This window comes from Mercurialis annua, linkage group LG3 (genome assembly GCF_937616625.2).
Source record: "Mercurialis annua linkage group LG3, ddMerAnnu1.2, whole genome shotgun sequence".
Lineage (NCBI taxonomy): Eukaryota > Viridiplantae > Streptophyta > Magnoliopsida > Malpighiales > Euphorbiaceae > Mercurialis > Mercurialis annua.
Genome location: NC_065572.1, coordinates 35,334,099 through 35,406,187, shown reverse-complemented (window position 1 = coordinate 35,406,187; position 72,089 = coordinate 35,334,099). Strand labels below are relative to the sequence as shown.

At 35.0% G+C, this 72,089-nt stretch overlaps 4 protein-coding genes across 4 annotated transcripts in view; 2 read left to right on the top strand and 2 right to left on the bottom strand.

The window, feature by feature from the left end:
* The window catches only part of LOC126672515 (uncharacterized), a 6,512-nt gene extending 5,969 nt beyond the window's left edge, over nt 1-543 (bottom strand). The window contains exon 1 of the mRNA XM_050366467.1: nt 1-543. This exon is cut by the window's left edge and continues 604 nt beyond it. Coding sequence (XP_050222424.1) covers nt 1-336 — 336 coding nt within the window. The 5' untranslated portion in view covers nt 337-543.
* Nucleotides 544-25,271: 24,728 nt separating this feature from the next.
* Nucleotides 25,272-27,650, top strand: LOC126672514 (uncharacterized). Its single transcript, XM_050366466.1, has 3 exons — nt 25,272-26,131; nt 26,212-26,815; nt 26,928-27,650. The coding sequence occupies exons 1-3, from the start codon at nt 25,272-25,274 to the stop codon at nt 27,648-27,650; spliced, it is 2,187 nt and encodes a 728-aa protein (XP_050222423.1).
* Nucleotides 27,651-33,437: 5,787 nt separating this feature from the next.
* On the top strand, nt 33,438-38,161 carry LOC126672513 (uncharacterized). The gene is made up of 10 exons (XM_050366465.1): nt 33,438-33,564; nt 33,622-33,720; nt 33,787-34,758; nt 34,848-35,527; nt 35,636-35,687; nt 35,832-36,022; nt 36,113-36,271; nt 36,386-36,971; nt 37,080-37,655; nt 37,764-38,161. Exons 1-10 carry the CDS (start codon nt 33,438-33,440, stop codon nt 38,159-38,161), a joined length of 3,840 nt encoding a protein of 1,279 aa, XP_050222422.1.
* Nucleotides 38,162-47,282: 9,121 nt separating this feature from the next.
* On the bottom strand, nt 47,283-50,109 carry LOC126672512 (uncharacterized). Its single transcript, XM_050366464.1, has 5 exons — nt 49,706-50,109; nt 48,820-49,594; nt 48,284-48,705; nt 47,879-48,196; nt 47,283-47,805 (listed from the first exon to the last, which is right to left on the bottom strand). The coding sequence occupies exons 1-5, from the start codon at nt 50,107-50,109 to the stop codon at nt 47,283-47,285; spliced, it is 2,442 nt and encodes an 813-aa protein (XP_050222421.1).
* Nucleotides 50,110-72,089: the final 21,980 nt, after the last annotated feature.

Below are 72,089 nucleotides of genomic sequence, written 5' to 3'. Positions count from 1 at the left end.
ACCCCCAGCTGTAAAAGCTGGACTCGTGGAGCTGGTCGGCGAAGGCGAAGAGCTGCCGACTGCTGGCAGCGTGGTGGCCGGCGGTTCCTCCTTCTCAACTTCAAGATTTGACATATTTTGGGGTCTATCAAATTTTGGATTAGGAGAAGAATTGGGTTTAATTTTTGAATTAGAGTTTTGTTTTAAACTTTTTGGAGAAGATGAATTTGAAATTTTTTGATCTTCTAAAACCTTTTCACACACTTTTGAAACATTTGAGACCATGTTTTCTAGATAATTTTCACCTTTCCATAAATTTTTATCAATTTCAGAAAATAAAACCTTAGGCCTAACCATTGTGAAAGCTAAAATTTTAAATTTTGGTTAAAAGAAATACATATAAATGGCTTTATTTCTAAAAAGCCAATTATATAGGGGGCATTGTTTGCACCAAAATTAAAAATATGGCTTAAAGGCCATAAAGCCCCTATTCTTTTCAAAAGATAAAAGAGGTATTATTAATGATTGGCTTAAATTAATTTCTAGAGGTTGACTAATGTTGACTTCAGAGGGTGATTTCTAAAAGTTGACTGTTTGACTAAAGAATTAATTTCTAGAGGTTGACTAATGTTGGTTTCAGAAGTTGATTTCTAAAGGTTGGTTTCTAAGGTTGATACAGAAGTTGATTTCTAAAGGTTGGTTTCTAAAGGTTGATTTCTAGAGGTTGACTAATGTTGACAGAAGTTGATTTCTAAAGGTTGGTTTCTAAGGGTTGATTTCTAGAGGTTGACTACTTCAGAAGCTAATTCAAAAAGTCCAAGCCCAGTTGCAGAAGATTAAGCCCAAATTTGAGATGGCCATTAAATATTAATTTAAATGGCCCATAAGCCCAAGAAGTCCATTCCAGAAGAAAAGAAGTTAAAAAGCACGTGCAGCAGAAACAAAACACGATTGACAGTTTTTGAAAGTGGGGAAGAACGTGTGCAGTTGAAACATGAAGCAGTAGTTTTCAAAGGAAAAAGCTATAAATAAGAGAAGAGCAGCCAATTTGCAGCCCCCGATCAAATCCAACAAAAACCAGCCCAAAGGCAAAAACACTCAACACTTAGCATTCTCAATTTTCTTCAATCAGTAAAGAACTTTACGATTGAACTTCTGCAATTTCTACTCAAACACTTGTATTTTCATTTCATTCAATTAGTAAACACATTTACAGTTGAATTCTTTGTTTTAGCATTACTTGATTGGAGTACTTGTTATAAGGTTAACCAAACCCCAATCGCTCGTTTAAGAAGTTAAGTTACATTTTGGAATCCGCTTCCTGGCACGCCCGCATTTCACACGCTTGTTGTTACAAACGCAAAACGCCAGTAACAGACTTAAATTGCTAAAAAGGTGAAACGCTTGGATTTATTTTGTAATGCTTGTAAACATTTGGCTTTGTCTCGTAACGTTTGTAAAACATTTGGTTTAAATCTTATAAATGTGAAATGTTTGGATTTGTTTCATAACGTTATAAACGTTTCGTTTTGTTCCGTAACGCTTGTAAAAGTTTGTCTTAAATTGCTAAAAATATGAAACGTTGTGATTTGTTTTATAACGTTTATAAAAGATTGGCTTAAATTGCTAAAAAGGTGAAACGTTTGATTTTTTTTCAAACGTTTGTAAACGTTTGGCTTGAATTGCTAAAAAGGTGAAACATTTGGATTTTTTTCGTGATGTTTGTAAATGTTTGGCTTAAATTGCTAAAAAGGTGAAATGTTTTGATTTGTTTCGTAACGTTTATAAACGTTTGGCCTAAATTGCTAAAAAGGGAAAACGTTTGGATTTTTTCGTAGCGTTTGTAAACGTTTGGCTTCAATCGCTGAAAAGGTGAAACGTTTGGATTTGTTTCATAACGTTTGTAAACGTTTGGCTTAAATCACTAAAAAGGTGAAACGCTTGGATTTGTTTCGTAACATTTGTAAATGTTTGGCTTAAATCTCTTAAAATGTGAAACGTTTGAATTTGCCTCGTAATGTTTGTAAATGTTTGGCCTAAATCACTAAAAAGGTGAAACATTTTTATTTATTTCGAAAAGTTTGTAAACGTTCGGCTTAAATTGCTAAAATGGTGAAACGCTTGGATTTATTTCGTAACGTTTGTAAACGTTTGGCTTAAGTCGCAAAAATGGGGAAACATTTTTAAACGTTACGAAAAAAATCCAAACGTTTTACCTTTTTAGAAATTTAAGCCAAATGTTTACAAAGGTTATGAAACAAAATCAAACGTTTCCCCATTTTAGCGATTTAACCCGAACGTTTACAAATGTTACGAAACAAAGCCAAACGTTTACAAAAATCCAAACGTTTCTCCTTTTTTTCGATTTAAGCCAAATGTTTACAAACGTTACGGAACTAAACCAAATGTTTAACATTTTTAGTTACTTAAGTCAAACGTTTTACAAACTTTACGAAACAAATCCAAATGTTTCACATTTTTAGCGATTTAAGCCAAACGTTACGAAACAAATCCAGTCCAAACCTTTCCCCATTTTAGCGATTTAAGCCAAACGTTTTGTTTCATAACCTTTGTAAACGTTTGCTTTAAATCGCGAAAAAGGTGAAACTTTTGGATTTGTTTCGTAACGTTTGTAAACGTTTGGTTTAAACACCTACAAACGTTTGGATTTGCTTCGTAACGTTTTAAACGTTTGGCTTAAATTGCTAAAATGGGGAAACGCTTGGATTTGTTTTGTAACGTTTGTAAACGTTTGGTTTAAATCGCTAAAAATGTGAAACGTTTGGATTTATTTCGTAACGTTTGTAAACGTTTGGCATAAATCGCTTAAAAGGTGAAACGCTTGGATTTGTTTCGTAACGTTTGTAAACGTTTTGCTTATATCGCTATAAAGGTGAACCGTTTCGTTTTGTTTTGTAGCGTTTGTAAATGTTTGGCTTATATCACTAAAAATGTGAAACGTTTGGATTTGTTTCGTAACATTTGTAAAAGTTTGGCTTAAATCGCTAAAATGGGGAAATGTTTGCATTTGTTTCGTAACGTTTGTACCCGTTTTGATTAAGTTGCAAAAAATGTGAAACTTTTGGATTCGTTTTGTAACGTTTGTAAACGTTTGGCTTAAATCGCTAAAGAGGTAAAACGTTTGGATTTGTTTCGTAACGTTTGTAAACGTTTGGCTTAAATCGCTAAAGAGGTGAAACGTTTGGATTTTTTCGTAACATTTTAAACGTTTGGCGTAAATCGCTAAAATTGGGAAACGTTTGGATTTAATTCGTAACGTTTGTAAACGTTTTGCTTCAATCGCTAAAAAGGGGAAACGTTAGGTTTTGTTTTGTAACGTTTGTAAACGTTTGGCTTAAATTACTAGAAAGGTAAAACGCTTGGATTTGTTTCAAAACGGTTTTAAATGTTTAGCTTATATTGCTAAAAAGGTGAATCGCTTGGATTTGTTTCATAACGTTTGTAAAAGTTTGGCTTAAATCGCTAAAAATGTGAAACGTTTCGATTTGTTTCATAACGTTTGTAAACGTTTGGCTTAAATTGCTAAAATGGTTAAACGATTGGATTTGTTTCGTAATGTTTGTAAACGTTTGGCTTAAATTGCTAAAAAGGTGAAACGCTTGGATTTGTTTCCTAACGTTTGTAAACGTTTCGCTTAAATTGCTAAAAAGGTGAAACATGTGGATTTGTTTCTTAACCTTTGTAAATGTTTGACTTAAATCGCTAAAAAAGTGAAACGTTTGGATTTGTTTCGTAACGTTTGTAAACGTTTTTCTTAAATGAGTAAAAAGGTGAAACTTTTGGATTTGTTTCGTAACGTTTGTAAACGTTTGGTTTAAATTGCTAAAAAGGTGAAACGCATGAATTTGTTTCATATCATTTGTAAACGTTTGTCTTAAATTTCTAAAAAGGTGAAACGTTTGTATTTTTTTCCTAATGTTTGTAAACGTTTGGCTTAAATTGCTAAAAAGGTGAAACGTTTGGATTTGTTTCATAACATTTGTAAACGTTTGGTTTAAATTGCTAAAAAGGTAAAATGTTTGGATTTGTTTCGTAGCGTTTGCAAACGTTTGGCTTAAATTGCTAAAAAGGTGAAACGTTTGGATTTCTTTGGTAATGTTTATAAACGTTTGGCTTAAATTGCTAAAAACAGGAAACGTTTGGATTTGTTTCGTAACATTTGTAAATGTTTGGCTTAGATCACTAAAAAGGTTAAACGTTTGGATTTGTCTCTTAACGTTTGTAAAGGTTTGACTTAAATCAGTAAAAAGGCGAAACGTTTTGATTCATGCCGTAACGTTTGTTAACGTTTGGCTTAAATTTCCAAAAGGATGAAATGCATGGATTTATTTTGTAACGTTTGTAACAGTTTGGCTTCAATCGCTAAAATGGGAAAACGTTTTGATTTGTTTCGTAAAGTTTGTAAACGTTTGGTTTAGATTGCTAAAAATGTGAAAAATTTGGATTTGTTTTGTAACGTTTATAAACGTTTGGCTTGAATCGCTAAAAAGGATAAAAGTTTGGTTTTCTTTCGTAACGTTTGTAAATGTTTGGCTTAAATCGCTAAAAAGGTGAACGTTTGGATTTGTTTCGTAACATTTGTAAACGTTTGGCTTAAATCGTTAAAAAGGTGAAACATTTGGATTTGTTTTGTAACGTTTGTAAACGTTTGGCTTAAATCACTAAAAAGGTGAAACGTTTAGATTTGTTTTATAACATTTATAAACAATTGACTTTAATTGCTAAAAAGGTGAAACGCTTGGATTTGTTTTGTAACGCTTGTAAACGTTTGGCTTTGTCTCGTAACGTAAGTAAAACGTTTGGTTTAAATCGCTAAAAATGTGAAATGTTTGGATTTGTTTCGTAACGTTATAAACATTTGGTTTTGTTCCGTAACATTTGTAAAAGTTTGGCTTAAATTGCTAAAAATGTGAAACGTTTGGATTTGTTTGTAACGTTTACAAACATTTGTCTTGAATTGCCAAAAAAAGTGAAACGTTTGATTTTGTTTTGTAATGTTTGTAAAAGTTTGGCTTAAATTGCTAAAAAGGTGAAACATTTGGAATTCTTTCGTGATGTTTGTAAACGTTTGGCTTAAATTTCTAAAAAGGTGAAATGTTTTGATTTTTTTCGTAACGTTTATAAACGTTTGACCTAAATTGATTAAAAGAGGAAACGTTTGGATTTGTTCGTAGTGTTTGTAAACGTTTGTCTTCAATGGCTAAAATGGTGAAATGTTTGGATTTGTTTCATAACGTTTGTAAACGTTTGGCTTAAACCGCTAAAAAGTTGAAATGCTTGGATTTGTTTCGTAACGTTTGTAAATGTTTGGCTTAAATCTCTAAAAAGGTGAAACGTTTGAATTTGTCTCGTAACGTTTGTAAATGTTTGGCTTAAATCGCTAAAAAGGTGAAACATTTTTATTTATTTCGTAACGTTTTGTAAACGTTTGGCTTAAATTGCAAAACTGGTGAAACGCTTAGATTTGTTTCGTAACGTTTTTAAACATTTGGCTTAAGTCGCTAAAATGGGGAAACGTTTACAAACGTTACGAAACAAATCCAAACGTTTTATCTTTTTAGAAATTTAAGCCAAATGTTTACAAAGGTTATGAAACAAAACCAAAGTTTGCCCATTTTAGCTATTTAAGCCAAAAGTTTACAAACGTTACGAAATAAAGCCAAACGTTTACAAAAATACAAACGTTTCACCTTTTTTGTGATTTAAGTCAAACGTTTACAAACGTTACGAAACAAATAAAAAGGTTTCGCCTTTTTAGCAATTTAAGACAAACATTTACAAACGTTACGGAACAAAACCAAACCTTTAACATTTTTGAGTGATTTAAGTCAAACGTTTTACAAACTTTACGAAACAAATCCAAATGTTTAACATTTTTAGCGATTTAAGCCAAACGTTTACAAACGTTACGAAACAAATCCAATCAAAACCTTTCCCCATTTTAGCGATTTAAGCCAAACGTTTTGTTTCATAACCTTTGTAAACGTTTGGCTTAAATCGCTAATAAGGTGAAACATTTGAATTTGTTTCTTAACGTTTGGCTTAAACCGCTCGAAACGTTTGGATTTGCTTCGTAACGTTTTAAATGTTTGGCTTAAATCGCTAAAATTGGGAGACGTTTGGATTTGTTTTGTAACGTTTGTAAACGTTTGGCTTAAATCGCTAAAAATGTGAAATGTTTGGATTTGTTTCGTAACGTTTGTAAATATTTGGCTTAAATCGCTAAAAAGGTGAAACGCTTGGATTTGTTTCGTAACGTTTGTAAACGTTTGGCGTAAATCGCTAAAAAGGGGAAACGTTTGGTTTTTTTTGTAATGTTTGTAAATGTTTGGCTTAAATCACAAAAAATGTGAAACGTTTGGATTTGTTTCGTAACATTTGAAAAGTTTGGCTTAAATTACTAAATTGGGGAAATGTTTGCATTTGTTCAGAACGCTTGTACCCGTTTGGCTTAAATTGCTAAAAATGTGAAACTTTTGGATATGTTTCGTAACGTTTGTAAACATTTGGCTTAAATATCTAAAAAGGTGAAACGCTTGGATTTGTTTCGTAACCTTTGTAATTGTTTGGCGTAAATCGCAAAAGAGGTAAAACATTTGTTTTTATTTTGTAACGTTTGTAAACGTTTGTCTTAAATTGCTCAAAAAGTGAAACGCTTGGATTTGTTTCATTACTTTTTTTAAAATGTTTGGCTTAAATCGCTAAAAATGTGAAATGTTTGGTTTTGTTTTGTAACGTTTGTAAACATTTAGCTTAAATTGCTAAAAAGGTTAAACGCTTGGATTTGTTTCGTAACGTTTGTAAACGTTTGGCTTAAATCGCTTAATAGGTGACACGTTTGGATTTGTTACGTAACGTTTGTAAACGTTTGGCTTAAATCGCTAAAAAGGTGAAACATTTTGATTTTTTTCGTAACATTTTAAATGTTTGGCTTAATCGCTAAAAATGTAAAACGTTTGGTTTTGTTTCGTAACTTTTTAAACGTTTGGTTTTGTTTCATAACGTTTGTAAACGTTTGGCTTCAATCTCTAAAAAGGTGAAACGTTTGGATTTGTTTTGTAACGTTTGTAAACGTTCGACTTAAATCGCTAAAATGGGGAAACGTTTGGATTTATTTCGTAACGTAATTGTAATTTAGCCCAAAACGACATGCCAAATTGAAATTCAAATTCAAGTATAATTACCCGAGTAATTAATAAGCTTATGTTATAGATTATATCGTTTTCAAATTATAGTTATCAAATAACTTAATAAATGTGATTAGCTAGAGTTTAACATTAGTAATCAAATGATTTAAAACAAGATAACCTAAGGACTATTCATGTGTTTTCACCATCTCCTACATTCAATTGGAAACATAAGCAAATCCCGCCAACAATTTCTTTTAAAAATTCAATCACAATAACCCAATATTAAGAACAATCACCAATCTCTCATATGGCCAACTTCCAAAAGAAATTATCAAGGGTTAAAAAAACTATCAATAATCATAGAAATCAAGAGTTGAAGCAAGACCAATAATGGCAGCCGAACAAAGAATAACAGAGATACGAAATTTCAACGAACGTTTAAAACAACTATAACCTAAACGATTCTGACTACCAACAATAAACATGTGGAATCTGACCCTTGATCATGAAATAGATAACACAATTTTAATATACATATCGGCAGCAACAAACCACCTAACAAAAGCGTAGGAAATCCCAAAGGATTCACGTACCGTAATGAACGATGATGAACGCCCTATCGGTTGAGAGGGAACAGATCAATGTCACGACAAACACGATCTCACGACGATGCTATAATGATAATAATCGTATAATTATGAACGGACAAGCGATGTCGAGAGGTAATGAACGAAAGGAATTGATAGAGATCAAAGAAAATTGCCGACGATTCGAAAGCAAACTGAAGAGATTAGAAGATGGGTTATTCTCTGAGTGAATGTTAGGGTTTAGGTCGGCTAGGGTTAGAAAGTAACGAAATAGGGTTTTAAACAAATGAACGAAAGAAAAGAAAGGAAACGCGTAACACATATATTTATAGGAACAGTACGTGAGTCACGCAGAGCCAAGTGTGCGTTCGTACACTAAGTGTGTGCGTTCGCACACTGCATGATTTCAAGGGTGTGCGTTCGCACACTAGTTGTTCGTTTGCACACTCGAAGACTACTCCAATGCGTCTTAAATTTTGATCCAACAGTCAACTGTTTGTTGCGCATAACATATCCAAAGATGAGCTCAATCCAAGGGTGAAATTGGGAGATATGGATGTTTTATCAAAACATGTCAGATTTAGAAGGCATACGAACACAACATCGATTATAATCCGGATACAAATCAAATCTGCATCGAAAACTCAGACGACACATGCGACACCTAAAAGGTACAACTCCAACCCCAATTAAAGTTTCACACTTACTAAGTCCACCATTAATAATCCGAAATTAAGTCGGAAACACAACGAAACTATGACGGAAAAATACGGGATATTACAATCTCCCCAACTTATATAAAATTCGTCCTCGAATTTAAAACAAAACCAACGACGTACCACATAACTTAAAGTTACACGTCCAGCTGAACAAAATTTTCAAAGCCGATAAGAAAACGCATTTACAAGGTACCCAACGTAAACCAGGACAACAAAAAAAACGAAACTGCAAACGACCTCTGTCATTAAAGAACAGTTCTCAACCAAGAAACTTACCCAACTGTAGTCAATGGTATTACATGCTCAACGACATACGCACGCGCGTAAGAAAAACTCTACAGGTTGTCCCTCAAACAACTCAATTCTTCCAGTTGCAAAAAGAAAAACGAACATACTCCAGGTCACCAAAGTACCCACACAACTTCCACTAGGCATAAACGATAACACAACTCTAGGTGAGATCAACTAAGATAAAACAAACTGTATTACACAACACTCGGCTGATATACTTAAGATAATAAAGAACGAATCTCAAATCTCAAAACTGACACTGCTTCGTAATATAAGCGATCACAACACACATATGTACCAAATTCTGTTTTTAGCAATTAGATGCTCCAACTAATAATAACACAATTATTCAACCGAGAGTCACAATTACTCTATACCGGAGTGGCTTCCAAAACCATCTCAAAACTCATCTATTATAAAATCCCCGATATCAAATACAAGATTAAGCACTAAGCTCGACTATAGTTCTTACAATTCCAAACTCTTTTGTCTCAAACAAAAACAAGGATACTGCAAACATAGCTGATAAAATCTATCGTTCTAAAACAATTTCTTACTTCCACTTATAACATCTAGACATTAAAATAATCGATAACAAAACCCAATAAACTTCATATAATAGTTGGGTACCAGAACATTGCTATAATAATCATTAAATCTTGATGATTAATACCAACTCGATAATAACATTAACTTGTGAATCATAAAACACAAGACGCATTACCGTTTTTTTCCCCAAGAAAACGTGAAATTAACTTATAATAATAGAATCTCAAGATTAGCAATAAACAATCTCAATTACAATGATTCCTCCAATCATTTAGAAACATAACACCCCAACTAAGTTGAACATTGACTGCATCTGACAACTTCAAAATTTTGTCTCTCACAACAAGGGTTCAACCATGATCAAACGATATATAAACATTACAACAATATCATCAATTAACAAAATCTATCAACCAATCATGGTTGTCGAAACCTATTAACCGCGATTCCCAATTCTCAAATCAACTATCTCATATAACCAAATCGAACTCAAATTCTCAAAATTAATCATTCAATTGACTATTGCCTCGTATACAACGAGTGATAACTACGATCAAATCACAACGACCGGATTGTTAGTTATGCCCAAAACCAACCCCTGGGGTATAAAATCTTTTAATACAAAATATTTTATATACAAAATTCTCCACCCTATTAAAAAAAAACCCTACGTTTTATACCTCCTTTTGCATTCAAAATTGAAATACCTTTACCGTTGAAAAACCATCGGTTTGTAAACCCTTGAAAATTTTCAAAATATTCACATTTTGAATCCGAAATTTCCTCTTACTTTCCAACACATTAGCAAATCTATGAAACAGTTCAACTGACAAAATTTATGTTCTCTCTAAATCAAACTTGCTAAAACACTTGTTAAATAGTTTATACTTTTCTTGTAAAAGTCAAACTGTAGCAAAATCCTCCGTATTCAAAATACACATCAAGGTAAGCCAACCTTGACCAGATGAAATAAATCATCCCACGTGCTACTTCGTACGAAGAGACGAAACAAAACAATTAACGTATTTCAACAGGTAAGAAAATTATACCACGCAATTTAAAATCAAAATATTATGATTTCTACGAATCATAAACCACGTACGTGTTTCCATTGAACACAATTAACTCAAACATACTTAAAAGACAAATCGGGACATGTCACAACATTTTTTTGAAATCTCCTTACAAAATCACCATGTAAATATATCATTATTTAATAGTACGCTTCAAAATTCGTTTTGAAATTTAAAGTCAAATATGAAAACTTCCAAATTTCGTTGAGCCCCTTTGTTAAAATAAAATCAGAATCTGGAAAAAATATTCCTATAAAACCATTGCTTAAAAGAATTCCCAATTATCTCAATTCATGAAACCATCGAGTTAGCCGAGTCATTACAACTACCAAGCTTAACTCCTAAATTTGGGCGACCCAAGTCGAACCCAAAACAATCGTTTATAAAACGTATTCAAAATATTTGTAAGTCCGGAAAAATATTTTAACAAAATTTCCATCCTTTCAAATTTGGGTGCTCAACTTAAACCAACCGCTAAAACGGTAATTTAAAACTCAAGTGAGAAATCTTTGATTTCAAACATCTATTCCGTAAATCTCAAAAAATTAAAATGCTGACATATTACAACATGATAAAATAACTTCAACGTTAAATTCATAAAACAATGGCTCATCTCATAAAATATCATTTTGAAATCATCGCTTGTTAACACAAGACCAAACATAATATTTCAAAATACAAGAATTTCTTTTTACTGGTGACTTAACCAAAATAAACCTTTTAATAATTTAAAACCAAACTTCCTTTATGATTCTGTGTCAAAATACAATTCGAATAAAAATTAATTTTCTCAATGAAGATCCTTAAAGCAGCATGTGGTCAAACCATATATGACCACAAGACACGTTTAAAAGTTTAACCCAAAAATACTTTAATAGAAAACAAGGTTCATGCCTAAATGTATCCTCATAGGTGCTAGGGTATATAGCACCTAACAATTTCGGCCAAAGCCAAAATGTACTACCATATAATCTATCGTTATTAAATCATTAGTGGCATAAGGCCAATGTTTTTCAAACAGCATCATACCCAAGTATGAATTTTAGAAAACATTTACCAACCTAAGATTTCCCGAGAAATCGAAAGCAATAGTAATCACCCAAGTGTAATAACCTCAACTTGATATAACACAACAATTAACACCCAAGTGAAATAAATTGCCAATCATAGCATCAACACCAAATAAAAACTGACAGACATCACCAATAGGATGTAGGCTGAAAGTTTGAAAAGAAAACGATGACGTTTTAAAAGACAAGACATGAATCCTAATTCCGCAGTAGTTCCTATGACACGACACCAATTTATCATGCCAAAATAATAAACACATAACATGAATAAGGCCTTGGTTTGAAACTAAAGCTCTGATACCAACTTTGTCACGACCCATTTTCATGAATCGCGACTGGCGCTAGGGTATGGGTATGGTTGTACCAAAAACCGGTAGCTAGCCTTGCGGATAACCAACAAATACATAAGCTTGCAAGAAAACCAATGCTCGGGGGCAACCGAGACTTCAGCCTAGTTCTAGCAGTTCATAATATACAACATTTATTATAAAGTGCTCAGCCAACTCCGAGTCTTAAACATGGCAGAAGTATATATTAACCCAAGTTAATAAAAGAAAGCCAAAATAGCAATAATTCATTGAATAAATTTATAACAAGTATTCGACATAAGACTTATATTTACTACTGCGGTCTAAGAATAAAATTAGTTTAATAAACTTTATAAAATAAAGTAAAACCTCCGAGGAAATAAAGAATCGGAGAGCAACTGACTCGCTAATATCATAACCCTGGAAAAATTGGGAAAACAACAGGGTCAGATATACTCAGATGAGTTCATACCACTATTTACATTTATCAAGTGGAAAACCTTTAAAAACATTTAATACATATAATAACAACATTACGTTTAATAGTTGGAACCCTAATCCACAATACTAAATATAACCATAATCCAATAGGTCTGGTCCCGAGAGCTGAGCTACACCGAGTTACCACCGACCACTCTTAATTCATAACCAGAGTCCCGAGAGCTGAGCTACACCGAGTTACTCTACTGGTCCCGAGAGCTATGCTCACACCGAATTACCACCGTATATCACATACCTTATCTAGATCAATACCGGTGATACTTGAATTTGAATTTCAATTTGGCATGTCGTTTTGGGCTACATTACAATTTAGCCCTTAAATGTTTTTTAAACTTAATTTAGTTAAGTTTTTGGTTTGTAACTTGGGTTACTTGAACTTTAAGCTATTGAGTTCCGTTTTGATTTTTTTACTATTATTTTATCAAGGTTATTCTATAATTATAAACTATGGTTTATAATTGGCTTTTAATATAATTACTTATCAAGTTGTTTTCTACAATTATAAACTATGGTTTATAATTCAATATAATTATATTTATTTTATCAAAGTTATTTTTGGGAATTATAAATTCTGGTTTATATTTTTGATAATATATTTTTGGTCGAGCTAGACTTGGGTCGCCCGACATGTGAGGTTAGCTTGATAGTTATCGGTAACTCGGCTAACCCATTATTTTGGAAATCAGATTATTTTATTAATTAATTTTATTTACATAATATTTGCGGAACGAATTTTAAAACGAGAACTCAATAGGCTTGGTTTGTTATGACTTTATTGCGATTCGAGTATTGTGTTTACTCTGACTTGGTTTTACCTTGACTTGTTATTTGTGCTAGTCCTATGTGGTGTCTAGTACTCTCTAGATTTAGGGTATGTTTTTAATAACGGTTTATAATTGTTTAGACTCGTCGATCGTTCGTGCTTTTGAGGCAAACCGAGTCTAGGTTGCTTGCCAGGAGTTTTCACGTGGATTAGCAAGCTGTGAGTTTGTACTTACTATTTACTTCTTAATTAAGTAAATTGTTGTTTTAATATATAAATATATATTGTACGTATATTTCAAACTGTTTTATCATTATGGCTTCCAGTTGGAACATGCTACCTAATGGGCATCATTAGGACTGCGTGCGCACCGGTATTGATCTAGATAAGGTATGTGATATATGGTGGTAACTCGGTGTGAGCATAGCTCTCGGGACCAGTAGAGTAACTCGGTGTAGCTCAGCTCTCGGGACTCTGGTTATGAATTAAGAGTGGTCAGTGGTAACTCGGTGTAGTTCAGCTCTCGGGACCAGACCTATTGGATTATGGTTATATTTAGTATTGTGGATTAGGGTTCCAACTATTAAACGTAATGTTGTTATTAAATGTTTTAAATGGTTTTAAAGGTTTTCCACTTGATAAATGTAAATAGTGGTATGAACTCATCTCAGTATATCTGACCCCGTTGTTTTCCCAATTTTTCCAAGGTTATGATATGAGCGAGTCAGCTGCTCTCCGATTCTTTATTTCCTCGGAGGTTTTGCTTTATTTTATAAAGTTTATTAAACTAATTTTATTCTTAGACCGCAGTAGTCAATAGAAGTCTTATGTCGAATACTTGTTATAAATTTATTCAATGAATTATTGCTATTTTGGCATTCTTTTATTAACCTGCGTTAATATATACTTCTGCCATGTTTAAGACTCAGAGTTGGTTGAACACTTTATAATAAATGTTGTATATTATGAACTGCTAGAACTAGGCTGAAGTCTCGGTTGCCCCCGAGCATTGGTTTTCTTGCAAGCTTATGTATTTGTTGGTTATCCGCAAGGCTAGCTACGGGTTTTGGTACAACCATACCCATACCCTAGCGCCAGTCGCGATTCATGAAAATGGGTCGTGACAGTTTTAAACGTTTTCTTTTGTTTCGTAATGTCTAAAACGTGTGGCTTAAATCGTTAAAAATGGGAAACGTTTTGTTTTGTTTCGTAACGTTTGTAAACGGTTCCCCAATTTGTTTCACCTTTTCACATTTGGATTTGTTTTGTAATGTTATAAACGTTTGGATTTGAATTTGTTTCGTAACGTTTTAACTAATTGGTTTTGTTTCATAACGTTTAAAACGTTTGGCTTAAATCGCAAAAAATGGAAAACGTTTGGTTTTGTTTCGTAACGTTTGTAAATGTTTCCCCAAATCTTTTCACCTTTTCACGTTTGGATTTTTTTCGTAACGTTTTAAACGTTTGGATTTGTATTTGTTTTGTAACGTTTTAAACGTTTGGATTTGTTTCGTAACATTTTAAATGTTTAGCTTAAATCGCTAAAAAGGTGACGCGTTTGGATTTTTTTCGTAACGTTTGTAAACGTTTGACTTAAATTGCTAAAAAGGTGAAACGCTTGGATTTATTTCGTAGCGTTTGTAAACGCTTGATTTTGTTCCGTAACATTTGTAAATGTTTGGCTTAAATTGTTAAAAAGGAGAATTCTTGGATTTATTTCGTAACGTTTTAAATGTTTGGTGAAACGTTTGCATTTGTTTATAAATGTTTGGTTTTGTTTCGTAACGTTTGTAAACGATTGCCTTAAATTGCTAAAATGGTGAAACGTTTGGTTTTGTTCTGTAACGTTTGTAAATGTTTGGCTTCAATCGCTAAAAAGGTGAAACATTTGGATTTGTTTCATTACGTTTGTAAACTTTTGGCTTAAATCGCTAAAATGGAGAAACGTTTGGATTTGTTTCGTAACATTTATAAACGTTTGGCTTGAATTGCTAAAAAGGTGAAACATTTGGATTTCTTTCGTGACGTTTGTAAACATTTGGCTTAAATTGCTAAAAAGGTGAAATGTTTGGATTTGTTTCGTAACGTTTATAAATGTTTGGCCAAAATTGCTAAAAAGGGGAAACATTTGGATTTTTTCGTAGCGTTTGTAAACGTTTGGCTTCAACCGCTGAAAAGATGAAACGTTTGGATTTGTTTTGTACCGTTTGTAAACGTTTGGCTTAAATCACTAAAAAGGTGAAACGCTTGGATTTCTTTCGTAACGTTTGTAAATGTTTGGCTTAAATCTCTTATAAGGTGAAACGTTTGAATTTTTCTCGTAATGTTTGTAAATGTTTGTCTTAAATCACTAAAAATGTGAAACATTTTGATTTATTTCGTAAAGTTTGTAAACGTTTGGCTTAAATTGCTAAAATTGGGAAACGCTTGGAATTTCGTAACGTTTGTAAACGTTTGGTTTAAGTCGCTAAAATGGGGAAAAAAAATTAAACGTTACGAAACAAATCCAAACGTTTTACCTTTTTAGAAATTTAAGCCAAATGTTTACAAAGGTTATGAAACAAAACCAAACGTTTCCCCATTTTAGCGATTTAAGCCGAACATTTACAAATGTTACGAAACAAAGCCAAACGTTAACAAAAATCCAAACGTTTCTCCTTTTTTTCAATTTAAGCCAAATGTTTACAAACGTTACGGAACTAAACCAAATGTTTAACATTTTTAGTTATTTAAGTCAAGCGTTTTACAAACTTTACGAAACAAATCCAAATGTTTCACATTTTTAGCGATTTAAGCCAAACGTTACGAAACAAATCCAGTCCAAACCTTTCCCCATTTTAGAGATTTAAGCCAAACGTTTTGTTTCATAACCTTTGTAAACGTTTGGCTTAAATCGCTAAAAAGGTGAAACTTTTGGATTTGTTTCGTAATGTTTCTAAACGTTTGGTTTAAACCCCTACAAACGTTTGGATTTGCTTAGTAACGTTTTAAACGTTTGGCTTAAATTGCTAAAATGGGGAAACGCTTGGATTTGTTTTGTAACGTTTGTAAACGTTTGGTTTAAATCGCTAAAAATGTGAAACATTTGGATTTATTTCGTAACGTTTGTAAACGTTTGGCTTAATTCGCTAAAAAGGTGAAACGCTTGGATTTGTTTCGTAAAGTTTGTAAACGTTTGGCTTATATCGCTATAAAGGGGAAACGTTTGGATTTGTTTCGTTAAGTTTGTAAACATTTGGCTTATATCACTAAAAAGGTGAAACGTTTCGTTTTGTTTCGTAGCATTTGGAAACGTTTGGCTTAAATTGCTAAAATGGGGAAATGTTTGCATTTGTTTCATAACGTTTGTACTCGTTTGGCTTAAGTTGCAAAAAATGTGAAACTTTTGGATTTGTTTCGTAACGTTTGTAAACGTTTGGCTTAAATCGCTAAAGAGGTAAAACGTTTGGATTTGTTTCGTAACGTTTGTAAACGTTTGGCTTAAATCTCTAAAGAGGCGAAACGTTTGGATTTTTTTCGTAACATTTTAAACGTTTGGCGTAAATCGCTAAAATTGGGAAACGTTTGGATTTGCTTCGTAACGTTTAAAATGTTTGGGAGACGTTTGGATTTGTTTTGTAACGTTTGTAAACGTTTGGCTTAAATCGCTAAAAATGTGAAACGTTTGGATTTGTTTCGTAACATTTGTAAACATTTGGCTTAAATCGCTAAAAAGGTGAAACGCTTGGATTTGTTTCGTAACGTTTCTAAAGGTTTGGCTTAAATCGCTAAAAAGGGGAAACGTTTGGTTTTGTTTTGTAATGTTTGGAAATGTTTGGCTTAAATCACTTAAATTGTGAAACGTTTGGATTTGTTTCGTAACATTTGTAAAAGTTTGGCTTAAATTACTTAATTGGGGAAATGTTTTCATTTGTTCGTAACGCTTGTACCCGTTTGGCTTAAATTGCTAAAAATGTGAAACTTTTGGATATGTTTCGTAACGTTTGTAAACATTTGGCTTAAATTGCTAAAAAGGTGAAACGCTTGGATTTGTTTCGTAACGTTTGTAAATGTTTGGCGTAAATCGCAAAAGAGGTAAAACATTTGGTTTTGTTTTGTAACGTTTGTAAACGTTTGGCTTAAATTGCTCAAAAAGTGAAACGCTTGGATTTGTTTCGTTACTTTTTTTAAAATGTTTGGCTTAAATCGCTAAAAATGTGAAATGTTTGGTTTTGTTTTGTAACATTTGTAAACATTTGGCTTAAATTGCTAAAAAAATTAAACGCTTGGATTTGTTTCGTAACGTTTGTAAACGTTTGGCTTAAATCACTTAATAGGGGAAACGTTTGGATTAGTTACGTTACGTTTGTAAACGTTTGGCTTAAATCGCTAAAAAGGTGAAACGTTTTGATTTGTTTCGTAACGTTTTAAATGTTTGGCTTAAATCGCTAAAAATGTAAAACGTTTGGTTTTGTTTCGTAACGTTTTAAACGTTTGGTTTTGTTTCATAACGTTTGTAAACGATTGACTTCTATCGCTAAAAAGGAGAAACGTTTGGATTTGTTTTGTAACGTTTGTTAACGTTCGGCTTAAATCGCTAAAATGGGGAAATGTTTGAATTTATTTCGTAACGTTTTAAACGTTTGCTTTTTTCGTAATGTCTAAAACATGTGGCCTAAATCGTTAAAAATGGGAAACGTTTTGTTTTGTTTCGTAACGTTTGTAAACGGTTCCCAATTTGTTTCACCTTTTCACATTTGGATTTGTTTTGTAATGTTATAAACGTTTGGATTTGGATTTGTTTCGTAATGTTTTAACTGTTTGGTTTTGTTTCATAACGTTTAAAATGTTTGGCTTAAATCGCAAAAAATGGAAAACGTTTGGTTTTGTTTCGTAACGTTTGTAAATGTTTCCCCAAATCGTTTCACCTTTTCACGTTTGGATTTTTTTCGTAAAGTTTTAAACGTTTGGATTTGTATTTGTTTCGTAACATTTTAAACGTTTGGATTTGTTTCGTAACATTTAAAACGTTTAGCTTAAATCGCTAAAAAGGTGACACGTTTGGATTTTTTTCGTAACGTTTGTAAACGTTTGACTTAAATTGCTAAAAAGGTGAAACGCTTGGATTTATTTCGTAGCGTTTGTAAACGCTTGGTTTTGTTCCGTAACGTTTGTAAATGTTTGGCTTAAATTGTTAAAAAGGAGAATTCTTGGATTTATTTCGTAACGTTTTATATGTTTGGTGAAACGTTTGGATTTGTTTATAAATATTTGGTTTTGTTTCGTAACTTTTGTAAACGATTGCCTTAAATTGCTAAAATGGTGAAACGTTTGGTTTTGTTCTGTAACATTTGTAAATGTTTGGCTTCAATCGCTAAAAAGGTGAAACATTTGGATTTGTTTCGTTACGTTTGTAAACTTTTGGCTTAAATCGCTAAAATGGAGAAACGTTTGGATTTGTTTCGTAACATTTATAAACGTTTGGCTTGAATTGCTAAAAAGGTGAAACATTTGGATTTCTTTAGTGACGTTTGTAAATGTTTGGCTTAAATTGCTAAAAAGGTGAAATGTTTTGATTTCTTTCGTAACGTTTATAAACGTTTGGCCTAAATTGCTAAAAAGGGGAAACGTTTGGATTTTTTCGTAGCGTTTGTAAACGTTTGGCTTCAATCGCTGAAAAGGTGAAACGTTTGGATTTGTTTCGTACCGTTTGTAAACGTTTGGCTTAAATCACTAAAAAGGTGAAACACTTGGATTTCTTTCGTAACGTTTGTAAATGTTTGGCTTAAATCTCTTAAAAGGTGAAACGTTTGAATTTGTCTCGTAATGTTTGTAAATGTTTGGCTTAAATCACTAAAAAGGTGAAACATTTTGATTTATTTCGTAAAGTTTGTAAACGTTTGGCTTAAATTTCTAAAATGGTGAAACGCTTGGATTTATTTCGTAACATTTGTAAAAGTTTGGCTTAAGTCGCTAAAATGGGGAAAAAAATTTAAACGTTACGAAACAAATCCGAACGTTTTACCTTTATAGAAATTTAAGCCAAATGTTTACAAAGGTTATAAAACAAAACCAAACGTTTCCCCATTTTAGCGATTTAAGCTGAAGGTTTAAAAATGTTACGAAACAAAGCCAAACGTTAACAAAAATCCAAACGTTTCTCCTTTTTTCCAATTTAAGCGAAATGTTTACAAACGTTACGGAACTAAACCAAATGTTTATCATTTTTAGTTATTTAAGTCAAACGTTTTACAAACTTTACGAAACAAATCCAAATGTTTCACATTTTTAGCGATTTAAGCCAAACGTTACGAAACAAATCCAGTCCAAACCTTTCCCCATTTTAGAGATTTAAGCAAACGTTTTGTTTCATAACCTTTGTAAACGTTTGGCTTAAATCGCTAAAAAGGTGAACTTTTTGGATTTGTTTCGTAACGTTTGTAAACGTTTGGTCTAAACCCCTACAAACGTTTGGATTTGCTTCGTAACGTTTTAAACGTTTGGCTTAAATTGCTAAAATGGGGAAACTCTTGGATTTTTTTTGTAACGTTTGTAAACGTTTGGTTTAAATCGCTAAAAATATGAAACGTTTGGATTTATTTCGTAACGTTTGTAAACGTTTGAAAACGTTTGGCTTAAATCGCTAAAAAGGTGAAACGCTTGGATTTGTTTCGTAAAGTTTATAAACGTTTGGCTTATATAGCTATAAAGGTGAAACGTTTCGTTTTGTTTTGTAGCTTTGGTAAATGTTTGGCTTATATCACAAAAAATGTGAAACGTTTAGATTTGTTTCGTAACATTTGGAAAAGTTTGGCTTAAATCGCTAAAATGGGAAAATGTTTGCATTTGTTTCGTAACGTTTGTACCCGTTTGGCTTAAGTTGCAAAAAATGTGAAACTTTTGGATTCGTTTCGAACGTTTGGCTTAAATCGCTAAAGAGGTAAAACGTTTGGATTTGTTTCGTAACGTTTGTAAACGTTTGGCTTAAATCGCTAAAGAGGTGAAACGTTTGGATTTGTTCCGTAAAGTTTGTAAACGTTTGGCTTAAATCGCTAAAAATGTGAGACGTTTGGTTTTGTTCCGTAACGTTTGTAAATGTTTGGCTTAAATCGCTAAAAATGTGAAACGTTTGGTTTTGTTTTGTAACGTTTGTAAACGTTTGGCATAAATTGCTAAAAAGGTGAAATTTTTGGATTTGTTTCGTAATGTTTTAAACTTTTGGCTTAAATCGCTAAAATGGGGAAACATTTGGATTTGTTTCGTAACGTTCGTAAACGTTTGGCTTAAATTGCTAAAAAGGAGAAATGTTTTGTTTTATTTCGTAAAGTTTGTAAACATTCAGCTTAAATCGCTAAAAAGGTTAAAAGTTTGGATTTGTTTCGTACCGTTTGTAAACATTTGGCTTAAATTACTAGAAAGGTGAAACGCTTGGATTTGTTTCAAAACGTTTTTAAATGTTTAGCTTATATTGCTAAAAAGGTGAATCGCTTGGATTTGTTTCATAACGTTTGTAAACGTTTCACTTAATTTGCTAAAAACGGGAAACGCTTGATTTTGCTTCGTAACATTTCGTAAAAATGTGAAACATTTGGATTTGTTTCATAACGTTTTAAACGTTTGGTTTTGTTTCGTAACGTTTGTAAACATTTGGCTTGAATCGCTAAAAAGACGAAATGTTTGGATTTGTTTTGTAACATTTGTAAATGTTTTGCTTGAATTACTAAAAAGGCAAAACGTTTGGCTTAAATCGCTAAAAAGGTGAAACATTTGAATTTTTCTCCGTAACGTTTGTAAAAGTTTGAATGAAATCGCTAAAAAGGTTCAACGTTTGGATTTGTTTTGTAACGTTTGTAAACGTTTGGCTTTAATCGCTAAAAATGTGTAACGTTTGTAAACTTTTGGCTTCAATCGCTAAAAATGTGAAACGTTTCGATTTGTTTCGTAACGTTTGTAAACGTTTGGCTTAAATCGCTAAAAAGGTGAAACATTTGGATTTGTTTTGTAGCGTTTGTAAACGTTTGGCTTAAATCGCTAAAAAGGTGAAACATTTGGATTTGTTTTATAACATTTATAAACATTTGACTTTAATTGCTAAAAAGGTGAAACGCTTGGATTTGTTTTGTAACGCTTGTAAACGTTTGGCTTTGTCTCGTAACGTAAGTAAAACGTTTGGTTTAAATTGCTAAAAATGTGAAATGTTTGGATTTGTTTCGTAACATTATAAACATTTGGTTTTGTTCCGTTACATTTGTAAGAGTTTGGCTTAAATTGCTAAAACTGTGAAACGTTTGGATTTGTTTGTAACGTTTACAAACATTTGGCTTGAATTGCAAAAAAAGTGAAACGTTTGATTTTGTTTCGCAATATTTGTAAAAGTTTGGCTTAAATTGCTAAAAAGGTGAAACATTTGGACTTCTTTCGTGACATTTGTAAACGTTTGGCTTAAATTTCTAAAAAGGTGAAATATTTTGATTTGTTTCGTAACGTTTATAAACGTTTGACCTAAATTGCTAAAAACAGGAAACATTTGGATTTCTTCGTAGCGTTTGTAAATGTTTGTCTTCAATCGCTAAAAAGGTGAAATGTTTGGATTTGTTTCATAACGTTTGTAAACGTTTGGCTTAAATCGCTAAAAAGTTGAAACGCTTGGATTTGTTTCGTAACGTTTGTAAATGTTTGGGTTAAATCTCTAAAAAGGTTAAACGTTTGAATTTGTCTCGTAATGTTTGTTAATGTTTGGCTTAAATAGCTAAAAAGGTGAAACATTTTGATTTATTTCATAACGTTTTGTAAACGTTTGGCTAAAATTGCAAAAATGGTGAAACGCTTGGATTTGTTTCGTAACGTTTGTAAACATTTGGCTTAAGTCACTAAAATGGGGAAATGTTTACAAACGTTACGAAACAAATCCAAACGTTTTACCTTTTTAGAAATTTAAGCCAAATGTTTACAAAGGTTATGAAACAAAACCAAACGTTTGCCCATTTTAGCTATTTAAGCCAAACGTTTACAAATGTTACGAAATAAAGCCAAACGTTTAAAAAAATCCAAACGTTTCCCCTTTTTTTTGATTTAAGCCAAATGTTTACAAACTTTACGAAACAAATTCAAACGTTTCGCCTTTTTAGCAATTTAAGACAAACGTTACGGAACAAAACCAAAGCTTTAACATTTTTGAGTGATTTAAGTCAAACGTTTTACAAACTTTACGAAACAAATCCAAATGTTTAATATTTTTAGCGATTTAAGCCAAACGTTTACAAACGTTACGAAACAGATCCAATCAAAACCTTTCCCCATTTTAGCGATTTAAGCCAAACGTTTTGTTTCATAACCTTTGTAAACGTTTGGCTTAAATCGCTAATAAGGTGAAAGATTTGAATTTGTTTCTTAACGTTTGGCTTAAACCGCTGGAAACGTTTGGATTTGCTTCGTAACGTTTTAAATGTTTGGCTTAAATCGCTAAAATTGGGAGACGTTTGGATTTGTTTTGTAACGTTTGTAAACGTTTGGCGTAAATCACTAAAAATATGAAACGTTTGGATTTGTTTCGTAACGTTTGTAAACATTTGGCTTAAATCGCTTAAAAGGTTAAACGCTTGGATTTGTTTCGTAACGTTTGTAAACATTTGGCTTAAATCGCTAAAAAGGGGAAACGTTTGGATTTTTTATGTAATGTTTGTAAATGTTACGGAATAAAACCAAACGTTTAGCCATTTTAGCAATTTAAGCCAAACGTTTACAAACGTTACGAAACAAAACCAAATGTTTACAAACAAATCCAAACGTTTCACCAATCATTTAAAACGTTACAAAACAAATCCAAACGTTTCACCTTTTAAGCGATTTAAGCCAAACGTTTACAAGAGTTACAAAACAAATCCAAGCGTTTCAACTTTTTAGCAATTTAAACCAAACTTTTACAAACGTTACAAACAAATCCAAACGTTTCACCTTATTAGAAATTTAAGCCAAACGTTTACAAACGTTGCGAAACAAATATAAGTGTTTCACCTTTTTAGCAATTTAAGCCACACGTTTACAAAAGTTACGAAATTTCAAAAGTTTCACCTTTTTAGCGATTTAAGCCTAACGTTTACAAACGGTACAAAACAAATCCAAACGTTTCACCTTTTTAGCGATTTAAGCCAAACGTTACAAACGTTTCGCCTTTTTAGCAATTTAAGCCAAACTTTTATAAACGTTACGAAACAAATCCAAATGTTTAATCTTTTTAGCGATTTAAGCAGAACGTTTACAAACGTTACGAAACAAAACCAAACAGTTCACCTTTTTAGCAATTTAAGCCAAACGTTTACAAACGATACGAAACAAATCCAAACGTTTCACCTTTTTAGCAATTTAAGCCAAACGTTTACGAATGTTATGAAACAAATCTAAACGTTTCACCTTTTTAGCAATTTAAGCTAAACGTTTACAAACGTTACGAAACAAAACCAAACGTTTTCCCTTTTTAGCAAATTAAGCCAAACGTTTGCAAACGTTATGAAACAAGTCCAAATGTTTACAAACGCTATGGAACAAATCCAAATGTTTCACCTTTTTAGCGATTTAAGAAAAACGTTTATAAACGTTACGGCTTAAATCGCCAAAAATGTGAAACGTTTGGATTTGTTTCGTAACGTTTTAAACGTTTGGTTTTGTTTCATAACCTTTCAAAACAAAACTTTTCACCTTTTTAGCAATTTAAGCCAAACGTTTACAAACATTACGAAACAAATCCAAACGTTTTCCCATTTTAGCGATTTAAGCCAAACGTTTAAAACATTACGAAACAAATTCAAACGTTTCACCTTTTTAGCGATTTAAGCCAAACATTTACAAACTTTACGAAATAAATTCAAGTGTTTCACATTTTTAGCAATTTAAGCCAAATGTGTCACGGCCCAAAATATTGAGCCGCAACCGGCGCTAGGGAATGGGAGTGGTAGCTCTGAAACCCGTAGCAAGCCTAAATTAACTGAAACCTTTTCTTAAATAAGGAAACACATATACATCAACGGAAGCAAGACATATATACAAATACTTACACTACAATTTCTAATATCCACGTGGGCTCTAGTTACTATACCCTGTACAAACTGGCCTCACGGGATTATATACATATTATGTATCAAAACATATCACCGGCATCTGGTGCCGTCAACAAAACCTAACATACGTAGCCTACAAAAAGATAGAAACAAAGACAACAAGTAAAACATAAATCAAAATATACTGCTGTCAAGGCTACAACTCTGTCGACACAGGACCACTATTGCAGCTCTACGGAAGTCAAGAACTATACATGGACTGCTGACTTCCGGATCTCAAAAAAGACTTCTAACTAGGTCCAGACGCTAAGCACCTGAAAATATTAAACCCCAACAGAGTCAGACTGCAACCAGTCAAAACTCCCCTAGTCGGCCTAGGAGGAACACCGGTACAAGGAGAAGGGGTTGCGGAACTGACGGTGGAATTAGGGAAAGAAAATGGCTCGCCAAAAGGAGGCCTGATCAGCATCACAAAGAAATTCAAAACACTATTTATGGTTGTCGACATGCCACTTGCTTACAACGTCATACTCGGCAGACCAATGTTATACAACACCGGGGCTGTCACATGCATCAAATACTTGTGTATGAAAATACCAACCTAAGAAGGAGTGGTAACGGTCAAAGGAAGGCAAGATATAGCCAAACAATGCTACTTGATATCAATGAAAGGAGTATCAGAAACCTTGGCTATTGAAACAATGGAGATACCAGACTCGGATGAAGGCAAGCTGGAACCGCATGGAAAGTTAGAAAGGGTTAATCTGACAGGAATAACACCAAGATCGGTCCAAATAGGCGCAACACTGCCTAAACCGATAAAACAGAAGATAACCGACATGCTAATCAGGAACGAGGTCGAATTTGTTAACACCCCAGGCGAGATAGAAGGGGTCGACCCGGCAATAATATCACATAAACTAAATGTTGATCCAAAGCACAAGCCAGTCAAACAAAAGAAAAGAGCCTTCGCAGTAGATAGACAAATCGCCATCAGAGCCGAAGTAGACAAATTATTAGCAGCAGGTTTTATCAGAAGAGTGTATTACCCGGAATGGCTGTCAAATGTCGTACTCATAAAAAAGCCAAATGGGAAATGGAGATTGTGCATAGACTTCACAGATCTGAACTGAGCATGCCCCAAGGACAGCTACCCCTTGCCAAACATTGACCAACTGGTCGATTCAACCAGCGGTTACGAAATCTACTCATTTATAGACGCGGCCCAAGGATATCACCAGATCACAATGCACAAAGATGATGAAGAGAAAACAAGCTTTGTAACCGACAGCGGCACATACTGTTACAAACAAATGCCATTCGGATTAAAAAATGCAGGGGCAACTTATCAGCGGCTAATGAACTTCGTATTCAAAGACCAGATCGGTCGTAACATGGAAGTTTATGTCGACAACATCATCGTCAAGTCCAAAAAGGTAGAAGATCATGCGAAAGACCTAAAAGAAGTCTTCACCAATCTTAAAAAATACAAACTCAAGCTAAATCCGGACAAATGCGCATTCGAAGTCCCAACAGGAAAATTCCTCGGTTACCTCATCTCTCAAAAAGGCATTAAAGTAAACCCGGAGAAAACAAAAGCAATTTTGGAAATGAAGGCGCCAAAATCAGCTAAAGAAGTTCAAAAGCTAAACGGTAGAGTCACGGCTCTCGGTCGATTCGTGTCTAACTCGGCCAAAAGATGTCTCCCGTTCTTCAAAACATTAAGAAATGTGAAAAAATTCGAGTGGACCGAAGAATGCGAACAATCTTTTGAAGAGCTCAAGAAATTCCTGAGTTCACCACCACTACTCGGAAGACCTGAAACCGGAGAAGTGCTATACCTATATCTAAGTGTCACTGATGAAACAGTGGCATCGGTACTAGTAAAGGAAGAGGCATCCGAGCAAAAGCCGGTATACTACACGAGCAAGGTGTTGAAAGGACCCGAGCTCGGATATAGCAAAATCGAGAAATTTGCATTAGCATTGGTCTTAACAGTTGAAAAACTAAAAAGATATTTTCAGGCTCACACAGGAATAGTCCGAACAAACCAACCTCTGAGAAAAGCGCTCGCAAGACCAGAAACATCAGGACGACTAATCAACTGGTCAGTCATGATAGGATCATACGACATCAAATACGAACCGAGAACAGCAATGAAAGCTTAAATCTTAGCCGACTTTGTAGCAGAAACAACAACACACGATCAACCTACCGAGGTAGACAAGGGCCTAGTCAGCTGAACGCTAAAGTAGACGGAGCATCAAACATGAGCGGAGCAGGAGCGGGCATGATACTAAGAGGACCACATAAGATCAAAATGCAAAACTCAATCCATCTAAATTTTCCAACAACCAACAATGCAGCGGGATACGAAGCTTTGATAAATGGATTAAGGATGGAACCGGTAGTCAAGACCGAGTACATCAAAATTCAGAGTTACTCTCAGCTGGTGGTTAACCAGGTACTTGGTTTATACGAGGTAAAAGATCCAGAGATGAAAAAATACGTAGACCGAGTGAAAGAGCTGCTCGCAAAAATTATCGAAGAGGGTGGAAAATGGGAGTTAGAACAAATACCCAGAGAGGAAAACACAGAAGCAGATACATTGGCAAAAGCCGGAGCAGTCAAAGAAACAATGTCGGCCATACCGTGCTCGGTTCAAAATTTCAGCAGTATCCAGAATCCCGAAGCAACATTCCTCATCAACCCATTGAACCAGTGGATAGAACACATCATCTCATACATTGAAAACGGGAGCCTGCCCGAAGATAACAAAGAAGCAAAGAAAGTAAAACACCGAGCACCACACTTCTCATACCGAGACGGGACTCTGTACAGAAAATCATTCTCACACCCCTGGTCCAGATGCCTCACGGTGGAGTAAGGGAAATATTTCTTAGCCGAGATACACGAAGGTGTATGTGGAAGCCACATCTCACACCTGGCACTCTGTCGTAAAGCCGTCTTACAAGGTTACTACTGGCCGACACTGGCACAAGACGCATCAAACCTGGTACAAAAATGTGAGAAATGTCAGTACCACCAAAATGTACACATATCAACCAACGACCGAACAAAATCCAATAATAAGTCCTTGGCCATTCAGCATGTGGGGAATAGACATCGTTGGAACTTTTCCAACGGCAAGTGGGCAGAGAAAATTCATAATAGTAGCAGTTGACCATTTCTCAAAGTGGGTAGAAGCCGAAGCTGTATCCACTATAATGGAAGCACGAGTGCGAAGCTTTGTCCGAAGAGAAATCATCTGTCGTTTCGGAATCCCAAAAAACATCATAACCGACAACGAAAATCAATTCGACAACAAAAACTTCAGAGAATTCTGCACTGAAAAAGGAAATGATCTAAGGTTCACATCGGTCACCCACCCACAGAGCAACGGGATGACCGAAGTAACCAACCAAACCATTGTCAATGGTTTAAAAAAGCAGCTAGACGAGGCAAAAGGTCGATGGGCCGATGAGCTACACAGTGTCCTATGGTCATATAGAACCACGCCAAAAGCTAGCACAGGAAGGACCCCATATAGCCTAACCTACGGGTGCGAGGCAATGGTACTAGTAGAGATAGGTATGCCCACCATCAGAGTCAAATATTTTGATTAGGAACAAAATGAAGAAAGCACTAGACTCTGCCTCGACTTGCTAGAAGAAAGAAGAGAGCAAGCCTTGCTACACATAGAAACATATCACAACAAGAGGGTCAAACCCCTAACGTTTGAAGTCGGAGACTTAGTACTACGAAGAGCCGACATAGCAAGAGGTAACGCAGGAGTATCCAAACTCGGAGAAAACTGGGAAGGACCTTACCAAGTAAAGAAAGTAGGGAAAGGAGGAGCCTATTATTTAACATATCTGTCAGGCTGAGACCTGCCAAGAACCTGGAATGCCAGGGTTCTTACAAGATTCTATCAGTAGACAACATTCAGGTTAATCGAGTCAGTCGGGGATTTTTTCACTTGCATTTTGGTCAAGGTCGGTTGTAGGCAAAAATGCAAGTTTTTCCCCTATCAATAAAAGAAAAAACAAAGTGTGCCAAAAATATAGCCTGAAAACTAAAAGCAATTGCTTTGCCAGAACTAAGCCATAGCTTAAGATGACTAAAAGCAATTGCTTTGCCCGAAATAAGCCATAGCTTAAGACGATTTAAAACAATTGCTTTACCCGAACTAAGCCATAGCTTAAAAGGAAAAAGCAATTGCTTTACCCGAACTAAGCCATAGCTTAAAACGAAAAAGCAATTGCTTTATCCGAACTAAGCCATAGCTTAAAACGAAAAAGCAATTGCTTTATCCGAACTAAGGCATAGCTTAAAACGATTTAAATCAATAGTTTTGTCCGAACTAAAAGAACAAAAAACCGAGCACAAAGATTAAATATCCCATAAACAATATTCACATTTTTAAACAAACATCGAAGACAAAGATACACATACAAAAATAAAGATAAATACTAAACAGGAAAAACAGAATAAAAACTGATATATATATCACCAGACAAAAATCCGCACACAAAGATAGGAAAGAAGAAAGTACAGTTTCTAATCTATTACAGCCCGGGAAACATCATCGGGCAAATTCAAACCATTCCCCGACATAGAACCACCACCCTCGCTCAATCCAGCTTCTTCATAATGACTCACATTAAGCTGACCGGGCACCAGAGGAACAACATGAAGATCGGTCCTCTGATCGCTAACAACTTGGGCATTTTCCTGATCTATCCGATCAAACTCCTTGCTTAGCGTGGCCGCCATTTCAGTAGCAGCATCAGACACCTCGGCCTTCTTTTGCATCAGCACCTCATACATAGCGGCCACGTCGAGATAGAGACACTCCGGATCAGCATTAGGCAGCAACAGAGGACCCACTCTCTATCTCTCAAGTTGTCCTCCAGAAGATCAGTCAATTGACCGAATTCAGCAGTAACTTCGGTACGAACGACCTTCACAGCCTTCTCAAGCTCCTCCGAAGCTAACTTTTTCTGCTCAGCTAGAAGCGCATCATGCTGCTCCCTCTGTTTTATAAGATCCAGCGCGTGTTTTCGTTTAAGCTCAACCCGGGTCTCAGTCAAAGCAGCAACTTCCTTCTTCAGCTCGGCAATCTGAGCATTATACTCTTTGATATGATTATCAAGCACCGACTGAACATTCGCCCGAGCAAGCTGCTCTGATTCCAAAGCAGTAGCAGCAGCTTCGGCTTTCTCCCGATCAGCAGATGCTTGATTCACCAAATCATCCTGGACCGAGCGGGCCCCTAGCAAATGATTGATCAACTAACAAAAATACCCCGAAGTAAGGCTCATATAAAACAAAAAAATATGTATATACATACATGTAAAAATAACACACACATATACAACATAACAATAAATACCTGGAAAGCCAAAGAGCAACCTCCGTCAATGAAATCCTGAGGGTGAGTTATTTTCAAGCTATCCACATCCTTGGGTAAGGAGCAGAGTCGGGCTATGAAGAGCGCGGTCGGATAATTTTCCACAGAATCATCCGACGTCTTCCTCTTTAAAAACCGATCCATGGTTGAGGGAGTCAACGAAATCTCGGCACCAACATCAACCGGAACATCGGAGGAATCCCCAACCTTATTCTTTCCCTTCCGAGCCCGAGATGCGCCGTCAACCGCAATAGGAACAGACCCTACTTCGGCATCAGCACCAGCAACACCCAAACAAGCATTCAGGGCCAACACCACAGGCTCTGGTCGGTTTTCCTCGCCAGACGGATCATCAAAAGCATCAATCTCGGCAGATAACTGATCAGCACAAGGCTCAAAAGGTTTCTTGCCCGTAGTCTTCCCCCTCTTTCTTTTCTTCTCGGCAGGGGGAGGCACATTATCCGAGCCAACATTCTTACTTGGCACAAAACCAGGAACCTTTAGGACATCAGGCATCTTCGGTTGAGATGCATCCACGGTTTGTGACGTTTGTCCCTAACTAGGCCGAGCCCGCCTCCCAGCAGCAAAGGCAGCCATATCCATCGCTGCATATGAAATTAAAAACCGATCAACAAACAAAGGACAAGCATAAAACAAAGATAGTGGGAAAATAACCGACAAAGGCAAAAACAAAGACAAACAAAAAATAAAAACCAAAAACAAGCTTGGCGATTGGGGTTAAATGTAATACCCCGTAGAATTATTAGCGTTTATTTTCGCTAGTGTCCAATTTTTATTGATTAAGACCTCGAAAATAGTGAATAAATTCACGTGATGAATTTATACGTGTGAAAATGTGATTTGGTATGTGTTTGCCTTAAATGTGATTTTTGGCAATTTTACGTGTTAAAAGTGAATTTTGCGATTTTTCACTAAAAACCGTCAAAATAATTATTTTAAATATTTTTAAAGGCCCAAAAATATTTTAAACTCAGCCCATATGATATGATTTAATGTTTTGAATATTTGATAAAGTTGAATTTATTTTGCCCCTAGAGTTTGATTTAATTACAAGAATGCCCCTAATGGCAAACTTGTAAATAATTGAAATAGCTATCTAAATATCTAGATATTTTCTTAAGCTAAACTTGATGCCCAAGTTTCTTAATCATCTTCCCCATTTGAGTGTGGGTGCCGAACCATTCAAGATTAAAACACAAAAATTTACTCTTTGATTTTCTCTCAAAATTTTGTTAACGAAAAATGTCGGGAATATTGCATAGATCGTGTATGTGTGTTTGCATGTTGAATCAAGGTGAAATCTCAAGCTCAAAACCATACTTTTATTTGCTGATGTTGGTTGAGGTTTAGAAACATGTTTAGGATGGTTTAAAATTGTTGTTTGATGGTTAGTTAATTAGTTTTAGTAATTGTTTTAATGGGTTTCGGTTTTAAATAATTTTTCCGTAAAAATTAAATTATTTATTTTAATTTCTGGGCTGATCTATTTGATGAGTATTAAATATGCTTTAAAGTGAGATTTTTGTGGATTAAAAATGTTAATTAATTCGGGTGTTAATTTAAAGGTTTGAAATTCGATTTTTAATAGTTTAAAACTCAAAAAAATGCTTAAATGTGGGTAAATCTAATGATTTTAAATTTCTGGAAATGAGTTTGTTTAAGGTTGATCTAAATGTTTGAATGATGATAAATAAATATTTAATGGTGAATTTTTAGTGATTTAGTAACCGGGTTTAAATTTTGATAATTGTTAATTCGGTTAAAATTGTTAAAAAGGGTAAAACTGTCATTTTAATTTCTGGGCAGAAAATAAGGGGGGGCCGAGCCCCGGGTCAAAAATATTTTACGGAAAAATATTTTTGGATATTTTTGAATTGTGATATGTTTGTTGAGATTTTCTAAAAAAGGAAATTTTTAGAAAACTATGTTAATTGAATATGTGTTAGAATTATATGGACTTATAATTCTATGTTTATTTATGAATTAAATAAACTATGTGGTGTATCGTATTGAAATAAGATGACGCGGAAAGAGATAGTCGGAATCAAATTTGATTTGTGATTATGTGGTTTATATGGTTGAGTCGGTCTAGAGTTTATCCTAGAATTTAGAGTTATTACATTTATTAATGTTTAATCTCTAAATTAGATCCAGCGAGTCTTGTCGCGGAAACCGGCGAGCGAAGGTTTTAATATTTCGACGGGTGATATTTTTATAATTGGAATAAGCGAGTACTGTGAGTGTGTTTACAACTTATACTGCTAAATATTAGTATTAAAAATATTGCGAACTGCTTTACATGATTTGCAAATGCTTTATTTTATTTTGAATTTAAATCGCATAAACTATTATACATAGTATTGAAACCGATTTAGATTCATTGAAACATGCTTACTATTGGGCGGCAATAGTGTTGTGTGATCACCGGTATTGCATTTAGAATGGGTTGCATGTGAATGTACTGTGTGAATCCTGGCGACGGCCTGGAAAGTCAGGCGACGGCCTAGACTCTGTGTGAACAGATCTTCAGAGGCAACGGAATATAGACGACCAAAGGCAGTAAAGAGAAACTGCCGAGATCTGAGAGGTTGAACCTTTTAATAAAAAGTGAAATGGCGACGGTATATATGTACTGCCGAAATCTGTTGTATGGTGAAAGAGTCTAAAGACCTTCACATACGTAAAAGATGAATGATCAGATTTGACGGGCTAGAGTACAAAAAGAAATGAATAAATACGGCCATGAAAAGGTTAACCCGAATATGATGAAATGATGTGGAATATTTATGTTTCTTGTTTTGAAAGTATATAGGAACATGAATCATGGTTTAGGGTTTCATATGAATCGGTAATCTGGAATGCATTGCTTTCATATTAATGTTTATTAGTACATGTTGTACGCATTCACCAGTTTTATAACTGACCCCGTTGAATTTAATATTTTTTACAGGCGAGTAGTTTGACGTGTGGATTTCCAATTTCTTGTTCCGGAAATCCCTGGCTTGAATAAAGTGAGAATGACTTTCCTTTATGTGTCTAGAGTTGCAGTAGCTAGAATAATGAACGGTGATACCTTAGTAGTCGTTGGACTTATTTATGCTTTATATTTTATTATAACGCTTAAACTCTGATAATATGTAATATGTGAATGCTGTGCGAAAGTCCGAGCGACTGCACGAGTACAAAATGCAGCGAGCGCATCTGCATAATGGAATGCAGTTAAATCCATAATGAAATGGTCTGCATAATGAATTGCGGTTAAGTCCATAATGAAATGGCCTGCATAGTGAAATGCAGTAATTACCGTAGTAAGATGGTATGCATAATGAGATGCATGATAAACCATAGTGAAATGGTTTTGAAAACTATAATGCAATAATTTAAGAGAAAAATTATGTGCATGTTTTAAATGGTAATTTTTAATAGAACGTTTTAAACTGCGATTTTAAAATGTTCGAAAATGATTTGAATTCCGCGAAATTTTTTAAGTGATTTTTAATGTATTTTTAAGGCTTGCTACGGGTTTCGGAGCAACCACTCCCATTCCCTAGCGCCGGTCTCGACGCCGAGGATCGGGTCGTGACAAAGGTGGTATCAGAGCAATGGTCAAAAAGTGGGCCATTGTTGAGTTTGATATCATAGTGATGGTTTATAGTCTTAAACCATTACTAATATGTGAAAGGAGTAACGAAAGTTAGTATCATTTCCACTGACTGAGTGATAGTCGAAAAGTGGTTGATAGTAAAGGTGGTATCATTGTTAAATACCGTATGGAACGTGTACCTAAGAAATTGGTATAGAGTCTACTGCAACATATAAATTTCCGGTCATGTCATTTGTTAAGTCATCATTTGTTTTTATATATTCCCAGCTGTGCTTTAGGATTGAGTCTGTATGCTTGTTAGGAGTAAGTAGAGCCTGATAGTATACGATTAGAACGCTTAGATAGATTCTTAATAGATGATGTGCTTTGATCAGAATGGCTGATCAGCATGAGGAAAACATTCAAGAGGAGAATGTTCATGATGAGGAGTCCGTTCATAACGATGCGATACCCGTAGCAGGCGAAGGTCGTGGTCGTGGACGTGGACGTGGTCGAGGTCGTGGTAGAGGCCGTGGGCCTAATTTTAATATTTCGGGCTTTGATTTCGAACAATTTTTAGCTGGCATAGCAGCCATGCAAACGAATCAAGCGGAAGTGGAAAATATGCACAGAGAGCAGTTAGATTATCAACAGCAGAGAGTTGGTGCTAATGTTGATCGTGATCTCGTTATGGCTTACATGAGGCTCAAGCCCATGAAGTTTGATGGATCGAACGATGCATTAGATTTCTTAGAGGAAGTAGAAATGAACGCTAGACGTCTTAATGCTAGTGAAAGACAGTCTATACTGATGGTGGAGATGTCAGTAAAAGGATCTGCGAAGGATTGGTTTCAAAGGCATATTCAACCAAGTATGGGAGAGATGACTTGGAATGAATTTGTCACTAGATTTAAGAATTTCTTTCTGCCGTTTTCAGTAACGGAGAATTATCGAGAGAAACTGTTGAATTTGAATAAGATAGGAAAGACGGTGCAGGAGTATGTGACGGAGTTCACAAGATTGAGTCGATTCCCACCTGATCTGATGTTGGATAGAGATAGGGTGAATTTAAGGTTCATTAAGGGGCTAGGACCCGAATATATTGGATTGCTATCTGATGTTAGGAAGGATCTGGTTCAAATCATCGATAGTGCACGCCAAATGGAAACTACTTTGATCCAATTTGGAAGGATCAGTGTTCCTGGTGAGCAAGTGAGAGAAGGAACGGCGAGTTCTAATACGAATAGGTTCACTGGACCATATCGTAAGGGGTTTAAGAAGAACAGAAGAGATAGGAGGTTTAGTACCTCTGGATCAAGTTCTAGTGGACGAAGTTCAGGAGGAACGGTACCACTATGTCCAACTTGTGGGAAGAAGCATTTTGGAGCATGCTATTGGGCAACTAGAGGATGTTACACGTGTGGACAACAAGGTCATTACTCTAGAGAATGTCCTATGTCTGGACCACAAGGTTCAAGTGCTAGTGTTGTTCAACCAGTGTTTCAACAACCTAGACCTGTATATCCTGCAGTGTCTGGGCAGGCACAGAACCAGAGTGTGTTAAATGGACAACGTGGAAGAGGATATGGTTTTGGTAATCGTGGTGGAGGAAGGACCACAGGCGGACGAGGATCTGGAGCAACTGCTAGCGGAGGGCAGGCTAGAGTTTTTGCGATCAATCCTCAGGAGGCGAATGCGTCGAATGCGGTAGTGCAAGGTATATTTTCAATATCTATGATGCATCAATTTTATTTGATCCCGGTGCTACGCATTCATTTGTATCGTCGAGTTTTGCATTAAAATTAGGAATTCAACCTGTGATTTTGCAAAACCCATTGTTAGTAGCTACACCTGTAGGCGAAAGCATAGACGTTACTGTAATGTATCCGTCGTGTCCTGTGTTAATTGGAGAGCGAGAATTGCTTGCGGATTTGTTATTGCTTAATGTCTTAGAATTCGACGTCATCCTAGGAATGGATTGGTTGTCGCGACATTATGCGAATGTGGATTGTAGAGAGAAGATAGTGACGTTCCATGCACCTGGAACTGAACTTATCTCTATTCGGGGAGAGAAGTTAGAGACCCCAAAGAGTTTAGTCTCGGCTTTGAAAGCGAGAAAGATGTTAAGTAAAGGATGTCAAGGATTTTTAGCTCTGGTACGAGATGTTCAGAAGGAAGTGGGAAGTGTGAGTGATGTACCAATAGTGTCGGAGTATTCTGATGTGTTTCCAGAAGAATTACCTGGATTACCACCAGATCGAGAGATTGAATTCTGTATTGATCTAGTTCGTGGTACAAGTCCAATATCGATACCTCCGTATCGTATGGCACCAGCAGAACTAAAGGAGTTGCAGGATCAATTAGAAGAATTGATTGATCGTGGATTTATACGACCAAGTGTCTCGCCTTGGGGAGCACCTGTGTTGTTTGTAAAGAAGAAGGATGGATCTATGAGACTCTGTATAGACTACAGACAACTCAATAAGGTCACAATCAAGAATAAGTATCCTTTACCCAGAATTGACGATTTATTCGATCAATTGCAAGGAGCGAGGTACTTTTCGAAGATTGATCTGAGGTCTGGTTATCATCAGTTGAAGATCAGAAATGATGATATTCCAAAGACTGTATTCAGAACAAGATACGGTCATTATGAATTTTTGGTGATGTCATTTGGATTGACAAATGCACCAGCGGCTTTCATGGATTTGATGAATCGGATTTTTAAACCGTTTCTAGATCAATTCATGATAGTGTTCATAGATGATATCTTGATTTATTCGCGCACAGAGGAGGAGCATGCGCAACACTTAAGGATAGTGTTACAAACTTTGAGAGATCATCAGCTATATGCTAAATTCTCGATGTGTGAATTTTGGTTAGAAGAAGTAGCATTTTTGGGACATGTAGTATCTCAGAGTGGGATTAAGGTGGATCCTAAAAAGATTGAAGCTGTGATGAATTGGAAAAGGCCAAGTTCAGTAACAGAAATTCGTAGTTTCTTGGGTTTAGCTGGTTATTATAGACGGTTTGTGCAAGACTTTTCTAAGTTGTCTGCACCATTAACTAAGCTAACTCAGAAGAACGCGAAGTTCATTTGGAATGATCAATGTGAAGTGAGTTTCCAGAAGCTGAAGGAGTGTTTGACAACAGCTCCAGTTCTGGCATTACCAGAAGGTAGTGATGGACTTACAGTCTATTGTGATGCTTCTAGGATCGGGTTAGGATGTGTACTGATGCAACATGGACGAGTTATAGCTTATGCTTCTCGCCAGTTGAAAAAGCATGAAGTTAATTATCCAACCCATGATCTAGAATTAGCAGCAGTGATTTTCGCATTAAAGATTTGGAGAAATTATCTATATGGAGCAAAATGCGAAATATTCACTGATCACAAGAGTCTGAAATATATATTTGATAAGAGAGAGTTAAATCTCAGACAGAGGAGATGGGTGGAGTTACTAAAGGATTGTGACTGTACGATACAGTATCATCCTGGCAAAGCTAATTTAGTGGCTGATGCGTTGAGCAGAAAATCAGCAGGAAGTTTAGCTCATGTTACTTTAGTTGAGAAGAGACCAATGATTAGAGAAGTGCATTCGTTGTTTGATCAAGGAGTTCAATTAGAGGTTTCGTATTTGGGGAGTTTGTTAGCTCAAATGACGATTAAACCTACATTGAATGATCATATTAAGGAACTTCAGACAACTGATCCTCAACTAAAGCATGTTATTGCAGAAGTTCAAAAGGGAATGAACTCTGAGTATAATTTGAAAGGTGGTATTTTGAAATTTGGTACAAGGGTATGTGTACCAAATGTAGAGAAATTGAAACAGAGGATTATGATGGAGGCACATGGATCTAAGTATAGTGTTCATCCTGGTTCTACCAAGATGTATCACGATGTTAAGGAGATGTATTGGTGGTATGGTATGAAAAGAGATATAGCGGAATTTGTTGCGAAGTGTCCGATATGCCAACAGGTGAAGTTGGAACATCAGAGACCATTTGGATTTTTGCAACAATTACCAATACCAGAATGGAAATGGGAAAGAATAACCATGGATTTTGTCGTTGGATTGCCTAAGTCGCAACGTGGTTTTGATTCGATATGGGTTATCGTTGATCGAATGACAAAGTCGGCTCATTTCATTCCGATCAAGGTTACCTATACGGCAGCGAAGTTGGCACAGATTTATATTGACAAGGTAGTCAGTTTACATGGAGTTCCTGTGTCAATTGTGTCAGATCGAGGATCGGTTTTTACATCCCGATTTTGGCAAAGTCTGCAAGAGGCTTTAGGAACGCGTTTAGATTTCAGTACAGCGTTTCATCCCCAAACGGATGGACAGTCTGAAAGGACTATCCAGACTTTGGAGGATATGCTAAGAATGTGCATTTTAGATTTCGGAGGCCATTGGGATGAGTATCTACCGTTAGTAGAGTTTTCATATAACAATAGTTATCATTCCAGTATCGAAATGGCACCGTATGAGGCGTTGTATGGACGTAAGTGTACATCTCCAATTTGTTGGGAGGAAGTTGGAGAAAGAAAGTTAACAGGAGCTGAAATAGCACAGATTACGTCTGAGAAAGTGCCGTTGATTAAGCAACGTTTAGAAACTGCATTTAGTCGACAAAAGAGCTATGCTGATGTGAGGAGAAAGGATATAGAATTTCAAGTCAGAGATTTTGTGTTTCTTAAAATATCACCTATGAAAGGTGTAATCCGATTTGGAAAGAAAGGAAAGCTAACGCCGAGATATGCAGGACCTTACGAGGTTATTGAGCGAATAGGAGCGGTAGCTTATAAGTTAGCATTACCGTCTGAGATGTCGCAGGTACATCCAGTGTTTCACGTGTCGATGCTTAGGAAGTATATTCCTGACCCTGATAGAATTATTCAGTCTCAAGAGGTTGAGATAGACGAGGAACTATCTTATCAGGAGGAACCTGTAGAAATTGTCGATACCCAGATTAGGAAACTCCGTAGTAAGGAGATACCTATGGTAAAAGTGCTCTGGAGGAGCCGTACAATTGAGGAATGTACGTGGGAAACAGAGGCGGATATGCGGAAACGATATCCCCACTTGTTTGCTCAAGGTAATAATTTGTTTTGAAATTCGAGGACGAATTTCTTATAAGGAGGGGTGAATGTAATACCCCGTAGAATTATTAGCGTTTATTTTCGCTAGTGTCCAATTTTTATTGATTAGGACCTCGAAAATAGTGAATAAATTCACGTGATGAATTTATACGTGTGAAAATGTGATTTGGTATGTGTTTGCCTTAAATGTGATTTTTGGCAATTTTACGTGTTAAAAGTGAATTTTGCGATTTTTCACTAAAAACTGTCAAAATAATTATTTTAAATATTTTTAAAGGCCCAAAAATATTTTAAACTCAGCCCATATGATATGATTTAATGTTTTGAATATTTGATAAAGTTGAATTTATTTTGCCCATAGAGTTTGATTTAATTACAAGAATGCCCCTAATGGCAAACTTGTAAATAATTGAAATAGCTATCTAAATATCTAGATATTTTCTTAAGCTAAACTTGATGCCCAAGTTTCTTAATCATCTTCCCCATTTGAGTGTGGGTGCCGAACCATTCAAGATCAAAACACAAAAATTTACTATTTGATTTTCTCTCAAAATTTTGTTAACGAAAATTGTCGGGAATATTGCATAGATCGTGTATGTGTGTTTGCATGTTGAATCAAGGTGAAATCTCAAGCTCAAAACCATACTTTTATTTGCTGATGTTGGTTGAGGTTTAGAAACATGCTTAGGATGGTTTAAAATTGTTGTTTGATGGTTAGTTAATTAATTTTAGTAATTGTTTTAATGAGTTTCGGTTTTAAATAATTTTTCCGTGAAAATTAAATTATTTATTTTAATTTCTGGGCTGATCTATTTGATGAGGATTAAATATGCTTTAAAGTGAGATTTTTGTGGATTAAAAATGTTAATTAATTCGGGTGTTAATTTAAAGGTTTGAAATTCGATTTTTAATAGTTTAAAACTCAAAAAAATGCTTAAATGTGGGTAAATCTAATGATTTTAAATTTCTGGAAATGAGTTTGTTTAAGGTTGATCTAAATGTTTGAATGATGATAAATAAATATTTAATGGTGAATTTTTAGTGATTTAGTAACCGGGTTTAAATTTTGATAATTGTTTATTCGGTTAAAATTGTTAAAAAGGGTAAAACTGTCATTTTAATTTCTGGGCAGAAAATAAGGGGGGGCCGAGCCCCGGGTCAAAAATATTTTACGGAAAAATATTTTTGGATATTTTTGAATTGTGATATGTTTGTTGAGATTTTCTAAAAAAGGAAATTTTCAGAAAACTATGTTAATTGAATATGTGTTAAAATTATATGGAATTATAATTCTATGTTTATTTATGAATTAAATAAACTATGTGGTGTATCGTATTGAAATACGATGACGCGGAAAAAGATAGTCGGAATCAAATTTGGTTTGTGATTATGTGGTTTATATGGTTGAGTAGGTCTAGAGTTTATCCTAGAATTTAGAGTTATTACATTTATTAATGTTTAATCTCTAAATTAGATCCAGCGAGTCTTGTCGCGGAAACCGGCGAGCGAAGGTTTTAATATTTCGACGGGTGATATTTTTATAATTGGAATAAGCGAGTACTGTGAGTGTGTTTACAACTTATACTGCTAAATATTAGTATTAAAAATATTGCGAACTGCTTTACATGATTTGCAAATGCTTTATTTTATTTTGAATTTAAATCGCATAAACTTTTATACATTGTTTTGAAACCGATTTAGATTCATTGAAACATGCTTACTATTGGGCGGCAATAGTGCTGTGTGATCACCGGTATTGCATTTAGAATGGGTTGCATGTGAATGTACAGTGTGAATCCTGGCGACGGCCTGGAAAGTCAGGCGACGGCCTAGACTCTGTGTGAACAGATCTTCAGAGGCAACGGAATATAGACGACCAAAGGCAGTAAAGAGAAACTGCCGAGATCTGAGAGGTTGAACCTTTTAATAAAAAGTGAAATGGCGACGGTATATATGTACTGCCGAAATCTGTTGTATGGTGAAAGAGTCTAAAGACCTTCACATACGTAAAAGATGAATGATCAGATTTGACGGGCTAGAGTACAAAAAGAAATGAATAAATACGGCCATGAAAAGGTTAACCCGAATATGATGAAATGATGTGGAATATTTATGTTTCCTGTTTTGAAAGTATATAGGAACATGAATCATGGTTTAGGGTTTCATATGAATCGGTAATCTGGAATGCATTGCTTTCATATTAATGTTTATTAGTACATGTTGTACGCATTCACCAGTTTTTATAACTGACCCCGTTGAATTTAATATTTTTTACAGGCGAGTAGTTTGACGTGTGGATTTCCAATTTCTTGTTTCGGAAATCCCTGGCTTGAATAAAGTGAGAATGACTTTCCTTTATGTGTCTAGAGTTGTAGTAGCTAGAATAATGAACGGTGATACCTTAGTAGTGGTTGGACTTATTTATGCTTTATATTTTATTATAACGCTTAAACTCTGATAATATGTAATATGTGAATGCTGTGCGAAAGTCCGAGCGACTGCACGAGTACAAAATGCGGCGAGCGCATCTGCATAATGAAATGCAGTTAAATCCATAATGACATGGTCTGCATAATGAAATGCGGTTAAGTCCATAATGAAATGGCCTGCATAGTGAAATGCAGTAATTACCGTAGTAAGATGGTATGCATAATTAGATGCATGATAAACCATAGTGAAATGGTTTTGAAAACTAAAATGCAATAATTTAAGAGAAAAATTATGTGCATGTTTTAAATGGTAATTTTTAATAGAACGTTTTAAACTGCGATTTTAAAATGTTCGAAAATGATTTGAATTCCGCGAAAATTTTTAAGTGATTTTTAATGTATTTTTAAGGCTTGCTACGGGTTTTGGAGCAACCACTCCCATTCTCTAGCGCCGGTCTCGACGCCGAGGATCGGGTCGTGACATTAAACCTTACAATCCTCAATCGAGGAAGGACTTCCTCGGTATTTACAGGACCGGTTCATTCCAACAAAGCCTGAAGTCGGGTGTGTGCCTCTTCTCGTACTTTGTCCCTCCTAATATATGTGTGCTCCGGAGAAACACACGACCAGCCCAGAGGCAATTCAGAAAAGGCAGAAGGATGCCTAATTCGGAACCAGTCTACCCTAAAGCGCTTAAGCGACGTAGTCACGTGATCGACAACTCGCCTAGGCTCCGACTTCAGAATTTTAAAATAGGCAAAGTCATACTCGCCGTTAAAAACTAAGCCATACATACTAGCAAATATTTTTACAGAAAAAGGGATCTTATTTTTCAAACAAAAGGCCCGCACAGTGAAAAAATGCCTAATACCATGAAACTGACTTAGAGGCATATTATACCACCGAAGAAGAGAAAGAAGGTCGTTTTGAAAAGGGATCCTAACCCCAGAATGAAGGTGTTCCACACACACAACTACATATCCCGGACCAACAGGAGCATTTATGGTTATGCCCGGAGTCGATAATTCTAGGGTATAGCCAGTAGGAATCTTAAGTTTCGAACCAAAGTAGTCCAAATAATTTTGGGTAAGCTCGGCAAACATCGTTTCCATCATCACCCTCCTAGCTAAAGAAGTCTTAGATTTCCTAGGTCTAACTCGCCTAGGCCGAGCATAAGAAGTATCCTCTGAACATCCCAGATCATCGAACCTATTTTCACCAACAACCCCATCCTCGGTATCCTCATGATGGTCACTATCGGTACTACTAACAGTCTCGTTGACATCAACACCTAGGTCTTGCTCAGACAAATTCTGAGAGTCTTCTTCGTTCGACATTTATTCAAACACAAACAAAAACAGAAAATCAAAAAGAAACAAACCCTAAATATATTATCCTAATAGACAAACAAGAAAAAAAGAACACGACAACCAAATAAAAAGATCAAAATAGAGAAAAGCTGATGAACTTACGAATGATATTGATGCAAAACTCGAAGAAAATTGAAAAAAGAAGGAAAGAAAAGCAAGAACAGCAAGTATAGAGAGAGAAAGACGGAAAAGAAGAAAACAAAAAATGAACAAAACAAAGGTTTATATAGAAACCGAACAGGTCCAACTGAAGAGTCACCTTAATTAAAGAGCCATAACTCAGTAGTCACCTCAATAAATGTGATAGTTGGAGACAGCGTCAGTTACAAAGCAGCAAAAAGATGCCACGTGTAACAACAAGGCAGACATTAAATACAGCAAAAAAACGCATGCAAAATGAATAGAGCCAGAAGACAAACTCGGACATAAATATCCGACATAACAGGGGGGGACTTGTGATAACAACACAGATGAATAATCTCAAAAATAGAACATCAACCGAACAAGATACAATACAGACCGAGTAAGACGCATCATAAAACCTCGAACAAAACACACTGCCAACCCCTCTCGGCTCAAACCAAACAAGACATACTACAGACCGAGCAAGACACATCATAAATCTAGTTAGTAAGGAACACTGCCAATCCTTCTCGGCTCAAACCGAACAAGGACATACCACATTGTCACCTCATGATAATCGAATGAAACACACAGCACCTCGGTTTTGTCCGAGGTTCGCCTCTCACTGATTACAACGACAGAACTGTCAGAAGGTACCCTGACATTCCAGACAATATCTGCACGGACAAAGAGAATGAAATCAGGATTGTCAGCCCAGACAAAGAGGAACATAGGCATAATATAAAAGGCTAAGAAAAAGTAGGTAAAAAGGTTAATTCTCTTTTTCTCTCAACTCTTAACTCACTTTCACTTCTTATTCTTTCTCTCACTAAAATACCTATTGACTAGACCGTCGGAGTGGTTTGCCGGAATCCCCTTCCGGCATCCTTCTTACGGTTGTGTTGTGCCTTTCAGATACGGTCTTGAAGCTTCTGCCAGATCAGAGTGTCGCCGCCGTTCCACAAGTTATCAATAACCTAAAAGGTGATTTTGACATAAAAGTCGGATGAGTAATCTGAGCATGATAACCTAAAAGGTGATTTTCATTATGTTGCCAGTAAAATAATTTTTTTCATATTCAAAACTTACTAATGATTCGAAAAGAGTGATTTTTTTGTAATAAAATTATTTTGAAAGGTGATACTGTTTTGAAGAATAAATATTACTTTTATAATTTTACCAGGTTGTGGTTTGTTTACACTTTGATGTCGTTGGTTTCATACTCGATTTGCTAGTTATGGTCGAAGTATGTGTTTTCTAAAAGTTTGTTAAAGATTAATTGTTTTCTCACTTGGGTGATGAGTCCTATGTTGTTGTTTGGGTGACGTCGAGCTTCCTATTTTAAAAAAATTGAGATTTTGTTTTAAAGTGCATTTTCCAGATTTACAAATATTTAAAATACGTTTTATAAACGGTTGTTTAGGGTTTGACTTGGGTCACCCAAATTTAGGAGTTGAACTTGGAAGTTGTAATAACTCAGCTAACTCGATGGTTTTACGAATTAAGATATTTAGGTACTTTTAAAGCAATTAACTTGTAAATGAGGTTTTTCCGGAAAATTAATTTAAAAAAAAAACATGAGGCTGAAACTTGAACTTGAAAAGTTTTATGATTAACTTTAAATTTCAAATTGAATTTGGAAGTGCACTCTTATAAGGTGATATAATTACAAGTTGATTTTGATACGAAAATTCAAACTTGTTGTAGCATGTCTTGATTTTGGTCTTTTCAATATGTTGGGCTGATTTTGCTAAATGTCATGTTTGGTTGAACTATTTTGATTGTTTTTATTTTATCTTTTCATTCGGAGTAACACGTGAGATTAATTAATTCACGTGGTCATAGATGGCTTACCTTATTGTGTGGTCTTAATTTGTGAGTAAGATCTTCGTTTAGACCTAGTTGCCTTTGTCTTCATTTTTAGTTTCGATGAATTTGGTGTTTTGTTTGTGGGTCGAAATCTTTGGGTTTCGATATCGAGAAAGTTAAGGGAATTATTTCCTTGGAACGGTTGGCGATTTCTGATTATCCTGGAAAAGGATATTGGAAATCCTGACCCGAGATGATAAATCAGACTACTAGAAAACAGGGCATTAGCGACGTATTTATCCGTCGCTAATGCCCTTTATTCCGTCGCTAACTGCAGTTAGCGACGGAATTGCGACGGACTGTGTCCATCGCAACAATATTGGTCGCAAAATAAGTTAGCGACCAATATTGTATTCCGTGGCAAATTTAGCGACGGATAACCCGTCGCTATATTTACCTGAAACCTTCGCTACATGGTCTCAAGCTGAGACCAACTAGAGACGGATGTATTGTTTTCCGTCGCCAAACGTGCCAATTTGGAGACAGAATGGGCACGTTTGGTGACGGGTATATCCGTCGCCAAATCCACAACGTTAGCGACGAATTATATCTGTCGCCAACCTTGCAAAATTTATCTCCAATTTGGCACATTGGCGACGGATATATCTGTCGCCAACGTATGCAATCTGTCGCCAATATATGTTTTATCGGCAGATTTTTGCCATTTTTCGCAGTTTTTCCCTGTCGTATAGAGGATATTAAACTATGTAGATCATTAGACTTTACTCAAATTACAGAAAGATCACTAAAAAAACTTTTGTTACAAAATGATCATTGAACTATACCTTTTACTACAAAAATGTTTATGTTGTTACAAAAACAACACTAAACTTTTCGTGAATTACAAAAATGTCACTAGATAATACCTCTTATTACAAAAAGGTCACTAAACTATGTTCCTTTTTGTAAATTTGGCTTGCCACGTAAGCGAAAATGTTGCGTTTTTGCTATAAAACGCAACGTTTTAGATGGATGAACCCCTTTGTAATAAAAATTATAGTTCAATGACCATTTTGTAACAAAAGTTTTTTTAGTGACCTTTCTGTAATTTAAGGAAAGCTTAGTGATCTACAGAGTTTAATATCCTTTCAAATCTGTTAAATACAGTAATTAAAATTCATTTACGGATAATAATTAATAGAAAGTTGACACTAAATATATAGATAAATATCAAAATACAAATATAACGTCGTCTAAAAGAAAAAATATACATAATTAGTTCAGAATCCTAATCTAACAGGACACTACAAATCTGTAGTGTCATCACGGTCTGGTGGGGGAGCGGGAAACTGTGGCTGATACTCTGGAGGAAGATTAGGCATCATCCTTGCAATCTCCTCTCGGATAAGCTGGGCCATTTCCGCTTGGTGCTCACGCTGTTGCTCTGCCAGCTGTTGACGATTTTACTCCGCTAGCCTCTGGTCAACCTCTCGCAGGCGCTCCTGAATTCCTGTCTGCACACGGCGCTCGATGTCCTCGTCCGCCAGCTGTGTCGACCTAGAAGAGGTGCCTCGCAGCGCCCTGCTGCTACTCGGGGCTGCATACCTGCTACTCGCCGAACCTAAACCGTACACGCGGTGCTTCTTATTGACACCCTCGATGTCCAGAATCAGTTGGGTCTCATCCACCTCCGCTGGACTCATCGAGCTACCCTCTCCAGTCGGCGACTGAGTCGCAGCAGCCAGCCTCTCAGCAATAGCGTCCTACAAAACAGTTAAAAAACATATCAGTTCAGGTAAATAACAAATAAAAAAGCATCACATATTAAAAGTAATTCTAAATTTTAAAGAAATTTCGGAAGCATTTCTTTTATAATATGAGCATCACCCATTTTTCAGGAAAATCCTGCAAGAAAATTACAATATATAACCCAAACAACAAACACTTTCAATCTAATTAAGTACACAAACGTCAAGTCTACATAACTTATGTACTTAAATAGTTAATCCAAATATATTTAACAAGTACAATATATATATTCAACACCAAAGCCTAAACATAATTAATAGATTTATAAATTTATAAGTACTTACAGTCATGTTCTGAGCCCGCTTGTCTACAGGTTTATTCTCACCCTTCGTGGAGTGAAGGCGAGTGTACAGCTCCGTCACACTCGGTTTCCGGCCGAGCTCCTTAGCCTATCAGAAAAAATATAATTAAATAAGTACGAAAATAAAGAAAATACATTATTTTACTTACTGAATTTAGAAATATACCATCACGTCCATATGTTTGAGAGCAAAGCGGGATCCCCCAGTATGACGGACCGGTGCAGTACCGGCGCCCGCCGGCTCGCTCATCCGGTTTGCCCGGGCTATCTCCGACTTCTTCTTCTCCGCCTCTGTGTCCTAGAAGGCATTCCAGGCATCCCATATTTCCTGGCCCACAGATTTATGCTTCTCCTTTTTGGACTTCATTTTATGGACGTTGTCTTTGTAGCGAGTGGCTGCGTGGGTCATGAAGACATGTCTGATGAGCTCGTCGCTGTAGACCAAACTATCCCACCAGAATTATTTCTGCAACAGTAAAAACATATGTTGTGAGTTAGTTTTTCACGAAAATCAAAACTTAAATGTATTAACTTTAATTTAATTACTTGGAACTCCTGGAAATAGAAATCCCTCTGATACGCAGTCAGAAAGCACCATGCATAGCCAGTCTCAAACCAGCACTTCCTAAAAATGTCTCTGATGGCACGAGAAACCGGCCTTGAGTCCAGCAACAAAGTCCTGTGATTAGATAAGCATAAATTAGTTTAAATAAAAATTAATTACAAATTAATTACATATTACGATATCATTAAAAACTAAATAGTAATCAAACTTTCTAGGGTCCGGGTGAACCCTCGCCCTGCCCTGGTCGTCCATAATAGCTGGGGGCTCGCTAGGCTCACGCTGCTGCCGAGGCTGAACATCCTCCGGCCTCCAGCTGTTGCTGCTCCTCAGCAACGTCAGGTATCGCCAACAACAGGGTCGTCTCCCCGTCCGCGTTCTTGGCCTGTGCCACGGCCTGAGCCAGTGCCTCGACCTCGACCCCTCATACGTGTACATACGTCAATTTTACATATTCCACAACCAACCAACACATTATATAAATTAAGAAATGTTTCGTGAAACATAAAACTAATAAATATTAATTCAAATTCAACGAGTATACACTTAAATAAAATTAAGAAACATAATTTCAGCCTTATATCGTCTTCTAAAATTGATTATAGTTTGAAAAAATCTAATACAAAAAAATTACTAAACTACTAAAGCTCTTCGCTTTCATCTTCGTCTGATGAGGATGCGATGAACTCATCTTCTGTTTCTTGTTCAGGAGGCATAAACAACGCATCTTCTTATGCTTCTCCATTTTGATCAGCGAAATATGTTGGATTGCCGTCTGTTGCAACAATGAGAGGATTTTCTTCTGTCTCGTCTTGAAAGGCCGGGATAATCCCCTCGGGCATGTCAAATTCTGATCGTGCCTTTATTCTGCAAACTGCCCACCAATTTAATTTATCCCTTCTTTTACTCGGATATGGTAGGCAATGAACTTGATCGGCCTGTTCGGCTAAGATGAAAGGTTCATACTTATTATATCTCTTTCTGTTATTAATATCCACCATGTTGTATTTTTTGTTACTAATTGTGCCAGAATTGTGCGCTGGGTCGAACCACTCGCATTTAAATAAGACAGTCGTCTTCATTGGAAGCGCCGGATACTCCAACTCAATTATGTCTTTCAGAACTCCATAAAAGTCAATTTTTAAAATACTTACATATTGTTGAAACCAGTAGGCAAAGTCACTCTGAAACTTTGCTTCAATTTGCGAGGTGCTGATATCGGGGTTTCCTCTCCGCAACTCGCCTTCGAAAATACTTAAGTTAATAATCAATAATTAGACTCTGAATCGTTATTATTAATTACATTGACAGCTGTATTAAACCTTACTCTCTGTAATTTTCAATTTCTGAACAATTCAACAGAACATATGTCCGAGCAGCAACAATCTCAGCATCTTCGAGATATCTCTTTCGGCAAGCACCCACTGATTGCCCGTGAGGCTTGAAAATAGATAGTCTGTCAACATCGTCGTCGATTTTAATGTCACAAACTTCATTTCTTTGCAGCCGCTCAGGTATCATTGGGTCACCTTCTGAAAAGTAATAAGCTGCAAATTTTGCTGTTTCTTCATTCAAGTATCCGCTGCTGATGCTTCCTTCTACCCTCCCTTTATTGGAGACTCTTTTTTTCAGTTTTCTTAAATATCTGATTCCACATGCCACAGTTAGTAAACATTACATGTTAATACACAGTATTGAGAAAATTCAGTAACATTACGTTTCAAATGGGTACATCCAGCGATACTGAACCGGCCCTGCCATCATAGCTTCGATCGGTAGATGTACGGGTAGATGTTCCATGGAGTCAAAAAAGCTTGGCGGAAAAATACGTTCTAGCTTGCACAGTATCTTTGGGATTTCCAGCCTCATACGTTCTATATCTTTCTCTGTTAGAGACGTGGAGGTTAACGCACGGAAAAAGATACTCAGCTCTATTAAAGGCTCCCACACTTCCTTCGGTAATAGCTCACGGAGAGCGATTGGCGAAATTCTTTGCATAAAAATGTGGCAGTCATGACTTTTCATTCCATGCATTTTCAGACTGATTGTATCGACACATCTGGAAAAGTTAGACGCATAACCATCTGGAAACTTTATTAACTTAATCCACTCGAGTAAAGCCTTTTTTCCGTCCCTGTCCAAAGCATACATCGCCTTAGGAAATCTCCCAGTAACCGGATCTTTTGCTAACTCAGGCTGATCACATATGTCATTCAACTCATCTCTAGATTTTGCATGGTCTTTCGTTTTCCCGGGAACATTTAGTACCGTATTGAAAATGTTGTCGAATACGTTTTTCTCAATGTGCATGACATCGAGATTGTGACGAATGAGATTCGTTTTCCAATACGGAAAATCCCAAAAAATGCTTTTTTTATTCCAACCATAATCTGTCGACTTTGCATCATTATTTTTCTCAGCCCCAATTTCATATGCCTTCATAAAACCCAGATTGTCCACCTCTGCCAGCAATTCTTCTCCGGTTTTCGGCTGTCCGAATTCTTGATTTACGGTTTTCCCTTTACGGAAATGAGTTGTGTTATGACGGTACGGGTGACCACGAGGCAAGAACCTTTTGTGGCAATCAAACCACGACTGTTTTCTACTCCCTTTAAGCGTGAAAGCATCCTTATTTTCCATGCAGTGTGGGCAAGCCAGTCTCCCAGATGTGCTCCATCCAGACAACATGGAATAAGCGGGAAAATCATTAATTGCCCACATCAGTGCCGCTTTCATTTGAAAATTCTGTCGCCTATGAACGTCGAATGTCTGGACTCCAAATTCCCACAGTTGGTTCAGATCAGCTATTAATGGCTGCAGGAATATATCCATTTGGTGTTTAGGATTTCGAGGCCCAGGGACAATAACAATTAAAAACATGAACTCATCTTTCATACACATCCCTGGGGGGAGATTGTAGGGTGTCAAAATTACTGGCCATGATGAATAATTCTGGCCGAAGGCCCTAAATGGTTGAAACCCATCAGTACACAGGCCTAGTCTGACGTTTCGAATTTCTCCCGCAAACTCTGTATGCAATTCACTGAAATGTTTCCACGCCGGAGAGTCTTACGGGTGACAAATCTTTCCATCAACCATATCGTGTTCTGCGTGCCACGTCATATGCTTGGCGGTGGCTATAGAAGCGTACAACCTCTGCAGTCTCAGAGTTATAGGAAAATAAAACATTTTCCTATAAGGGACGTTAACTCGTCTTTTCACAGAAATTCCTTTAGGGGGCGGTTTCCACCGTTCGTGATCGCAAATTTTGCATCGTGTTAACTCCGCGTCTGACCCCCAGTAAATCTTGCAGTTGCGGAAACAGCAATCGATAACTTCAACCGGCAACCCAAGACCTCTAATTATCTTCTTTATTTCAGCAAAGTTCTTTGGCATCTTGTTGTCCTCTGGGAGAAGCTCTTGTATAAATTCGGTCAGATCATCTACTAAAGCTACTGACCCACTATGTCGACATTTGATGTCTAACATTTTAGCAGCTGCAGACAAGGGAGAGTGTTTGCTATTACCGGGGCATACAGGTTCTTTGGCCGCACGCATCATATCCTAAAAGTGTTTAGCTTCATTATTCAGTTCCTCCTCCGTGAACACTACTTCTGGACCGGCAACATCGATAACCATTCTCTGGACGGAGCTGAACTCGTCACCCCCCTCATATTCCATGTCAACGTCATACTCCGGTAGCTGTGCAACGGGACGGGGATTTAAAACATTTCACTCACCATGAAAAACCCAGACTTGATAATCTTTGACAAACCCTTTCTGCAAAATGAGAAGCTTGACTGTTTCGACATCCCGATAACTCGTATTTTTACATCCTGTCCTAGGAAAAGACATTTAATCTCAGCCCCACTTATACACGCAGGATGACGTAAGGCGAAATTCACAAACTGTTGTACGCGCTCGTCAAAACCTGGGTACAACAACCCGCCATGGAGCCGCGTATACATCCAACTTCGGTCTGATTCCATTTTTGTAGCACGGATAATTAGGAGGGGTTTTTGCTCGAAAATAGCAAAGTCAATGTAATTGACTGCTTTAAAGGTATGGACCTATCCCATTCGCAAAACTGGCGCCCCTTAACTCGGACACGATATATGCCTAGCAACGGAGAAAACTATTCGGCAGCCTTCCGGCGTCGTTCTCCTTAGGTGCGATATTTAGTATATGCGTTGTAACGCTAATTATATATTCCGCGACGAAAAAGCGCTACAAAACATATACTATACATCCACCCGGAGAACAAACGCTGGAAAACAACCAAATATTTTTCTACCGCTACTAGACATATATGGTTTTCGTAATCGAGTTACGGGAGAACCAATTTTGCGAACTGTACAAACTATACAATCCCGTGTCGTTCAATCTCTTGAACACACGGGACGGGAAATCTATGGTAGGTTTACAATTTTATTCGGTGGGAATAAAATCGAGTTCAATTTAGGTTGAAACAGCTTCTAAATTAACTAATTAATTATAAATGAAAATAAAAATAAAAATAATAATGGTACTTACTTGTTGTAGAGCAAAACTGCAAAAGATATAAAAGAACAATAAGGAATGTCGAGCCGCTGCAACAAACTAACGGATATCACACCTATCACGCAATAAATATATTAAATTTCTAGAAAAAATTGGGCAGCACTTCCCCTAAAAATGAGCATCACCCATTTTTCAGGGAAGTCCTGCAAGGAAATTACAATCCACAAACCACAATCTACATTAGACAACTAATTTTTCTAAATAACAATTAATTCAATTACCGAAAATTAAAGATAATGATGTGACCTAATTAAACAATTATTTAACCTAATTAAATAAAAAAATCAAATTAAACATTTGAATAACAAGTTAATCTAAAACAATATAAAAAAGCTTAATTAATTAAATATTATTATTAACTAGAACAATTATATTTAAACTAAAATACATTAAATTAATTACAATAATTAATTCCCCTAAATTACATTTACAAAGTTATGGGTTTAATTAATTAACCAAAATTATCAAATTAACCTATTTAAATTAATTAATCAATAATCAAACAAATTATTAACAAGCTAATTTATTCAACTAAGTAAACAATTAAACAACTAATTACCAAAAATAATTAACAATTTTAATCTAATTTAACCTAACAAATTATAAACTCCTATCTAACCTAACAAATAACCTATAACTAATATAACATAATTAATAATTACATTTAATTACATAACTAATTAATAAAAAAAAACTTAAACTTACAATATAAGACAGCGGTAGCGTGGCAACAGCGGCAGCAGCGGAGGCAGCGGAGTAAGCAGCGGCAGCGGCGGCAGCGGGAAGACTGTTTTTTTATTATTTTAATTAAAACCAAATAAAAAAGAACAAATAATAAAAAACAACTTACATGAGGCGGTGGCGGCAGCGCGGTGGTGCAGGGAACGGCGGTGGTTGACAACAAAGGAGAGGCGGTGGTTGACAACAAAGGAGAGGCGGTGGTTGACAGCAAAGGAGAAAGCAGAGGCGGTGGCTGGCGGGAGGAGAAATGGAAGGAGAGACGGTGGTTGGCGAGACGAACGGCGGGGGAGTAACGGCAGTGGTTGGCGAGACGAAAGCAACGGCAGGCGGGGGAGTGGCGGGAGAAGAAAAGAGAAATGGGTATGCAGAAATGGGGAAGAAGAAAGGAGAAAACTATTTTAATTAGGTCTAAGATTAGCGACGGACAATATCCGTCGCTAATCTTTGCCCCAATTAAAACGGTCCGTTTCAATTAGAGATTGAGCGACAGATATGTATATCCATCGCTACAATATAGAGACGGATATGTATATCCGTCGCTAGACCTCCAATTGAAACGGAACATTTTAATTAGGGGCAAAATTGGCGACGGATATTTAAATCCGTCGCCAATTTTGCCTTTAATATATGCGCCAAAGGTTCCCGCCATGCTCCCGCCACTTTAGCGACGAGTTAGCGACGGAAACGTCCGTCGCTAATGTGGCGGTAGCATTCCCGCCAATCTTTTTGCCATATTGGTGACGGATTCTGCGTCTGTCGCTGAATCTGTCGCCAATACTCCTAATTAGCGACGGAAATAACATAATTATCGATATTTAATACGCTGATGTTTTAATTAAATTGATTCGGTGTGATGCGGCAACTGGTGGTAAGTTTAGAAGAAATGCATGTGATTTTTTTTCTTAATTAAGTTTCAGTTTATTTGGAGTTTTATTGGAAATTACTTTATACTTATGAATTTTAGTGGAGATATCGTTTTGATTTTTTTTTGTGGTATCGTATGATTTGATAGATTGTAAGTATGGAATTGAAGGAATATCTTAAGGTTGTATGCGGGAATTTAGTTGTGCTAAGTGAGTTATATAGTTATATGTAGATTAGAAAACTTTCGTGGAAAATTTACGATTTTGATTAGAGGATTGTTAGATTAAGGGATTTGGTTATATGCTCCATTTATGTCACTGGAATTTAAAAAGTAACTTGTTTATTCAAATGTTTCGGTATTGATATAAAGGTGTTTTCATAAACAGAGAGATATGCATTACTAAATTTTAAGTCGGGCGGAAAGAAAACAATTTTTTCAAATTTGATTCAAAAGGAATAATTAATTTTTCGGTTGAACGATTCTTCAAATCGTGTTTTGTTTGAGAGTAAGACTTAAGAGCGACTTAAATTTTGGATATTTTGAAACTTCAATGTGTATTTTGATTACAGAGGATTTTTCCACTATTTGATTATTTACGAGAAAAGGATAAATTATTTAGTAAGTTTGATTTACAGATCACATAAGTTTTACCATTTGAACAGTTTCACAAATTGCAAACTTATTTAAAAGTAAGGGGAATCTGCAAATTTAAAAATGCAAATATTTTGACAATTTTCACGGGTTTACAAACTGATGGTTTTCCAATGGCAAAGGTGCTTCGATTTTGATATATAAAAAGAAGGTGTAAAATGTTAAGTCTTTTAAAATAAAGGTGGAAAATTTTAAATATAAAATCTTCTGCGTATTTAAAAATTTTATACTTCCATAGGTTGGTTTTGAGCATAATTAACAATCCGGTCGGGTAAATTGGTCGTAGTGATTTCTTGTTGTATACGAGCTTATAGTCAATCGATGGAATAATTTTGAGAATTTAGATTTGATTTGGGTACATGAACTAGTTGATTTGGAAAAAATCTGATGATTGTGTTTGGTGAGTTTCGACAACAAAGTTGGCTGGTCGACACTGTAGATTAAGGGTTTAATTGTAATGAGTTTTAATATCATTTTATTCGAATATTAAAATCTTTTTGTACGGAATAAAGTTAAGCCAGTGAGACATAGTTAGGATGTAAGTTGATGATTAGATACTTAGAGTATTACGACCTATTTTATTTTTGAATGATTGGAGGAATAATTAGGATTGAGATTTTGTTGCTAATTTGGAAATTTTGTTATCTTGAGTTAAGTTTACGTATTCTTTTGAATGACGGTAAGAGTTTTGTGTTTTTGATTCATGAAGTTAATGGTATTATCGAAATTGGTGTAAATTGTTGGACCAAAAGATTCAAATAGTGGTTGTTTTTTGCCAAAATACTATTTAGTTGTTGTGGAGTATTGTTATCGATTGGTTTGGATGTCGAGCTCGTTATAAGTGGATAAGTGAATAGGTGTTGTAGAACGCAAGATTTTATCAACTTGTGTTTTCAATACCTTGTATGAAACGATAGAGTTCGGAATTGTAAGAACTATTGTTGAGCTTAGGGCTTGTTCTTGCACTTTGATAATGTGGAGTTAGAAATCATATAGATTTATTAAGTTATTGAAGCCAACTTGTTAAAGAGTATTTGTGGCTCTCAATTGGATAATGGTTGATTATTTACATTATGTTGATCGAGTGATTAGGGCACTAAGTTGTTAGAATCATAATTTTGCGCATAAGTGTGTTGTGACCGTTTAAACTGCAAGACAGTTTCATATTTAAAATTCGAGGTCGAGTTTTTCATAGGTTGGGGAGAATGTAATACCCCATATGTTTTCGACATGTTTTGTCTTGTGTTGACCTTCCTGAGTGGAAATTTTGTTTGGAGTTATCATTGCGAGAGATTCGAGGTTTCGTTCTAGATTATTTTAAGTTTTTCAGTTAAAACTTTAGTGGGAGAGTTTGTTTTCCCTCGTGGATGTCACTTAGATAAGGTGTTATCAGTTATGTCAAGTGAAAGTTAGTGAATTACTTTTTGTGACCATTTGAGATTGTTTAGTGTATGGGTTGTAATATTTAGTTATTCTTCGAGGAACAACCTGTTGAGTTTTGCTTACGCAAGCGTTTAAGTCGTTAAGCACGGAATTACTATGTTCTCGCTTGTGGTGCCATTTTTAGCATGTTTGTTATTCTGGATTTTATCAAACACTCTGGGTGCGTGTTGTTAATTTCTGACTAGTTAAGTAATGTTGAGTTCTGTTGCTTTTCAAACTTCATGTTATTTTATCAAATGAATTTTCAGATTTTAAACATTGGTACATATTGGGGTTTCTTTGGTTCGGGTTTGACTTGGGTCGCCTGACACGTTATTAAGATTGGAATTCTTGGTTGACTCGGCTTTGTACCATTTGTTCTTTTAAGTTGTTTTACCAAATGGTTTGAAAATGTTTTCGGATTATGTTTTCAAATGGAGCTCGATATGGCTTAACTGCTGTATGGTTTTGGTTTTATTGATTACTTGGTTGAGTAATGTTCTTAAGAGACGGAGTTCGTTACGCATAATTATTATTATTGTTGTCCTTGTTTACCTTCGGTATCTGGTTTGTGAGTTTTACGTTGGTTATGTGTGTTCTGTATGTAATTTATGTTGTGTATTACGTCAGTCGTTTTCGTTTTAAATTCGAGGACGAATTTTCAATAAGTTGGGGAGAATGTAATATCTCGTATTTTTAAATTATTATTTTTAAATTTCTAATTATAATTTTGCATTCCGTCAAGTTTTAGGTAATTTATTATTATTTTTATTAAATATTTTTATTTAATATTATTGGAATCGCTCGTTGATTCGGTCGTGGTCCGATTCATATTTGGTAGGTATTATTAAATTTTAAAAGGAAAAAAAACAAAAGAAAAAAAGAATTTAAATGTTGGCCATTCTTTCTTTTTAAGCATGATTAAGCCCATTCCTTTACAACATATAAAGCACATCACCTGTGTAAAATGAATTATTCATGATTTATGTAGCAAACCATCAAATATATATACGTTTCTTTTTTATTTCTTTCATTCATTATTTCAAAATCCTATTCTTTTCATTTTTCTATTCTGAAACCCTAGCCGTCAAACGCTTCAAACCATTCTGAGATATCACATTCATCGTTCCTTCACTCGCCTCGGATTCGGTAAGAATATCGCTTTCGTCTCATCCGTTTATTCTATTCGATATCGTACTTTCGTTTATAATTCTATTCATTATTGTTGTAGTATCATTTCGAAATTCTTTCTTCGTCATATTGTTCGACTTCATTCACAACGATAGTAATTTTCAATACGGTACGTTCAATTCCTACGAAAACTTTGTTAGATTTCTTGTTGTTCATGCGATGACCGCCGATCTTCCATGATTCATGTTCTGTCGTCCCTTTTGTTCCTGATGCTGCTGTTTTAGGATAATCTTTTTGATATTATAGTTTGCGTTATTGATTCAAAATCTGAATAGATAGTGTTCGAGATTGAATTCCGTTCATTCTCCTTTGTCTTTGACAGTGTGAGTTCCGCCGTCACCTAGTTGATTTGCGTGGACTGTAAATCATAAGTCTTTTGAAATGTTCTCTTAAATTGGTTATAGTCTTCCTGCAATATTGATGTAGCCACTATGTTATATTTTCCCAACTTGTTTAAATGTTGGCTTTTGATATTAGATTCATGGTTTTGTTACAGTGACTTGGAAATTCATAATTGATGATAATGATGATGGTCTTGGCGGGAAGTCTATTTTGGGCTTGTTGTTTTGATAGAAAGTGGTGGCTAAATGGTCATATAAGTTACTCATTATTTTGTTTCTAATCAATTGATTCTTTAAGTTAATTATTAACTATTTCACATTTTAACTATTATTATTTGAATTGGATTTTAACTTTCGGATTTCGTTTCGATTTATAAATTGTCAATATTATTTTAAATCTAAAATAATGATAGTCCATTTATAATTTAAATTATTATTTTGATTATTATAAATGGAAAGTGATAATTATATTTTTAATCAATAATTTATAATTACTCGGGTAATTATTATATTTTGAAATTATTGACTAGGCGTGTCAATTTGACATTTTAGATTTTTAACGTTTTATTTATTTATTAAATAAATTATTAGTAATTATTGGTTACTTGGATCTTAAGATATTGAGTTACGTTTTAAATACTGATTTATTATTTTATCAAATTGTTATTTTAGAAATTATAAACTAAGGTTTATATTTTTGATAAAATATTTTGGGCCGGGTTAGACTTGGGTCACCCGACATGTGAGGTAGCTTGGTAGTTATCGGTAACTCGGCTAACCCACTATTTGGAAATTAAATTAATTTATTATTTAAATATTATTTAAATAATATTGTTCTATGTGGACTTTAAGGCGGGAACTCAATAGACGTGATTTGTTTATGGCTTATTTATTATTCGAATATTATGATTACTCTGATTTGGATTTACCTGGACTTGTCATTGTGCTATTCCTATGTGGTGTCTAGTACTCTCTAGAGTTAGGGTCTGTTTTTAATACTGATTTTATACTATGTCTAGACCCGTCGACTGTTCGTACTTCAGAGGCGAACCAGAGTTAGGTTGCTTGCCAGGTTCACGTGGAATAGTAAGCAGTGAGTTTATATCTCTATTTACCTCTTTATTAAGCAAATATTATATTTTGTATATGTATATGTATAAACAGCTTTTGAACTGTTTTTCGGCATTCTGTATTTGATTTGGAATGTGCTACTCGATGGGCATCATCGTGACTGCGTGCGCACCGGTAATGATTATGGTATTGAGGTAGGTTTCAGATACGTCTCACCTTAGGGAGGGCACCGGTGGAAGATACGTCTCCTGGGCTCACAATTTATTTAAGTGATAGTCGGGGATCGGTTATTGAGATACGTCTCACCAACACGACAATGGATTTAGAATTGTGGTTTAGGGTTTCATTGATAATCCATAATGAAAATGTTTTATTAAACGTTTTTAAAGGTTTTCAACTTAATAAATGTAAATGGTTATACTGACCCCGTTGTTTTTACCAAATTTTCCAGGTTTATGATTTGAGCATTGGTCGATCTCCGTTTCTTCATTCTCGGAGGTTCTTTATTTTATTTTCAGAATAAAAGAGTCGAACTATTTTAAACTCTTAGACCGCAGTAGTAGTATCAGATTATTCATGTCTTAGTTTTACGTTTATATTTTTGACTATTGTTTGTTGGCATGGTCCAACTATTATTTTATTAGCTTTGGCATGATTACAGTGATTTTGATATTATATATTATTTGCCATGCTGTTGGAATTTAATTTGAGATTAAGTATACTTTGAATATATGTTGCTTAAAATGTACTGCTAGACTAGGTTGGAGTCTCGGTTGCCCACGAGCATGTGGTTTTATGCAGGTACATTGTTTTAAACGTTATAAGTTGGTTATCCGCAAGGCTAGCTACGGATTTCGGTACAACCATACCCATACCCTAGCGTCGGTCACGATTCATGAAAATGGGTCGTGACACAGACTATGCTGAGTGAGTTTGCAATTTACTAACCGTATTATAAAATAACATCGCATTTCAAAAAAAAGCAATAATATGAAAATACATATAAGCAAGTAATTGATCCGTTCGAAACTAAAATCCTGAAACTTAACACGAATTACGAATATTCAAATCAAACTGATCCAAATGGTCCGGCCCCGGGATAACTCAACCGCGTCAGCCGCGACCAACATCTTAATCCCAAGTTGTAGGCCCCGGGATAACTCAACCAAGTTCAACCCACTAGATATGGGGCTCAGGTTACTCTAACTGAGTTCACTCTCGTATCCACATTCGTATTCCAACTTTCCTAATCGTATCATGCATTTATATCAAATCAGTTCACATAGTCTAAACACACTAGATTGACACAAAAACAAAGCTTAGGATTGAATTAAATCGCTAAAATGGGGAAACGTTTGGTTTTGTTTCATAACCTTTGTAAACATTTGGCTTAAATTGCTAAAAAGGTGAAACATTTGGATTTGTTTCGTAATATTTGTAAATGTTTGGCTTAAATCGCTAAAAAGGTGAAACGTTTGGTTTTGAAAGGTTATGAAGCAAAACCAAACGTTTAAAATGTTACAAATCAAATCCAAACGTTTCACCTTTTTAGCGATTTAAGCCGTAGCGTTTATAAACGTTTGGCTTAAATCGCTGAAAAGGTGAAACATTTGGATTTGTTCCATAACGTTTAGATTTCTTTCATAACGTTCCCAAACGTTTGGCTTAAATTGCTAAAAAAGGTGAAACATTTGGATTTTTTTCAGGAACCTTTGTAAATGTTTGGCTTAAATCGCTAAAAAGGGTAACCGTTTAAAATTTCGTAACGTTTGTAAAAGTTTGGCTTATATTGCTAAAAAGGTGAAACGCTTTGATTTGTTTCGGAACGTTTGTAAACGTTTGTAAACGTTTGGCTTAAACTGCTAAAAAGGGGAAAAGTTTGGATTTGTTTCGTAACGTTTTAAACGTTTGGTTTTTTTTCGTAACCTTTGTAAACGTTAGGCTTAAATAAGTAAAAATGGGAAAAATTTGTATTTGTTTCGTAATGTTTGTAAACGATTGGCTTCAATTGCTAAAAAGGTGAAATGTTTGGATTTTTTTCGTAACGTTTGTAAACATTTGGCTTAAATCGCTAAAAAGATGAAACCTTTGGATTTGTTTCGTAACATTTTTAAACGTTTGGTTTAAATTACTAAAAAGGTGAAATGTTTGGTTTTGTTTTGTAACGTTTGTAAACTTTCCGCTTAAATCGCTAAAAAGGTGAAACGTTTGGATTTGTTTCGTAACATTTATAAATGTTTGGCTTAAATTGCTATTAACGCGAAACGTTTGGATTTATTTTGTAACATTTGCAAACGTTTGGCCTAAATCGTAAAAGAGGGTAAACTTTTGGATTTGTTTCGTAACGTTTGTAAACGTTTGTCTTAAATCGTGAAAAAGGTGAAACGTTTGAAATTTCGTAACATTTGTAACCTTTTGGCTTAATTTGTTAAAAAGGTGAAACGTTTTGATTTAGTTCGTAACGTTTTAAACGTTTGGTTTTGTTTCGTAACGTTTGTAAACGTTCGGCTTAAACTGCTAAAAATGTAAAACATTTGGATTTGTTTCGTAACATTTTTAAACGTTTGGCTTAAATTACAAAAAAGGTGAAATGTTTAGTTTTATTTTGTAACGTTTGTAAACCTTCCGCTTAAATCGCTAAAAAGGTGAAACGTTTGGATTTGTTTCGTAACGTTTATAAACGTTTGGCTTAAATTGCTAAAAAGGCGACACCTTTGGATTTATTTCGTAACATTTGTAAACGTTTGGCTTAAATCGCTAAAGAGGTGAAACGTTTGGATTTGTTTCGTAACGTTTGTAAACATTTGGCTTAAATCGCTAAAAAGGTGAAACGTTTGAAATTTGTAACGTTTGTAAACGTTTAGCTTAAATTGCTAAAAAGGTAAAAACGTTTTGATTTATTTCGTAACGTTTGTAAACGTTCGGCTTAAGTCGCTAAAAATGTGAAATGTTTGTATTAGTTTCGTAATGTTTGTAAACGATTGACTTAAATCGCTAAAAAGCTGAAACGTTTGGATTTGTTTCGTAACGTTTGTAAACGTTTGGCTTAAATTGCTAAAAAAGGTGACACGTTTTGATTTGTTTTGTAACCTTTGTAAACGTTTGGCTTAAATCGCTAAAAAGGTGAAACGTTTTGTTTTGTTTCATAACCTTTGTAAACGTTTGGCTGAAATCGCAAAAACGGTGAACGTTTGGATTTGTTTCGTTACGTTTGCATAAATTGCTAAAAAGGTGATACGTTTGGATTTGTTTCGTAACCTTTGTAAACGTTTTGCTTAAATCGCTAAAACGGTGAAATGTTTGGAATTATTTCGTAACGTTTGTGAACGTTTGGCTTAAATCACTAAAAAGGTGAAACGTTTGGATTTGTTTCATAACGTTTGTAAACGTTTGGCTTAAATCGCTAAAAGGGTGAAACGTTTGGATTTGTTGCGTAACGTTTATAAACGTTTGGCTTAAATCGCTAAAAAGATGAAACGTTTGCATTTAATTCGTAACGTTTTAAAAGTTTGGCTTAAAACGCTAAAATGGAGAAACGTTTGGATTTGTTTCGTAACGTTTGTAAACGTTTGGCTTAAATCGCTAAAAAGGTGAAACGTTCGGATTCGTTTTGTAATGTTTGTAAACGTTTGGCTTAAATTGCTAATAAGGTGAAACGTTTGGTTTTGAAAGGTTATGAAACAAATCCAAACGTTGCGAAACAAATCCAAACGTTTCACTTTTTTAGGGATTTAAGCCGTAAAGTTTATAAACTTTTGGCATAAATTGCTAAAAAGGTGAAACCTTTAGATTTGTTCCATAACGTTTGTAAACGTTTGGCTTAAATTGAAACGTTTGGATTTGTTTCATAACGTTTGCAAACGTTTGGCTTAAATTGCTAAAAAGATAAAACGTTTGGTTTTGTTTCGTAATATTTGTAAACGTTTGGCTAAAATTGCTAAAAAGGTGAAACGCTTGGATTTGTTTCGTTACCTTTGTAAACGTTTGGCTTAAATTGCTAAAAAGGTCAAACGTTTGAATTTGTTTCGTCACGCTTGTAAACGTATGGCTTAAATTGCTGAAAAGGTGAAATGTTTAGTTTTGTTTCATAACGTTTGTAAACGTTATGCTTAAATCGCTAAAAAGGTGAAACATTTGGATTTGTTTCGTAATGTTTGTAAACGTTTGGCTTAAATTGCTAAAAGGCAAAACTTTCGGATTTATTTCGTAACTATCATAAACGTTTGGCTCAAATCGCTATAAAGTGGAAACGTTTGGATTTTTTCATAACGTTTGTAAACATTTGACTTAAATCGCTAAAAAGGTAAAATGTTTGAAATTTCGTAACGTTTGTAAACGTTTGGCTTAAATTGCTAAAAAGGTGAAACCCTTTGATTTGTTTCGTAATGTTTGTTAACGTTTGGCTTAAATTGCTAAAAAGGTTAAACGTTTGGTTTTGTTTCGTAACGTTTGTAAACGTTCGGCATAAATCGCTAAAAATGTGAAACGTTTGTATTTGTTTCGTAAATTTTGTAAACGATTGGCTTAAATCGCTAAATAGGGGAAACGTTTGGTTTTGTTTCATAACCTTTGTAAACGTTTGGCTTAAATCGCTAAAAAGGTCAAACGTTTGGATTTGTTTCGTAACGTTTGTAAACGTTTTGCATAAATAGCTAAAAAGGTGACACATTTGGATTTGTTTCGTAACCTTTTTAAATATTTGGCTTAAATCGCTAAAACGGTGAAACGTTTGGATTTGTTTCGAAACGTTTGTAAACGTTTTTTGCTTAAATCGCTAAAAAGGTAAAACATTTGGATTTGTTTCCTAACGTTTGTAAACGTTTGGCTTAAATCGCTAAAAGGGTGAAGCGTTTGGATTTGTTCCGTAACGTTTGAAAACGTTTGGCTTAAATCGCAAAAAAGGTGAAACGTTTAGATTTGTTGCGTAGCATTTGTAAACGTTTGGCTTAAATTGCTAAAAAGGTGAGACATTTGAATTTATTTCGTAACGTTTTAAACGTTTGGCTTAAATCACTAAAATGGGGAAAAGTTTGGATTTGTTTTGAAATGTTTGTAAACGTTTGGCTTAATTCGCTAAAAAGGTAAGACGTTTTGTTTTGTTTGGTAACGTTTGTAAACATTTGGCTTAAATTGCTAAGAAGGTGAAACGTTTGGATTTGTTCCGTAACGTTTGTAAACGTTTTGCATAAATTGCTAAAAAGGTGACACATTTGGATTTGTTTCGTAATGTTTGTAAACATTTGGCTTAAATCGCTGAAACGGTGAAACGTTTGGTTTTGTCTCGTAACGTTATTAAATGTCTGGCTTAAATCACTAAAAAGGTGAGACGTTTGGTTTTATTTCGCAACCTTTATAAATGTTTGGCTTAAATCACTAAAAAGGTGAGACGTTTGGTTTTGTTCCGTAATGTTTGTAAACGTTTGGCTTAAATCGCTAAAAAGGTGAAACATTTGGATTTGTTTCGTAACGTTTGTAAACGTTTTGCATAAATTGCTAAAAAGGTGACACATTTGGATTTGTTTTGTAACCTTTGTAAACGTTTGGCTTAAATCGCTAAAACGGTGAAACGTTTGGATTTATTTCATAACGTTTGTAAACGTTTGGCTTAAATCGCTAAATAGGTGAAACGTTTGGATTTGTTGCATAACGTTTGTAAACGTTTGGCTTAAGTCGCTAAAAGGGTAAAACGTTTGGTATTGTTTTGTAACGTTTGTAAACGTTTCGATTTTTTCGTAACATTTTAAAGGTTTATTTTTGTTTCATAACGTTTGTAAACGTTTGGCTTAAACCGCTAAAAAGGTGAAACGTTTGGATTTGTTCCGTAACGTTTGTAAATATTTGGCTTAAATCGCTAAAAAGGTAAAACTCTTGAAATTTCGTAACGGTTGTACACGTTTGGCTGAAATTGCTAAAAAGTTGAAACGCTTTGATTTGTTTCGTAACGTTTGTAAACGTTTGGTTTAAATTGCTAAAGAGTGGAAACGTTTGGATTTTTTTCGTAACGTTTTAAACGTTTGGTTTTGTTTCAGAACGTTTGTAAACGTTCGGCTTAAATCGCTAAAAATTTGAAACGTTTGTATTTGTTTCATAACGTTTGTAAACGATTGGCTTAAATCGCTAAAAAGATGAAATGTTTGGATTTGTTTCGTGACATTTCTAAACGTTTGGCTTAAATTGCTAAAAAGGTGACACGTTGGGATTTGTTTCGTAACCTTCGTAAACGTTTGGCTTAAATTGCTAAATAGGTGAAACGTTTGGTTTTCTTTCGTAACCTTTGTAAACGTTTGGCTTAAATCGCTAAAAAGGTGAAACGTTTGGATTTGTTTCGTAACGTTTGTAAACGTTTTGCATAAATTGCTAAAAAGGTGATACGTTTGGATTTGTTTCGTAACCTTTGTAAACGTTTGGCTTAAATCGCCAAAACGGTGAAACTTTTGGATTTGTTTCGTAACGTTTCTAAACGTTTGGCTGAAATTGCTAAAAAGGGGAAACGTTTGGATTTGTTTCATATCGTTTGTAAACGTTTGGCTTAAATCAGTAAAAGGGGAAACGTTTGAATTGGTTCCATAACGTTTGAATACGTTTTGCTTAAGTCGCAGAAAAGGTGAAACGTTTCGATTTGTTTCGTAACGTTTGTAAACGTTTGGCTTAAATCACTAAAAAGGTTAAACATTTGGATTTTTTTCGTAATGTTTGTAAACGTTTGGCTTAAATCGCTAAAAAGGTGAAACGTTTGGTTTTGAAAGGTTATGAAATAAAACCAAACGTTTTAAACGTTACGAAACAAATCCAAACGTTTCACCTTTTTAGCGATTTAAGCGGTAACGTTTATAAACGTTAGTCTTAAATAGCTAAAACGGTGAACCGTTTGGATTTGTTCCATCGCGTTTGTAAACGTTTGGCTTAAATTGAAACGTTTGGATTTGTTTCATACCGCTTGCAAACGTTTGGCTTACATTGCTAAAAAGGCAAAACTTGGTTTTGTTTCGTAACGTTTGTAAACGTTTGGCTTAAATTGCTAAAAAGGTGAAACGTTTGGATTTGTTTCGTTACATTTGTAAACGTTTGGCTTAAATTGCTAAAGAGGTGAAACATTTGGATTTATTTCGTAATGTTTGTAAAGGTTTGGCTTAAATTGCTAAAAAGGTGAAATGTTTGGTTTTGTTTCATAACGTTTCTAAACGTTCCGCTTAAATCTCTAAAGAGGTGAAACGTTCGGATTTGTTTCGTATCGTTTGTATATGTTTGGCTTAAATCGCTAAAAAGGTGAAACGTTTGAAATTTTGTAACGTTTGTAAACGTTTGGCGTAAATCGCTAAATAGGTGAAATGTTTTGATTTGTTGCATAGCGTTTGTAAACGTTTGGCTTAAATCGATAAAAAGGGTGAAACATTTGGTATTGTTTTGTAACGTTTGTAAACGTTTCGATTTGTTTTGTAACGTTTGTTTCGTAACGTTTTAAACATTTATTTTTGTTTCGTAACGTTTGTAAACGTTTGGCTTAAATCGCTAAAAAGGTGAAACGTTTGGATTTGTTTCTTAATGTTTGTAAATATTTGGCTTAAATCGCTAAAAAGGTAAAACTCCTGAAATTTCGTAACGGTTGTAAACGTTTGGCTTAAATTGCTAAAAAGATGAAACGCTTTGATTTATTTCGTAAAGTTTGTAAACGTTTGGCTTAAATTGCTAAAAAGTGGAAAAGTTTGGATTTTTTTCGTAACGTTTTAAACGTTTGATTTTGTTTCGAAATGTTTGTAAACGTTCGGCTTAAATCGCTAAAAATTTGAAACTTTTGTATTTGCTTCATAACGTTTGTAAACGATTGGCTTAAATCGCTAAAAAGGTGAAATGTTTGGATTTGTTCCGTAACATTTGTAAACGTTTGGCTTAAATTGCTAAAAAGGTGATACGTTTGGATTTGTTTCGTAACCTTTGTAAACGTTTGGGTTAAATTGCTAAATAGGGGAAACGTTTGGTTTTGTTTCGGAACCTTTGTAAACGTTTGGCTTAAATCGCTAAAAAGGTGAAACGTTTGGATTTGTTTCGTAACGTTTGTAAATGTTTTGCATAAATTGCTAAAAAGGTGACACGTTTGGATTTGTTTCGTAACCTTTGTAAACATTTGGCTTAAATCGCCAAAACGGTGAAACGTTTGGATTTGTTTCCTAACGTTTGTAAACGTTTGGCTGAAATTGCTAAAAAGGGGAAACGTTTGGATTTGTTTCTTATCGTTTGTAAACGTTTGGCTTAAATCACTAAAAGGGGAAACGTTTGAATTGGTTCCGTAACGTTTGAATACGTATGGCTTAAGTCGCAGAAAAGGAGAAACGTTTCAATTTGTTTCGTAACGTTTGTAAACGTTTGGCTTGAATCACTAAAAAGGTGAAACGTTTGGATTTGTTTCGTAATGTTTGTAAACGTTTGGCTTAAATCGCTAAAAAGGTGAAACGTTTGGTTTTGAAAGGTTATGAAATAAAACCAAACGTTTAAAACGTTACAAAACAAATCCAAACGTTTCACCTATTTAGCGATTTAAGCCGTAACATTTATAAACGTTTGGCTTAAATCTCTAAAAAGGCAAAACGTTTGGTTTTGTTTCATAACGTTTGTAAACGTTTAGCTTATATTGCTAAAAAGGTGAAACGTTTGGATTTGTTTCGTTACATTTGTATACGTTTGGCTTAAATTGCTAAAAAGGTGAAATGTTTGGATTTATTTCGTAATGTTTGTAAAGGTTTGGCTTAAATTGCTAAAAAGGTGAAATGTTTGCTTTTGTTTCGTAACGTTTGTAAATGTTCCGCTTAAATCTCTAAAAAGGTGAAACGTTTGGATTTGTTTCATATCGTTTGTATATGTTTGGCTTAAATCGCTAAAAAAGTGAAACGTTTGAAATTTTGTAACGTTTGTAAACGTTTGGCTTAAATCGCTAAATAGGTGAAACGTTTGGATTTGTTGCATAACGTTTGTAAAGGTTTGACTTAAATCGCTAAAAGGGTGAAACGTTTAGTATTGTTTTGTAACGTTTGTAAACGTTTAGATTTGTTTCGTAACGTTTGTTTCGTAACGTTTTAAAAGTTCATTTTTGTTTCGTAACGTTTGTAAACGTTTGGCTTAAATCGCTAAAAAGGTTAAACGTTTGGATTTGTTTCGTAACATTTGTAAATATTTGGCTTAACTAGCTAAAAAGGTAAAACTCTTGAAATTTTGTAACGGTTGTAAACGTTTGGCTTAAATTGCTAAAAAGGTGAAACGCTTTGATTTGTTTCGTAACGTTTGTAAACGTTTGGCTTAAATTACTAAAAAGGGGAAACGTTTGGATTTTTTTCGTAACGTTTTAAACGTTTGGTTTTGTTTCGTAACGTTTGTAAATGTTCGGCTTAAATCGCTAAAAATTTGAAACGTTTGTATTTGTTTCATAACGTTTGTAAACGATTGGCTTAAATCGCTAAAAAGGTAAAATGTTTGGATTTGTTTCGTAACGTTTGTAAAAGTTTGGCCTAAATTGCTAAAAATGTGATACGTTTGGATTTGTTTCGTAACCTTTGTAGACGTTTGGCTTAAATCGCTAAATAGGTGAAACGTTTAGTTTTGTTTCGTAACCTTTGTAAACGTTTGGCTTAAATCGCTAAAAAGGTGAAACGTTTGGATTTGTTTTATAACGTTTGTAAACGTTTTGCATAAATTGCTAAAAAGGTGACACGTTTGGATTTGTTTCGTAACCATTGTAAACGTTTGGCTTAAATCGCCAAAACGGCGAAACGTTTGGATTTGTTTCGTAACGTTTGTAAACGTTTGGCTGAAATTGCTAAAAAGGTGAAACGTTTGGATTTGTTTCTTATCATTTGCAAACGTTTGGCTTAAATCACTAAAAGGGGAAACGTTTGAATTGGTTTCGTAACATTTGAATACGTTTGGCTTAAGTCGCATAAAAGGTGAAACGTTTCGATTTGTTTCGTAACGTTTGTAAACGTTTGGCTTAAATCTCTAAAAAGGTGAAACATTTGGATTTGTTTCGTAGTGTTTGTAAACGTTTGGCTTATATCGCTAAAAAGGTGAAACAAAACCAAACGTGACAAAACACATCCAAACGTTTCTCCTTTTTAGCGATTTAAGCTGTAACGTTTATAAACGTTTGGCTTAAATCGCTAAAAAGGTGAACCGTTTGGATTTGTTCCATAGCGTTTGTAAATGTTTGGCTTAAATTGAAACGTTGGATTTGTTTCATAACGCTTACAAACGTTTGGCTTAAATTGCTAAAAAGGCAAAACGTTTGGTTTTGTTTCGTAACGTTTGTAAACGCTTGGCTTAAATTGCTAAAAAGGTGAAACGTTTGGATTTGTTTCGTTACGTTTGTTAATGTTTGGGTTAAATTGCTAAAAAGGTGAAACGTTTTGATTTATTTCGTAATGTTTGTAAAGGTTTGGCTTAAATTGCTAAAAAGGGGAAACGTTTGGATTTATTTCGTAATGTTTGTAAACGTTCCGCTTAAATCTCTAAAAAGGTGAAACATTTGGATTTGTTTCGTATCGTTTATATACGTTTGGCTTAAATCGCTAAAAAGGGGAAACTTTTGAAATTTTGTAACGTTTGTAAACGTTTGGCTTAAATTGCTAAAAAGGTGAAACGCTTTGATTTGCTTCGTAACGTTTGTAAACGTTTGGCTTAAATTGCTAAAATAGTGAAACGTTTGGATTTGTTTCGTAACGTTTTAAATGTCTGGTATTGTTTCGTAACGATTGTAAACGTTCGGCTTAAATCGCTAAAAATGTGAAATGTTTGTATTTGTTTCGTAACGTTTGTAAACGATTGGCTTAAATCGCTAAAAAGGGCAAACGTTTGGATTTGTTTCGTAAGGTTTCTAAACGTTTGGCTTAAATTGCTAAAAAGGTGACACGTTTGGATTTATTTTTAACATTTGTAAATGTTTGGCTTAAATCGCTAATAAGGGGAAACGTTTGGTTTTGTTTTGTGACCTTTGTAAACGTTTGGCTTAAATCGCTAAAAAGGTGAAACGTTTGGATTTATTTCGTAACATTTGTAAACGTTTTGCATAAATTTCTAAAAAGATGACACGTTTGGATTTGTTCCATATGATTTGTAAACGTTTGGCTTAAATCGCTAAAAAGGTGAAATGTTTGGATTTGTTTCGTAACATTTCTAAACGTTTGGCTTAAATTGCTAAAAAGGTGACACGTTTGGATTTGTTTCGTAACCTTTGTAAACGTTTGGCTTAAATTGCTAAATAGGTGAAACGTTTGGTTTTGTTTCGTAACCTTTGTAAACGTTTGGCTTAAATCGCTAAGAAGGTGAAACGTTTGGATTTGTTTCGTAAAGTTTGTAAACATTTTGCATAAATTGCTAAAAAGGTGACACGTTTGGATTTGTTTCTTAACATTTGTAAACGTTTGGCTTAAATCGCCAAAACGGTGGAAGGTTTGGATTTGTTTCGTAACGTTTCTAAACATTTGGTTGAAATTGCTGAAAATGTGAAACGTTTGAATTTGTTTCTTATCGTTTGTAAATGTTTTGCTTAAATCACTAAAAGGGGAAACGTTTGAATTGGTTCCATAACGTTTGAATACGTTTTGCTTGAGTCGCAGAAAAGGTGTAATGTTTCGATTTGTTTCGTAACGTTTGTAAACGTTTGGCTTAAATCACTAAAAAGGTGAAACGTTTGGATTTGTTTCGTAATGTTTGTAAACGTTTGGCTTAATTCGCTTAAAAGGTGAAATGTTTGGTTTTGAAAGGTTATGAAATAAAACCAAACGTTTAAAACGTTACGAAACAAATCCAAACGTTTCACCTTTTTAGCGATTTAAGCCGTAACATTTATAAACGTTTGTCTTAAGTCGCTAAAAAGGTGAACTGTTTGGATTTGTTCCATAGCGTTTGTAAACGTTTGGCTTAAATTGAAACGTTTGGATTTGTTTCATAACGCTTGCGAACGTTTGGCTTACATTGCTAAAAAGGCAAAACGTTTTGTTTTATTTCGTAACGTTTGTAAACGTTTGGCTTAAATTGCTAAAAAGGTGAAACGTTTGGATTTGTTTCGTTACATTTTTTAATGTTTGGCTTAAATTGCTAAAAAGGTGAAACGTTTGGATTTATTTCGTAATGTTTGTAAAGGTTTGGCTTAAATTGCTAAAAGGTGAAATGTTTGATTTTGTTTCATAACGTTTCTAAACGTTCCTCTTAAATCTCTAAAAAGGTGAAACGTTTGGATTTGTTTCGTATCGTTTGTATATCTTTGGCTTAAATCGCTAAAAAGGTGAAACGTTTGAAATTTTGTAACGTTTGTAAACGTTTGGCGTAAATCGCTAAATAGGTGAAGCGTTTTGATTTGTTGTATAACATTTGTAAACGTTTGGCTGAAATCACTAAAGGGTGAAACGTTTGGTATTGTTTTGTTACATTTGTAAACGTTTCGATTTGTTTTGTAACGTTTGTTTCGTAACGTTTTAAACGTTTACTTTTGTTTCGTAACGTTTGTAAACGTTTGGCTTAAATCGCTAAAAAGGTGACACGTTTGGATTTGTTTCTTAACATTTGTAAATATTTGGCTTAAATCGCTAAAAAGGTAAAACTCCTGAAATTTCTTAACGGCTGTAAATGTTTGGCTTAAATTGCTAAAAAGATGAAACGCTTTGATTTGTTTCGTAACGTTTGTAAACGTTTGGCTTAAATTGCTAAAAAGTAGAAACGTTTGGATTTTTTCGTAACGTTTTAAACGTTTGGTTTTGTTTCGTAACGTTTGTAAACGTTCGGCTTAAATCGCTAAAAATTTGAAACTTTTGTATTTGTTTCCTAACGTGTAAACGATTGGGTTAAATCGCTAAAAAGGTGAAATGTTTGGATTTGTTTCGTAGCATTTGTAAAAGTTTGGCTTAAATTGCTAAAAAGGTGATACGTTTGGATTTGTTTCGTAACCTTTGTAAACGTTTGGCTTAAATCGCTAAATAGGTGAAACATTTGGTTTTATTTCGTAACCTTTGTAAACGTTTGGCTTAAATAGCTAAAAAGGTGAAACGTTTGGATTTGTTTCGTAAAGTTTGTAAACATTTGGCTTAAATCGCCAAAACGGTGAAACGTTTGGATTTGTTTCCTAACGTTTGTAAACGTTTGGCTGAAATTGCTAAAAAGGGGAAACGTTTGGATTTGTTTCTTATCGTTTGTAAACGTTTTGCTTTAATCACTAAAAGGGGAAACGTTTGAATTGGTTCCGTAACATTTGAATACGTTTGGCTTAAGTCGCAGAAAAGGTGAAACGTTTCGATTTGTTTCGAACGTTTGTAAACGTTTGGCTTAAATCACTAAAAAGGTGAAACATTTCGATTTGTTTCGTAACGTTTGTAAACGTTTGGCTTAAATCACTAAAAAGGTGAAACATTTGGATTTGTTTCGTAGTGTTTGTAAACGTTTGGCTTATATCGCTAAAAAGATGAAACAAAACCAAACGTTTAAAACGTGACGAAACAAATCCAAACGTTTCACCTTTTTAGCGATTTAAGCCGTAACGTTTATAAACGTTTGTCTTAAATCGCTAAAAAGGTGAACCGATTGGATTTTTTCCATAGCGTTTATATACGTTTGGCTTAAATTGAAACATTTGGATTTGTTTCATAACGCTTGCAAACGTTTGGCTTACATTGCTAAAAAGGCAAAATGTATGGTTTTATTTCGTAACGTTTGTAAACGTTTGGCTTAAATTGCTAAAAAGGTGAAACGTTTGGATTTGTTTCGTTACATTTGTAAATGTTTGGCTTAAATTGCTAAAAAGGTGAAACGTTTGGATTTATTTCGTAATGTTTGTACAGGTTTGGCTTAAATTGCTAAAAAGGTAAAATGTTTGGTTTTGTTTCATAACGTTTCTAAACGTTTCGCTTAAATCTCTAAAAAGGTGAAACGTTTGGATTTCTTTCGTATCGTTTGTATATGTTTGGCTTAAATCGCTAAAAAGGTGAAACGTTTGAAATTTTGTAACGTTTGTAAACGTTTGGCGTAAATCGCTAAATAGGTGAAACGTTTTGATATGTTGCTGTCACGACCCAAAATATTGTGCCGCAACCGGCGCTAGGGAACGGGAGTGGTAGCTCTGGAACCCGTAGCAAGCCTAAAATCACTATAAATTTTTTTGCAAATAATATAAACAAACAGCGTAACACAACAGAAGCAAATATATAACATATATAAACATTTACACTAACTGTTCTGTTAACCTCGAGGGCTCTGGTTACCGTACCCTGTACGAACTGGCCTCGCGGTACTATATACATCAGTTAGTGTCTCAAAACATCACACCGGCATCTGGGGCCGTGGATCATATACTAAACACGTAGCCTATCAAAATGCCCTATAAAACAATGACAGCAGTTAATATATACAATCAAAATGAACTGCTGTCTAGGCTACTATACTATCGACAAAGGACCACTACTGCAGCATTCACAGAAGTCAGAAGCTAACATATACAGCTGACTTCTGGACTTCAAAATTGGCCTCTAGCTAAGTCCACAAGCTAAGCACCTGAAAGACATCAAAGGTGAGGGGTCAGTATTTGGGAAAATACTGAGTGAGTGTGCATTTACTAACGGTATTATCATAAAAACATAGCATCGCATTTCAAGAAACAACAATATAAAACATATAAACATGTATTTGATCCGTACGAAACTAATATCCTAGTATGCGACACGTTT

Coding starts and splice junctions, on each gene's coding strand:
- LOC126672514 (XM_050366466.1), top strand. CDS start 25,272: ATGCACAAAGATGATGAAGAGAAAACAAGCTTTGTAACCGACAGCGGC. Junction 26,132..26,211: donor TCAGGACGACTAATCAACTG/GTCAGTCATGAT, acceptor CCGACTTTGTAG/CAGAAACAACAACACACGAT. Junction 26,816..26,927: donor ATAACAAAGAAGCAAAGAAA/GTAAAACACCGA, acceptor AATATTTCTTAG/CCGAGATACACGAAGGTGTA.
- LOC126672513 (XM_050366465.1), top strand. CDS start 33,438: ATGGCTGATCAGCATGAGGAAAACATTCAAGAGGAGAATGTTCATGAT. Junction 36,972..37,079: donor GGAGATGTATTGGTGGTATG/GTATGAAAAGAG, acceptor TACCAATACCAG/AATGGAAATGGGAAAGAATA. Junction 37,656..37,763: donor AGTGCCGTTGATTAAGCAAC/GTTTAGAAACTG, acceptor CACCTATGAAAG/GTGTAATCCGATTTGGAAAG.
- LOC126672512 (XM_050366464.1), bottom strand. CDS start 50,109: ATGCGTGCGGCCAAAGAACCTGTATGCCCCGGTAATAGCAAACACTCT. Junction 48,197..48,283: donor CCGGTTCAGTATCGCTGGAT/GTACCCATTTGA, acceptor ATGTGGAATCAG/ATATTTAAGAAAACTGAAAA. Junction 47,806..47,878: donor GAAATTGAAAATTACAGAGA/GTAAGGTTTAAT, acceptor TATTAACTTAAG/TATTTTCGAAGGCGAGTTGC.